Source organism: Lycorma delicatula, chromosome 7 (assembly GCF_047948215.1).
Source record: "Lycorma delicatula isolate Av1 chromosome 7, ASM4794821v1, whole genome shotgun sequence".
Lineage (NCBI taxonomy): Eukaryota > Metazoa > Arthropoda > Insecta > Hemiptera > Fulgoridae > Lycorma > Lycorma delicatula.
Genome location: NC_134461.1, coordinates 65,950,716 through 66,022,804, shown reverse-complemented (window position 1 = coordinate 66,022,804; position 72,089 = coordinate 65,950,716). Strand labels below are relative to the sequence as shown.

General features: G+C 29.2%; 1 protein-coding gene across 1 annotated transcript; it reads left to right on the top strand.

Annotated features, from left to right (window-relative positions):
• Positions 1–33,561: 33,561 nt before the first annotated feature.
• On the top strand, positions 33,562–71,725 carry LOC142327561 (proline-, glutamic acid- and leucine-rich protein 1-like). The gene is made up of 11 exons (XM_075370720.1): positions 33,562–33,805; positions 35,556–35,766; positions 38,481–38,587; positions 44,167–44,451; positions 50,329–50,468; positions 54,900–55,079; positions 58,165–58,275; positions 60,525–60,669; positions 65,419–65,592; positions 67,532–67,738; positions 70,681–71,725. The coding sequence occupies exons 1-11, from the start codon at positions 33,698–33,700 to the stop codon at positions 71,689–71,691; spliced, it is 2,679 nt and encodes an 892-aa protein (XP_075226835.1). The 5' UTR covers positions 33,562–33,697; the 3' UTR covers positions 71,692–71,725.
• Positions 71,726–72,089: the final 364 nt, after the last annotated feature.

Genomic DNA, 72,089 nt, shown 5'->3' with positions numbered 1-72,089 from the left:
ATTCAAAAAAATCTGATGTGGACACCAGATGGACTTCCTGATGGAAACCAGATGAAAAATCTGATGGACTTCCTTGTTCGCTTATACATATACACATATAAAAAAAATGAAAATCACATAAAATTGATATTTTTTTATAATTTTTTTTTATTGTTATTATTGAATTATTATTTATCGTAAATTTTTTTTCAATCAAAGGTTTATAATTATTAATAAACCATTATACTTAAATTAAAAAAAAAAGTTAAAAAAAGGAGATGAGGTCTGATTCAAACCGATGTGTCTTCCCCTTACAAGATCCAAATATTGCATTAATTAACATTTTATTTGGATATAACTCTGGAACCAATGAATATAGTACCACTTATGAAATATTGTTGAAAAGCTCTCATCGGCTTTACTGCAGTTAAAAGAAAAACTTTTGGGTTTTTTTAGACTCTTATTTCAATCGATTGCAATCAAAAGAGGAGGTGCACAACTAGATGTTACAACAGTCCTAAATCCAAAATGTAAAAATCCTACGAGTAATCGTTTTCAATTCATGCGAGATATATACGTACATGCATACGTAAGAAGAGAGGTCACGTCGAAACTAGTCAAAATGAATATTTCCGTTGAAATCTGAAAATTGAAGTTTTTCGCGATCGCAATACTTGATCGTAAAAATTGACCGTGACGGGAAACGCAAATAACCGTATAGCGCGGGCTAAGCCGCGACGGGAATGCTAGTTATAAATTAACTTAAGAAAAAATTTCCTACAGATTGATTTTTTTTAATATAAATTCAATTTTAATACAAATATTTAAATTTATTAACGTAAATTGATGTAATTTAGACGAGATTTAATTTGATACCAGATTTAATTTATAATTAATTCTGTTTATAGATTCTGATTTCGTTTGAAACGATTTGGTTAATGGTTGAATAAATATTCAACTAGCCCTCATATTCTATATTTATTTATTAAACGTATTACAACCTTAATTCTACTATAGATATTTGTATGTAACAGGTTTTGATGTAAATACGGATCACAACTAATCTTTTTGATCATACAGACCTATATAGTAGTCTATTAATCAGATTAAATTATTGATAATTTAATCTACGTTTCATAATAATTCAGTTATTACATAGATTAAACTATTTGTTCCACCTTCATTTCGTTGCCTCTTTATTGATCGCTTTTTCTATTTCACTCTATCTAAATGTATATTTATTTCAAAATATCACAATTTATTTCTGAAAATATTCACTGTTTAATCTCTTATTTTCATATCTTGAATATACGAAAATAAGAGATCAAACATTGAATATATTTTTAACTTAGCCATACTCGGTTTATCCATATAATGAAATAATTAAAATTAGTTAAGAAAATAATCATATGATTTTAAATTCTTCCGATGATGAAATTCAACACAACAGCCATTTAAAAACGATTACACTATTTCTCTCATATAGAAAATATAATTTAATTTCTTTATTGTCGGGATAGATAAAAAATGTATGAATGGTGTACAAAAGGATTTCAATTAAAATCAGACTCACGAACTTTTATTTGAAAGCATTAAGATATAGTTTAAGAAAGGAAAATTTACTCACGGACGATATTTTTTTCTTTTTTCTGGCATTTACTTAATTCCCGTTTTCATAGTAACAAATGTAAAATTCATCAAAAAAATGTAATTTATAAAAACTTTTTCTGAAAGATAATAAATACCGTTACAAAACCACTCGATAACCAAGAAAGATAAAATTTATATAAAATAGTTAACCTGAATAGGTAGACTTTTCAGAGGAGACCAAAGAATTAATTTTAAAATTTTATCTTACATCGAAATCTTTTCTTTAGACAAAAAATATATTTTATTATTTTTTTATGGACGGTTTAAAATTGCTTACAATAACTATAAAACAGAAAGCATAAGAACTGTAGGGTTTTTACTTAGTAAAACCGTGGCATGCAAATACCACATGCATTAATTTGTGTAGAGGAATCTGATTTCACATTGTTTTTGTATTAGTGCTTTCTTCTAAAATCATTTTTTAAAAACTGTACTTTTCTTAATAATAAAAATTCAATAGAATGTTTTAATAAACAACTTTTTTATTCCATTTTTATAGTTAAATCCATAGAAGATAAAAAAATAAATAAAAATAAAAAAGGTAGATACAAACCGAAATAGGATATCATTCAACCAACCAAGGGTTACAGTTCGTGACATTAGGTCGTGACCTAGAATAAATAATCATTGTTATTTTGTTCCTGGGTATAAACACGCATGCATTGCATTATTTGTAAAAAATACAGATCTGTTCTGATCCAAAGAAGATTAAAAACCAATTGGTCTAAGTCCCATTCGTATGATACATAGATAATACTACAACCAATTATTTTATTTTTTTGAGATAATTGTAATAATTAACTTTATGCATTTAAAATTATTTTATTTAGATGAAATTTTTATTTTTGGACGAATTCAGTTAATTACTTTTTCAGTTTTTATTTTACCCGTCGAAAATTAATCTACTTTTTTTAACTTTTTTTTTTTTTTAATATATTGCAATATAATTAATATATATGGCAAAATATCAGAAATTAATGAAATACAATTTTATGTACTTTTCGTTTACACAAACTGTGTATATTTAATTTAATAGGCGTACAAGGAAGTCATGTATTGTCCACATCAGATTTTTAATAATTTATAATCGTAAGAAGCTTTAAAATAACAAAACAGAATTTTAAGAACGGAGTAACAATCCAAGGACAAAACAAGAAATACTAAGATATTCTGATGATATTGAAGTTTTAGATGAAACTAGGAACAAGTAAGAAAAGTAACGAATAGTTTAAATGCATTAATATAGGGGTAAAAATTTGAAAATAAAATAGAATAAAACGAAAGTATGTAATATTTAATAGAAATAACAATAAAATGGGTAATGTAATAATGATAAAAGAATATAAAATTCGAAAGATGCAAAAATTTGTTATTTAACAACAAAATAAGATAGAATTACAAGGAATAAACAGTTTTTATTCAGAAAAGAAAACTTTTTTTTCTTTCTAGTATCAGATTAGATTTAAACATTAGAACACCGATTTATCAATAAATTGAAAAAAATAATTACAAAAAGTAAAACGCAGAGGCTATAATAAATAAATAAAGCCATAGAATAAATATATGAAACCATACCGCAATGATGCGGTATTTGCCAATCTAGGATGTAAGAGTTAATTTGAGCCTAAGAAGTTGTTAGAACAAAATAGAAATGAGTGGAGAAGCACACCAAACCGCTCAAATAATGATAAAAAAACGATTTATTTAAAAATGAAAAAAATGTTCAATAGGAAATCTAATTTTTCAGTTACATTTTTCATTTACAGTTTCATTTTTCATTTAATGTGACGTAATTAGACGAAATAGACGTAACTATTTGTGAATCGCAAAATACATATACTGTTAAACGTTTATCTCATTTTCTCTGTATTATAAATTAATAAAAATAAAATTTATAAAATTTATATAAAATTTATTTTATATATATACGTTATTCTGAGTTAAAAAAAAATTAAAATCTTACTTTGTTTTAAAAGTTATTATTTTTTTTTTTTTACAGTTTAAATTAAATACTTATTTTTATAAATTTCTAAACGTTTTATAATTTGCTACAATTTTGTAACAAAAAAAAGATAAGCTAAACCCTTTGTTAAAAATTAGATTACCTTAAAAATAAAACGAAAATAAAGAAATTGTGTTCGTGTTTCATGTAAAAAAAAACGAAGGGTAAAGAATAGGGCAATCAATGCACGAAAATAAAAATTGAACAGTGACCGTCCGTTCATCCATAGTTAAGGTATACGATAAGAGGCAGTTCAATCTGCATCTGCACGAGACACATGATACACGGTACATTGCAATTAAGTTAGATTATCAGGTTGTACAGCACGTAATAAGAGGGTACTAGGTTTGATTCCAGGAATCACTGATGTTGTTCCGATACGGTCTCTTAAAACAACAATAACAGGAACATGTCATGATAAATCGAGTTTTGATCGCTAGTATTATCATGCATATATTTATATATATATATATATATCCCATTTTTATTTTTTATAATAATAAAACTAACATGATATTTGGAATTGATGAAATTACACTACCATTGATTATTCTATTGTTAAATAATTGGATTGGAACGCCACACCTGTCTTTAATATTATAGCGTGTTATTTTTATTATTATTCTGAAACAAAACAAAATAGTGCGCGTGTTTATTTTGATGCATTTTTTATTTTTAAATATATGACTATCTAATCAAAACGATCTGTAATACACCTTCAGTTTACCTCGATTTATAATTACATAAGTGTGAAATATTATAAAGCTGATATAGGTAAAAAAACGATATACAGTGGTTACTAATATTTAGATATCAGTTCATATCTCATTTTTTTTTTTAATTTTACGCTTATATTACATATATTTTATTACTTTTTATACGTATATTTTATACCTTTGAGTGAACGGGGCTAGCTAATCCATTTATCATGAATTTATAAATCTATTGCTACAGTTAATTTTAATCAACATTTAATCTGTTAATTATTATTTTGTGATTAATGTTTTTCATAATTTAAACATTGATTTTATTACCTTAAAATATGTAAATTAATCTCGAATCATTATAAGTTTATATCTACAAAAAAAATTATTTGAAAAAGATTTCAATTTTTTTTATAACTACGTATATTTTTCTACAAAATAATCTTAAATAAATATTTAAAGATTTATTATTTAAAACAGAACTATTTTAGTTTATTAATTAAAAAAAGATAAACAAAACAAAAAGTTAGATAACTAAATTTCTGATTTAATCAAAGAAGATTTAAAAATAGTGAGATTCTTAAATAATTATTCAGCTACCAAAAAGAAATACGACTCACTGATAGGTCCACAGAGATTTCACTACATCACAGCAAGATTACAGATTTGAGAGACAAAAAAATTGATATTATATTTAAAATTGTGTTCAATTTGTCAAAAAAAAAAAATTAATTTATATAATATAATGTACATTTTATATCGTTACCTTTAGTAATTCATACAATATATTTTTGTTGTACCTATACAACAGTTCTAAACAGTTTTTTTCTCAACCGTTCTAGAAGATACAAATAGAATTTGACGTAATTAAACGTCCATATTCGTGACTCGTGAAATATATTTACTACTAAACGTGTAAAATAATGCGTTATTTTTAATTTTAGGTTTTAAATTATGCATTGATTTAAAATTTAACCGGTAGGAGATATAATTAAACGTCCGTATTCGTGACTCGTGAAATATATTTACTACTAAACGTGTAAAATTATGCGTTATTTTTAATTTTAAGTTTTAATTTATGCATTGATTTAAAATTTAACCGGTAGGAGATATATTGTACCATAATATTTTGATATAACAGGTTATCTCATTGCTGTAAATCATTGTCAAAGTTTCACCCCTAACCGTATCCCAGGTGTTCAACATTGAGACTTTTATTGCAATAATGTTGCAATATACTGTCTGATAGTCCCGTATAGCAAGTAATATAGTACTAAACCTGTCAATTTTTAAGGAAAACTATACAACAGTTATTAAGAAGTTGAAGAAACTTAAAGCAGGTTTCGTAATTTGACTCATAACATGTTTAGATGTAGAGTACAATCGGTTTGTAAGATTGACGGAACTTACTTTTATATGATATGTATTGAACTCGTATGAGATTCAACTTTTAGCTACCCTTATCCACCAATAACCACTAAAAAGAAGGTTGAGGGGGTCGGCAGAGTATAAAGACTCCCGCTGTCCGTTCTCACCCCTTGTATATGAGTCTGTATATGTGTATGTATGTATCTACAGCAGCTGTCACTGGGCTTTTCACCTTCTGTAATACCTTAATACCTAAAAATTTCACCCTTGGTCTACTAGTACACATTGTACCATTTTATAAATATATCTACATTTTTTATACACCTACTACAGTAGGTGCGTGTTACGTAACAAATACAGTACCATTTAATTTTTATGTTTTATTATAGTAAAATATTTAAATAAGAATATACGGTTTTTATTTTATAGTGATTATGAAAAAAATTAAGTTCCGAAAAACAGGATTTAAAAATGTATTAAAACAAAAAACAAATATTTTTATCGAGTTTTATAATGTGGTGTGACATAAACTGCAACGAATTTTTTAACCGCTATAAAGTTGAGATTCAAAGAAGAATTTTAAAAACGTTCAATTATGTGTGATAATCCAAACATACTGATGATGTTCTTTATGCAACGTGTCAAATCGTTAACAGTCAGTAGATGACCTGATAAGAACAAAAAATCACTCCCAAAAAAGGTATAACTATTCTCAAGAATAACAAAAATAACTTGCCAAGATTAGTGAACGTAAAGAATGAATTAGTTTCCCGTTGATTCTTGATTGAACATAATATTTTTTTATTTTATCAGCTAGCCAAACTTATAGAAATGTTAATAATATTCAGCATTATATGCGTTCAACTTTAATCAACACGGACTGGCTGTATAGCGAATGTCATTACTCTCAGAGAAAGTAACGCTAAGTGGTACTTCTTGTATTTCAGTTACTTTACCTATTTTACGACCTTAAGAAAGTGGAGTAGATAGTAAAAGAAAAATTATTTTCCTAGCTGGGAATTACAGACGCATACATCTTTCTATCAAGTAATGAAACATATGTTTTGTTTTTCTCATAGGGTTAACTGAGAAGTTTAGTAATTTTATTTTTTAATTTTAAAATCAAAAAATAAAATAAAATAAAATTTTTTCATTTATTTTTTTATTATATTTTATCGTTAATTTTTCTATAATCTCCTCTGAATCTGATGTGCGTAAGTAATGTAAAAGACATTTTAGATTACTAACTTACTAACATAGTATTTTAACTACACAAATATCACGGAAGGTGATAGGTAACATAACCTCACTCTTGTTTAATTTTTTTTTTTTTTTTTTTTTTTGTGGAAGAAGGGTTTATATTAAGTTGCATCCTTAGCCATTATAGAAAAAAAATTTCAATATCATTAATGGCACAATTTCTACCGTTTTTATTCTTTGTATGAAGTAAAGGAAGTATTGTGACCGCGTAAAATTTCGATTTTTAGATTTCAACGGAAATATCCATTTTGACCATCCCTGAATCCATTTTTACTAGTTTCGATGTGACATCTGTAGTACGTATGTATCTCGCGTAACTCAAAAACAATTAGCCGTATAACGTCGAAATTTTTTATTTAGGCCTATTGTAACATTTAGTCGTGCACCTCTCTTTTTGATTACAATCGACTGGACCAAAAGTGTCCAAAAAAGCTCAAAATCCAAAAGATTTGATTTTGGACTTTTTCTTAACTGTAATAAGCCCTCATTAAGAGCTTTTCAACGATATCATAAGCGATACTCATTTTCATGGGTTCCAGAGTTATAGCCAAATAAAATTTTAATTAATGAAATATTTGGATCAAGGGGAAGGCACATCGGATCGAATCAAAGTTTATCTCCTTTTTTTGTTAACTTTTTTTTTAAATTTAAATATATAAAATTAACCACTGATTGTAAAAAAAAGTTGTACAATAAATAATAATTCAATAATAGCGATAAAAAAATTATGAAAAAAAAATCAGTAGTTATTAGTGAAATAAAATTTTATGTAATTTTAAAAATGTGTATACGTAACTTAATATTATTTGAAAATAATTTAGAATCGTATTATTTTTATTTATGCATTTGTTTCAATCTACTTGATAATAAATATCGCTATAAAATTTAGTAACCTTCCCCTGTTTCGTTTTTGTTTTCATTTTCTTGATAGTTATATCATAATTTAAAAGATATAATATTAGATACATATAAAACTAATAAAGTGACTTACTCCAACCTAATATTTCAGATAAGATTGGTGAATTAATAATAATTGTATAAATATTTGATGATAATAAAAACTAATATTTTAGCAATTGTGTAACTGTTCACTTTTATTAAAGAATTGGTGGATCATATCTCACTTTCAAATGAAATATGTTTAAATGAAGTACAGCTTAAAAATGTGTATATGTAATTAATTAGGCGTTCAAGGAAGTCATGTGGTGTCAACATCAGATTTTTAGCTTCAACAGATTTATCGATTTTCAGTATTCTAGTACTAACATTATTTAACTACTCGTATTAATAAAAAAAAAATATTGAGGAAGAAATTCTGATTATTTGAATTTGGAAAATTTAATTAATTTTTTTAAATTGATATTGTTAAAACAAGTTATTAGTAATGATATGGTGAAATTTTGTGTTTTGTATATAAAAGCATTAAACTGCTTTGGTTGCATTCACAGTAATGACTGCATCAGTATGTAATAATTGCATCTGTAATTGAAACCACCTCACTTTATCAGAATAGTAACAACAACAAGTACGCTGGTAAAAGCTTATCAATTACACAAAACCAGAATACACGCGTAATGAGTCCACTCATTATCCTCTATATATAGCTGCATTTATTATAAACAGTAGCCTATTCCCCGTTAATTACAAAACTTAAGCGGCTCTATAATTATTTATTTATGGTATAATATTACAGGTTTTTACTGAAAATAATTGCATTGAATAATATTGTCCGTTTTGGTTTATAATAAGTAATTTTATATTGGTAATATCCAAATATGAGTATTTCATAATTCTAATGATGAATTTATATATATAACTTACACCAGTTAATTTTACAATATCAAAATACACAAAAAGATTTTTTCTATTTTACAATTTTTTAGTCATATTCTTTTCCAATTATAGAAATTCATACATAGCTCTCTATTATATTCTAACTTATATAATAGAAACAAGTCAAAATAACTATTCTGTGGTTTGTGCGTTTCTAGGAAACGAAATAAAATAACATTTAATAATGTAATACTTTTATTTACGTGGATTTTTTCATGAAGGTATTTATTTATTTAACTCCATATATCAAAACTAAACCACCATCCCCGTCGCGACTTCGCCCACGTTATATGTTTACTTGCGTTTTCCGTCGTGATCAGGGGATGTTTAGCCTGGGGGTTCTTCCCCCTACACTCCCCTGTGTTCATTAAACTCTAAGAGTAATATAAAAATTACCGTTCTTAGCGTTACCAGACAAACACCACTAGGAGGTGACGGTACTTCGTTTATAATTTTGTTTAATAATAATTTTTGATTAATTTTATTTTATGTTTTTTAGTCAAGTAACCGAAGGCAGATGCATCCTCATACATTAACACACATACGGTCGACATGCACATATATACGACGTATACACATATAGTCGAGTCGCACATACAGTAACAGCAGCTATATTGATTGAGCCGCCTCGTCGTACACCGTCGTACCCCTTGAAAATCGAATTTAAAAAAAAAATGGAAATTTTTTTTTTAGGAATTTATCTGAAGAGTATTTGCATGTACCAATCAAGTGAATATTTCGTTTAGTGTTGTGGGAAATGTGGAAAACTTGCAATCACTGTTCCAATTTGTTTTACCTTTCTTCACCACCTTCAAGGTCCAATTTCAAAAATCTAGAAATTATTTTTTAGATATTTACATGAAAATTACACACATCAAAAATCAAGGTGATATCTTATTTTTTTTTACAGAGAAATTAAAAAAATAGCCCGAATTAAAAAAAAAAATCAATCCATTTTAACCCTTGAACTCGGATTTCAAAAATCAGTAAATTAGTTTTTAGATATTTAAATGAAGATTACACAACCCAAAAATGAAGTTAATATCTTCATTTGTTACCGAGAAATTAGAAAAATAGTAAATCTTATTGTTACTCCATTTTTTCCCTTTAAACTCAGAATTTCAGAAAATTCTTTCTTAGTGTGTACACATCACCGTAAGAAGAACATGTAAACAAATTTTCATCAATTTATCTGTAGTAGTTTTTGGTGAGCGTTGATTAATCAGTCAGGACAGGTTCTTTTATGTATAAAGATAAATAAAAATTAAAACTAAAAAAACCTTAAAGTTAAAAAAAAAATTTGATTAAGAACTACTTTATTACTTCGTAAGCATCAAGAAGTGCATTTCATTATAAAAATCCATTCTGTTTTGTATAAATAGGCTAAAATAAATATACAGTAGACTAATATCGGTTTTTATGCTTAAGAATTGGTAAAAAAAAAAAGAATTTGTTGACACTCATGAAGAATTGCTTGTGAGATTTCCTAATTTCTCCATTTCCAATCCGTTAGTATTTGTGTAAGCTAAAGATAAGATTTGAAAATACGGTTGGCGTTAGGGTACTCCAAGGATCAGGTAGTCCTAATAATTTTAGAAAATTCTTTGGCAGTAAGGTGGACACCCCCTTACCTCTTACCTCTTACCTCTTCATGATAGAGACTCCTCAAACAAACTTTCCTAAATGAATAGCACCCCCAAGGAACAGTTATACGGCCACAATTAAACAGTTAAATGTTTTTATTTGATTTAAATAAATATTTGATTCTACGGGTTGCGAATTTTCATTCTGTGGAATCGTCAAAGATGTGGTATTTTCTTGAAATCCAAATGATCTCAACCGCCTCAATCTGTGGACTGAAAACTCGATAAACTATCGAGTTTTCCATCCACAGGAACAGTTGCTTACAAAATTAATGATATAACTGTTGGAAATTAAACAATTAAATTTTTGATAGAAATAAAACTCATTTTTTAAATTCTTATTCTTTACAATGTAAAGAATAATTGTTATAATTTTCACATTTAGAAAAAATCTATTTTCAAAAATAAATATTAAATTAAAACAGGTTATTTATGGAAATATCCACAAATAACCTGTAATAATTGGATAATTATATAATAATAATTGGATTATTATTATATAATTATATTATTATATAAAATAATAATAACATGTATTATTATATAATAATGTATTTATAATAATATTGTTATAATATCCATAACAATTGCATTATTATTTAAGTAATTAAATAATCAGTTTTATTCTGTCCACTTCATTTTTCAGGATATCATATTTTTTTTTTTATTTCGGAAAACTTAACTTTGCTTCAAATTTAATTTTTTAGGATTTAAATAAATTTCTTAACGAAACGAAGAGTTCTGCATCCATTAATATATTTATTTAGCACTATATAAAAAGAATTATACTTACGTCTTTTACTAACTTTTCCGTTAGAGAAAACAAACGTAGTTTATAACTGAACGAAAGATATGATAGGGTGGAGCTGAGTGACTTCTGTATTACCGCCTGCACTTAATGGAACTTAACTGCAAGAAGTTATTCCAGTAGGCCCTACTGCTCTTTGTTAATTGAACCGTAAGGGCTTGGAGGCGTGGAATCAAAGTTATGTAGCAGTTACCGTCAGCTACCAGGCTGTAATCAGTGTCAATCACTAATCTTTTGTTACGAAAGCTCGGAACTGAACACAATTACGTGTCTTATCAAAACTTGAAATATTTGTCCATTATTTCTTAGCCCTTCTAACATTAAAAACACTGTTAAATAGTCACAAACACGTGTAGGAAGAGATTTAACCCTTCGACCAAATATTGATTATGTATCCTAAAGATTTCAAATACATTTTTTTTTACATTTTCACTTCTAAAAATATTTTTCTCAATAGTTAAATGTGAAAAAATCTTCTATATTGTTCACTTTTGTTTTCATTCCGATTTGGTTTTTTTTAAAAATATCATACATCATAGTATTATTAATCTTTAACCACATTGTCATTTATAAATATAATTTTAATTACAACCCCCTTATTACAAAAATTGTTGCACGTTCTTATTTACCAGTTGAAATCAGAGATTTTACGCTATTTATATATTGCAGTGACATGATATTGGTTCTTCTTTATTTTTCTAAAAATCATGTAACTATAACCTTCTTCTTTACCAATTAATGAGATGTTTTACATGCAGAGTTTAATCACTTATTCGTTTTAAATAGTAGATCATATTGAGTCATGACTTAATATTCTACAGTAACGTGCAAATTAATCAGAACACAGGGAAATTTTGTTTATTTCTATGTTGTGGCTACACTGTTTGATCACACACATTCTTTAAGTTGTCTGTGTAATATGAAGTTATTGTTCTTTGATTATTTAGTTATTGTTATGTTATAAATAGTGTTTTGTAAAATTTTAATTCATTTTTTATTACAAAATCATATTTCTGTATTTTATTCTGTGTCATGGATTTATAATAATGGACGTAACTCCAAAAAGCGTTCGAAAATTGTTTCTCTTTCTGAATATACCATTATGACATATCGATAAATAGCTTCTGAGCGTGGTGTTGGACTAAGGACAATGAATACTATTTTTAAAAAATTTAAAGAAAATGGTTTTTTCTCACCTCGAAGGGAATGAAAATGTGGCCATAAAAAAACTACTCAACAAAGGAACGGTTGTTAGTGAGAAAAAGTAAACTTTATTTAAAATTATCTGCTGTGGACTGAAATCAAGAATTAAAATGACAAACTAGGCTTAGCAGCCTGTATATCGCGTAACTCATAAATGGAAACCGCGCGAAAATTCCGGCCGCGAAAGTGACCGTTTTCGCAATTAAATTTTGTTAAAACTATAAAAAGTTAGACAACACCCCACACCGTCCCACGAAGAGACCACAATTTCATTTAGTCAGCATATGCGATTCCCTCCGGAGAACGGGGCGCATTTCTCCCATCAAATAACTAGGGCTCCGTTAGGGGCACTCCTGCTAACCCATAGGTGCTGGTACCGAAAGGACTTCAGCGGATCTTAGTCTCTCACGGTCAGAACCAGTAAATAAATTTCACGCTGGTCCATACAAATAGGAACGCAAATGACTAAATCCGTCCATAAATAAAACTTAAAATTTATAACCGCCACTAAATAACCAATAAAATCCGGCCGATAATAGAAAGATACAGCAGCAAGTGACATTGTCTAGGGAGTGCGATATGTAGGGAGAAATATTGAAACTCTCGCCATTCTTGCGTTCCGTTTCAACAATTAGCATTCAGTGGAACAGATTTACACGTGACAATTCATAAACGTCGACTTCTTGCAAATGGTCGGAAAGTTCGTCCGTCAGCCAGCTAAAAAGCAGCTTTTAACACCAGCAATGTGTAAAAATAAGGTTCTTGTGTGTCAAAGCACATGCTAACTGAACCAAAGAAAACTGGAAAAATGTTATGATTTTCCAATGAGTCACATTTTTATGTTAAGGGGCAAAGAGTTCAGTACGTGAGAAAAGCATCAGATGAAAATAGATCACCGGCTCATATTCAACAATCAGTTAAACATCCAGAAAAATGTTTTGGGGTTGTTTCACATTTGACGGTCCTTGTTCATTACTTCTAGTAGATGGTGTGTTGAAAAGTAGTAGATATATCAAGAAACAAAAAGTTGTGACAAAACATCAAAACAAATTTCTACAATGTACTGGAGTGTTTCAAAGACATTTGAATCCATCCATATTTCTAAAGAAGGAGAAAAACTTTTCGAAGAACGAAACATTAAAATTTTCCCGTCTCCAAGCAACTCCCTAGAATTAAACCCATTAGAAAATGTTTTTGACAATATTAAAAAACGACTCTCAAAAATGAATTGTACCACAAAAACTGACCTCAATAAATCAATAACGCGGTATGGCTTCATGATGAAGAAATAAAAATAAAAATGTATAGTGCACTTGAAGAGTCGATACCAAATCGTGTACGTGAAGTAATTAAGAATTAAAGAGGACAAACTAATTTCTAAAGATATTAAAGATACTAAAGATATTCACAAATTGTACAAGTTGATTTTTTTCTAAATAAAGTTATTTTTGATTAAATAACATCTACAATACAGCTACTGTATTTATTCATTCAAGATTTAAGTGATACAATCTTTTACTCTTTGTTCTAATTTAATCGTAATAAAAGGTGCAGAACATAGGATCTTTAATCGTACTGTTCAAATATGTGTTTGTGAAAATAAATATTACTTAAAATTAAATCGTCTACATTTATTTAGAAAACTGGCAATCGGTGCAATGCATTAGTCATAAAATTAAATTCATAGTAAGATTTTTACATGTATCAAAATATAAGTGGATTAGTTTGGATAATTGTATTAAGCATATAGGTATTAATAGGAATAGTATCGACTTAAAACATACTGCTCCCTTCTCCAATATGCTTTTCCCATGATTTCGACCTTTTTTTGATAATGATATTTCAGTTCATTTCTCATAGATATGTTATGTTCTGTCTTTTTTCAAATTTCAGAACCACTGCAATATCAACCCACTCTTAATTGAGTACTTAATTCTTAATATTATCTTAAATCACTTTTTTATCCACTCAAAAGTTTTTAAAGCATTTGTTTCAATGAATTTTGATCGTTTGCAAAACGTTAACCTCTCCACATTTAATAGGGATTTCGTTTCATTTAGATTTCTCTTTTCCGTTTAGTTTAGTGTTACCAGTGAATTCAGGGTAGCACACTGATTAAGTACTTAAATTTCCGTCTGAAAATTTGATAGTTAAACATCATTCCCTACTAGTTATATTTTTAAAATTAAATTTTTAAATGAGTGGTTTCTTATTCTGTCTACGACTCACATATATTGTTTGTTTTCTAATTAAAAAAAATCCCTTTCGGCACGCCGGAAGGCACAGGTAGATTTCACCGGTGCTAAATAGGGGATAAAAAAGATTTCCACCTTAAAGTTAAGAAAAACTTTAAATTTACTCAATACGACAATGGTTGCATGTTACGACAATGTTTCATATGTTTAGCATACAAGTCCCATCTTCTTACAATTCAAGCAACATTTTGGTCATCCCTTGTCGTAAGGGTTGGTCATATCAAAAATTGTTTCAAACAAAAGTTTTAGGTGATGTTTAGACGACTAACGACCTTTATAAATCGATTCGACATTGTGCCTATTAACGGAGGTATGATTTTTTTGTCTTCGAAACCCCATTTTTCCACCCCCTGGACCAATGGTTGGAGATATCAAAAAACTTTACTTTTGTAAGTTTTAAGCTCTTATCAAAAAAAAAATAGTAAGAACTTTAAACTAATTCGATATTTTACTTAATAAGAAAGTTATAGCGATTTTGTGTTTTCGAAAAAGCCCCCCCCATTTCCAACCTTTTAGCGCGAGTTTGCCCATTAACGAACTCGACCGAAATTTTGGGTCGTTATATTTTATGTAAAATTTGAAAGTGATTGACGCAAAATATTAGTAATATTAATATTATAGTTATTGTGTTCACAAGAAAGTAAAATATATATATATATATATATATATATATATGTACATATAAACTTTTGAACTGATGGTGGTTTTGGGATCTGGGGGATGTGAAACGCAAAGATATCTCGAAATTTTCCGGAAGTCGAATCATGGTACTCATTACAATATTTTTCGCTATATTCCCACCCTATAAGGAATTTTAAAAAAATTATATGATCAGTGCCTCATATATAGAACTATGTGAGCCAAATTTTTAGAAAACCCGTTTGGTCAATCCTGAGATATGAGTCAAAAAGTAGTGTGACACATATATCGAGTACGTACATACATACATGATTTTTTTTTTGGTCTAGATCAGGGGTCTCAACCATTGTTTTGGCGCGAGGACATTTGAGATTGCAAAAAATAGTGGCCGGCGCAATCGGAATAAAATGTAAATAAAAAAGTATTTGTCCTTTATTATAACATGTTATATATTTATTATAAAAGTCGAATTAGTGCGATCTCTGACACTGCATTTCATTTGCTAATTTCTCATAGTTGGGAGTGTGAGATGATAATCCTAATCGAAGTTGGCATTAGTAAGTTGAGATAATATTCATATTGGAAAATAAAGGATAATTTTTACAAAGGCGTATTAATTTTTATTGAGTAATTTTTAAAAATTTTACAAATATCTTCACCCCTTGTTTGTGCTTGCATCGATAGTAACTTTAATAGTTCTTCTTTCACACTAAAATTATTGAATTCATTCTTATCATTACTGATGATCGTGCTGTATTTTATATATCTATTGATTCGTTTAATTGTAATGAGAAATATTTAAATTCTTCTAAATCAATTTTCAATTGACTGTAAATCTGTGAACCCGCTTGGACTTCTTTTACTTGTAACGTTTGATAACGGTAAATCTTGTATTGCTGCAATAATTTTTCGCTTATCAGATAATGTTTCAAATAAAGAATCGGCTTCGATGAGAAATGCTTCCTTTATTAGTTCACTTTCTAAAAATAGGTTTTACCGTTTTGCCAAAAAATATGTGGCAAATTTTGAAGGAAATAGTGGCATTTTTATTTTTATTTATATGGCTGGTAAAAAATTCTTGCCGGGTAGATAACCTCGATTTTAGTTAATTAAATTTTATTTTCCTTAGCTCGAATTTAGCAGATAATTAACCTGAAAAGAACTGTGATTGGCTTTGTAATGACGTTCGACGTTATGTTTTTTTTACTTTTGACCCAACACTGTTGCATATTAAGCAAATACATTTCTCCTAATTTTCGACAACAAAGTAATCTCCTTCCCAATTTCTGTTAAACGATAGATTCGTTGTTTTATACTTGGATTACTCATTTTAAAGTTAAATGTTAATATAAAAAAAAATGGGTGCCTGTACTTATGTACGCGTGTTTGAAGTTCTTCTTTGGCGTGACTAAAAAGTTTCAGCATTAGTTTTAACCATCTAGAAGACTAAAGTAAAAACAAATTTATATATTAAAAACTTTTAAATTAAGAAACAAAAAAATAATAATAATAAACTAACGTGCAAGTAGCAAACTTACGATAATATATTACATTTTTAAATAAATAAATTAGATATAAATAGATGAATATTAAATTAATTAAAAAATTTTGGTTGTAGACATTTTAGATATCTTTATGTGCATATTTTTAACTTTTTTTTTATATTTATAATTTAAGTTTTGTTAAAACATATCAAACTATTACCGGACGAATGCTGTTTTTAGAATTATAAAATGCTGTTTTCAGTAATTATAAAATTTATTATTATTATTAAATTAATAATTATTACTTTACTAACAACAATACTAATACTTACAGAGTTAAACTCAAATCTTGAAACACTTATTGAAATTTATGTACAGAATAATCAATTATTATTAAGAGTAAATAAATAAGGTTATATGAACAACAATATTCTCAATATAAAATAATAATCACTTCGGCCTCTCACGAGAGAATTTAGCTAAAGTTAAATAACTAAGAATAGTTTGAAGTAAATACAAACTGAACTTTGTTTAACGGCTTACTTCATTATATTTATGTTTTTCGTTTGATGGTGTGCGTGAGCATGTTAAAATTTCACTCTCATCTTTTCCTCTAATCGAGTAAAAGAAGTATAATTTCAAAAAACACAACACATCGATGCATGTCATGACAACAGTACGAGATTACAACACGCGGTGACAAGTAATACCAAACTGCTAATAAAACAAAGACTTCGATGGAGGCATAATTATAATAGACAGTCAGTGTAGCCAGTTTAGCGAATTTCTCTCTAGAAAGATTCTAAAAACTAAAGTAACTTTTTATTTATTTTCTTTGATTTTAAAATTTATTTTTTTTTCATTATTTCAACACTTTGTCGCGGGCACATATGCGGTCGCGGGCAAAAGGTTGAGAACCTCTGGTCTAGATGAACTAGTTGGACCCTAAAACGTAATGATTAATTGGGTTTTATGCAAAAAACCCGATCCCCATTTTTGACATGATCTTACCTATCCTCTTTAATATAGTTATTCTAGCTATTTCGCCAGAAAAGTAAAAAATATCTGCATCTTGATAAAGATAATAAAAGGAATATAGATAAAATGATGGTTAAAAACTATTACCATCCGTGAGCTAAAACCCTGAATGCGGGGAAGATGGACAACGTTTTTTAATAAGTTTGTAATTAATTTTCTTGAATTTTTAAGTGAAAGCGCTTTCAATATTAGAATAATATATATTATTGTTATTATCTGGATTTTTAAGTGTTTCCTAATGATATAGCCTAATGATATATATATATATATATATATATATATATATAACCATTTAGGATATATATATATATCATTAGGCTATAAAAATCCAGTAATAAACACAATGATTTCTATATATGCACATATTTTTTTTCAAATTGTTAATTAAGACAACATAATTTTTCGATTAAAAATTTTTCTTTACTAATTTATATGACAAAAAATTATTTAATGACACCATCACAGGAACTTTCTTTACAAAATAAGCCATCGAAATCTATGTATTCGGTAAGAAGCAAGACCTGAACAAACATTAAAAAAAAAATAATAAATAAATATCTATGCACTGACCGAATTTAAAAACATCCTTTTTTGAAACCTTCTTAAAAATAAATTTTATTTACAAAATAACCAAATATATTTTTTTTATAGTATAAACCAATTTTAAAATTTTATTTTAAATGTTATGTTTATTAAATGTTACGTTATATTTAGAAAATTCATTTCATTTATTTAAATTACTTTTATCTCAAATAAATAGATTTAAAAAAATAAAATTATTTTTATTTTTCACCAGTTCTTTCATAATAATTTTGTTAATTTAAATAAATATATTTCTTAAAGATAAAAGGAATTTTCAGTAAGTTATTTTCATCCAAGATAGTCGTATTATAAAGTACAGTGGTTTCATTCATTTAGTTAACATATGCTATAATTTAGATGTTAATCTGTACGTACTTATTTATTTATATATATAAACATTATTTTTATATTTAAAAAAAAATTGTATCGTTAATATTTCAAACGATAAGAGAAAAGTAAAGTGTTAAAAACAAAACTCATCGTTGTGGAACATGATCATAAAGAATTTATATATAAGTTACAGATAACCTATATTCACCCATGGTAACCATTTTAGTGGTACTGTAAGATCGAACTAACGGATTAATGTGCTGGAGTGGTGTGTTTCGGGTAGATTTATTGCTAAAGTAAAGGACCGAAGAGAAGTCGTAATGAAAAAGAAATGAATTAAACGAATGTGGAGAGGAAAGAAGAAGCAAGTAGTGGATAAGAAGATGTGATCACAACTGCCCCCAAGGGCATTAGGTGTTCCCGCAATATCCAGCGATTTATTACTCCCTAACAGTCAGCCTGTACCCGTACAGGAGTGATTCATTGGAGGTGTGTATCTTGCAGTATGTACATTACATACTATTTCTTTCATTTTTTCTTTTCTTTTTTCTTTTTCTTATTCTGTTTTACTTTTTATATCTTTTCCCCAGATATATTTCATAAAAAAAAGAACTTACCGTTACTGAGTAAATATTTTTTTGAAATTGAAAAAAATATGTATAATAAAATGGAATACTTTATCAAAATTTTTATCTAAATATAAACTATTACTATAAAATATTATTTCAGTTGATATGGGGGTAGCAAGTTATTTATATAACACGCCTTATATTGGAGTTTCTGCTTTATGTAGATTATATATTTTACATTCTGCTTGTAAAGAAAATGTTTTTCAAAAAAAGTTTTCTTTGTTTTATTAAAACTATGCTCATTTTTAAAAACGTTTATCTATACTTCGAACAATTTTTCAAAACTATATTTTACCTAAAATTTACGAATATCTGCAAGGTCTATAAAATGAGTCATAAATTTACACCCATCATAGCCTGAGAACCCAGGGAATAAATGGGCATTTTTAATTTGTAAAGAATTAATTTATTTTAACAAAAAAAATCTTATATTAAATTTTGAACTCAATTTTTATCTCCACGTTAGATTCCTTTCATCCCAAAAATTCCGGTTTTGAACCCCGGGTTAAACATAATATTTTCTCATATACTGAAATTTCCATTCCATATTTCAATGCAAAAGCTTAAAGCTTTTTTAATGAATTAATAATCTCCAAAAAAATTATTATTCAATGAATGCAGGAAAATATATTTCCTATATAAAAAGAAATTTTATATGGACACCAAATGATTTCCTTATTCGCCTATTAAATTACATATACACATATTTTTTAAATGAAAAGTACATAAAATTTTATTTTTTTAATGAGATATTTTTTTCATATTTTTTTTCTTATTGTTATTTTTGAATTATTGTAAACATTTATTTTTTACAATCAGAGGTTAATAATTATGTATAAATCAATATATTTAGATTAAAAAAATTAAAAAAAAAGGAGATGAAGTCTGATTCGAACCGATATGTCTTCCCCTTGTAAAATCCAAATATTTCATTAACTAAAATATTATTTGGCTATAACTCTGGAAACAATGAAAATAAGTACCATTTATGATATAGATATATCGTTGAAAAGCTCTCAATGAGAACTTATTACTGCTGTTAAGAAAAAGTCCAAAACCCAAACATTTTTGGATTTTGTGCTTTTTTGGACACTTTTGATTCAGTTGATTGCAGTCAAAAGGAGAGATGCACAACTAGATGTTACAACAGTTCTAAATCCAAAATTTCAATATCCTACGGCTAATCGTTTCTGAGTTATGCGAAATACACACGTACGTACAAAAGTCATACCGAAACTAGTAAAAATGGATTCAGAGATGGTCAAATGGATATTTCCGTTAAAATCTGAAAACCGAAATCTTTCGCGGTACTTCCTTTACTTCGTACAAAGAAGTAAAAATTACCATCCTTTTTGACGGCAACAATTTTTGGGTACCGTATATTAAATTTCGTTTTCCCTTTGTAACCCTGCATCTCCGTTATTTTACACAGCCAACCAGAAATACTTACAAAAAATATGAACCTAATGTTGTTTTTACAACTACATACAACGTAGTTGTTTAAAAGAAAAAATGTAATTCTTAATTTTGACATACTCGTAATTTTCAATTTTGCAAGTTTTTCTAGAAAAACTTTAAAAATTGTTATATTCTTTAATTAAATATTATTTTTTAAATTTCTAAACCATAAAAAAGGATTTATGGGGGAGGGTAAAAATAAAATGACAAATTATGAAAGTTTTACATATTTATAATTAACGATGGTTATTAACAACCTTTGAATACACCAAAATAATAAGCTTAATACTATCTTATAAATTTACCAAGCTTATTTTTTTACAATCTGTGGATTCATCACCAGTTATTAAATAATACATCAAGTAATGTATTATCATAAATACTTATAAAAACAGGATAGTTTTCATGATCATCTTAATTAAATATCGTTAACCTAATTTAAATATTTTTGAGTTAAATATACAGATGTTCACGAAATTCACCCGGAACTTTCATAACCTGTTCTATAGTGAAAATAATGGAAAAATTTCATATAAACATATCTAAAAGGCTTCGCTTGCGAGTTACGGCTAATGAAATGTTCGCTCAGATTTCGGCAAACCCGGTGAAATGAGGTCGTACTGAAATTTTTAGGACGTTAATTAAGGAGGAAAATTAGTAATTTCGTATGGTTTTTGACCTGAAAAATGAAATAAAATAGATCGCAGAATCATATTAGAAAAAGATTTTGAGAAATCTGGACTGAAAACCAATAAGTTGGGATAAAAATTCTGCTTTTAATGTTTGACCTATAATAACTTTGATAAACGGGTAATAAACACATAAAACGTTTAAAAAAAAACTTGTAGAGAATTTAATTCTGAACAAAATGGCGAAAGATTAAGTTAAATAAAACAAAGAGAAGTTAGAAAAATTGTAATTTTCTTTAGAAACAGTATACTACCTATGTGGATTCTACTTTTACTGTTGTAAATACAAATTGTTTTACTGAAGTTAAATAAGAAAAATAATGATTTTTTCTCTTTTGATTAAATTAGCATCAAACGCTAGGAAAACTACTTTTGAATGTTTTATTATTATTATTATTTGTGCCTCAATTTGATTTCATGAGATCCCTGACTAGTTTTTTAGATTAAAATTTGATTTTTCTTTTCTCTTCAATTTAGCTTTGAATTTTAAATGCGTGTAATTTTTTTATTTTTTTCAGTAATCATTGATTTTTATTTTCAGTGATTGTTTTTTTTCTTTTTATTTTATTTTTAATTATTAGTTTAATCTAAATTATATTAAAAAACACTAAATAATATAGTGCCAGCATTTGCGGTTACATACGAAGTCCAAGGTTTTTTACTGTTGAACAGTAACTATTTTATTTGTGTATTTACCTTGAGTCTATTTTTATGGTTTTCTTTAACTGGTATTAATGAAATATTTATTTCTTTTCTATCTTTTATTTACTTCTCTATAAAAACATCATTACATCCATTTCCTTTGCTTTAAATTTTATTCGTTTTAATTCTTTGCCAAATTCTGTTTTATTATTGTCTTTATATTTTGTATGCTTTATGTATCTTATAATTTCATGATATGCATTTATTTTGTGTCTACTTACATTATTAATTTTACTATGTTCATTAGTGATTTTTGCCAAATTTTATTTACCGAGCAGTATTTTTAATAGTTACATCATGGAGATTTACCATAAAAGAAAAACGAACTTAACGTACATAAAGATATTTTTTTCCTAATAGCGAAACTTTCCCGATAGCTATAACTCGATAAAAAAACTTTTTTGGACATATATGTTTGTATAAATACTTTTCCTTATTAGATTGCTTTACAATCAGTTCCCAAATTATTCCCTTATCCTTCCGAATCATTTTGTATATACATTTTAGTTTATTTTACTTTATTTTTCCTTATTTGTACGTTGCAATTTGTTCATTTAGTGAAAAATAAACAACTGATTTGCAACGAGTTAACCACTGCACCAGCCAGATAAATATAAAGTTTTTCTGTGTACAAAAAAAAGAGGAAAATGGAAAAAATATTAAAATATTTCTTAAAAATTGAATTTTCTTGTAACAGTTTATACATTTTTACCACATCGCATATCTCATATATGTATTAATTATTTTTTTCTTTTACGTTCGGGACCTTCTGTTTAATATAATAATATATTACATGACATTGCATGGTTTTTTTTTATTTGTTTCTCTTTTTACTGACTTTTCGAAGAAAAATACTGTATACCTTCGGTCGCACGGTTAAAAAATACTAATTTTATTATCGCTTTTACTTTCACGTTACATATTAATTTAGTTACGTATAATAAATCCTAACTTAAACAGAAAATAACTGTAAGCAAAGAAGACTTGCTATGATACATGTAAATGTCATTCTGTTTCGCAACCGAACCGAAAAAAACTAATTCTGGTTATGAAACTAATAAATTTTTTCATAATTAAATTAATATAATTGTTAAATTATATATCTAAAATTATTCCATATATTATTTTTAAAGAGTAATTAATTGTAAGATAGGATGTAAATAGAGATATATTTTTTTAACAAACCATGATTCGGTGGCATTGATAAGTTAAATCTCTTTTTTTCTTTTTTTTTATTCGCCATCAGCTTATTTACAACAGAAAAGTTTACTTAATTTAAATATTTCAGAAGTTTATCTAAATATAGTGTTTACAAACAGAACATTTACTATAAGAGTTAATCTTTTAAGCAATTTTAGTAGGTATAAGCTATAACCGAATAAATTCAAAGAAAAAAATCCCTTCGGCACGCCGGAAGGCGGAGGTACATTTCACCGGAGTAAAATACGGGTAGGCGAACTCGGATTGTACGAACTCGTATCAAATATTACTTTCCATGTTTAGTTTAGGTGCGTTCACTTCAGATTCACTCAATACGACAATGGTTTTATATGTAAACGTTTCACATATTTAGCATATAGGAAGCATCTTCTTACAATTCCAACAATATTTTGGTCATCCCTAGCCGTAAGGGTTGGTCATATCAAACATCGTTTCAGACAAAATTTTTGGGTAATATCTAGAGAACTAACGACCACTTAAAACGGAATCAATCCTGTGCCTGTTAAGGGAGGTATGATTTTTTGTCCTTCAAATCCCATTTTTTCCTCCCCTTGGCTCTTATCGAAAGAATAGTAGGAACTTTAAACGAATTCGATATTTTACTTAATAAGAAAGTAGTAGCAATATTTTGTTTTTATTTTTATTTTTTTTGGTTTTGGTCATCCCTTGCCGTAAGGGTTAGTCATATTAAAAATTGTTTCAACAAAATTTTTATGTAATATTTCCAGAACTCACGACCACTTTAAACCGATTCGATACTGTGCTATTAAGGGAGGTATGATATTTTTTTTTTGGCTTCGAAAACCCCATTTTTCCATCAATGGAAACCTGGGCCAATGGTTGGCACTATCAAAAAACTTTACTTAGATAGATTTTAGGCCCTTATCCAAAGACTAGTAGGAACTTTAAACGAATTCGATACTCTACTTAATAAGAAAGTTATAGCGATATTTTGAATTTTCGAAAAAGCCTCCCATTTCCACCCCCATGGTCCAATAACGAACTCGACTGAGACTTTGAGTCGTTATATTTTATGTATCAATTTGAAAGTGATTAGCTCAAAATGATGGCAGTTATCGTGTCCACAAGAAAGTGGACACTTATATATAAGATTAAGTGTCCACTTATAAGTGGACACACACATATATATATATATATATATATATATAAACTTTTGAACTGACAGTAGTTTTGGGGTCTGGGGGATGTGAAACGCGAAGATATGTCGAAATTTTCGGGAAGTCGAATGGTACCCATAACAATTAGGTAGCCTTCTTATGAAATCTACCTAAAAGATCAGATATTTCTGAATATCTTAAATTCATATCGGCGTATGATTTTTATATTTATAAAAACTAATTTTTTTTTAAGTAGATATTTTAATTTTATAATCTTTTTTTTATTATGAAAGAGCGGACATCAACAGTTATGGACATTAGCCCGATGGTTAGTATCGTATGAAAAGATGCCATGTTGACCGGGATTCGAACCCGGGACCTCCACACGAAATGCTGAGACGCTACCTATTCAGCCACGGAGGTTGGCTGAAAAAAATTGTATTAATTTTATAAATTTAACAAGATTTACCTTTTTTTAGTATATTAATTCTGAACATGCCTTAAAAAAAGGTAAATATTTTCGTAAAGAAAAAATCATGCACTAAAAATTTTCATAATTCTTGAAAGATTTAGTCAATGAAAAGTTCTGACTTGAATCAAATATTAATCGTTATTATTAACAAAATAAATAAAATAAAAATAAAAGTCAACATTCTAGAGCTTCAATATATCAGTTAAGGGTTCCTAAAAGAGAACTAGAAATAGATTGCGTGACTATAGTCTATTGAAACCATTTCAAGTGGAACCGTCTCGAATCAGAATGATAAAAAGCAAACGACAAAAAAACAACATTTTTATAGCCTAAATCCATTAGGCAGGATTTTTCTCGGTAGTACGTTCTATAGGGAAAATACATGCAAGAAAAACAGCTTACTGCTTTTTCTACGTTTAGTGAAATCGGTGCGAAATTAGATAACGATTTAAGATGCAAGGCAACTTGATTCCCCTGATATTGAAACCCTCAGGGCTTTTTAAACCCCAAACCGTCGGAAAGGAGGAAAAAACTAGTGCACGGTTGCGTGAAATGTATGAGCTCGGAGCCGTATATCTTCGATACAAGTAAACCATCCATTAACAAAAACATAAATTTTCAAATCTTTCTACAGCAGGATGTTACAAGAAACACTTTTTGTATATTTTTATTGAATAGATTTCATTTTTTTATTTTTTTTATTTCCTACGTTGAATGGAACATTTTCATTACTGAATACTGCGTTTTATTTTATTTATGTATTACATAAAATATAATTTTTTTATGAATTCGTAATTTTAAAAACAAGCTGTTTTAACTGAATTAGAATAAAAGAATTGTTAAATTATTTTCCTTCGCCCTTACGTCATATATTAAAATTTTTAATTTGATAAAATTAACCTTACGAAATGAGGAATTTCTAATCTTAAGACTAATAAATCTAATCTTAAACACTGGCAAAATAAAGATGGTAAATGAAAATTACAAAAAAAATTAATATTTTACGTTATGTGAATTTGAAATTTTTATCTCGTTAATTTTTTTCAATCATTAAATTGATTATTTATTTGTAACTAGAAAAGGAACTGACTTATAACTCCGGTTTAGTAAATTTTCCTAATGTTGGTCCAAATTTGTTTTTTTTTTTACACACCAATCACTGATTATAATTCAGAAGTAGCATTCAAATTAATTAATGTTCTCACATAGTACTATTTCAAAAAATCAAAACTATAGCTTACAGGTTGCAACAAAAGATTTATCGAACAATTGTCCGACATCAGTAAATATAAATTACATAGATTAATATTTAGTAGAATAATACCCCAATTATACAAACTTTTTTTTCTTCTGCTCCCCTCGGTCGGATCGACATTCAAGCAATACTCAACCCAGAGGGGCGGATCTTTTATTCACCCCATTTGCCTACCTCAAATCACTGAGGCGGGATAACCGGGCTCGACTATGCCGTTCCCGGGCCCCGCCACAGTAATCGGTACTCGGTCTTGCCTTTTGCCAGCATCAAGCCACCAGGGAGGAAAACCAAGTCCGGTTATGCCGTTCCCAGATTCCCCCTAGTAGCCGGGTCTCGGTTTTTCTCTTCCTTTTTTTATGCTTGCTGTTACTTGCTCCAGTCACGAAACTGTACTTCTTTCCTCTGAAGAATTTTCGTGGCCAAACCGTCTATACCATTCCATTCTACCAGCCCTTGTTTCATATAGCTTACAGTGTTTTCGGGCGTTATCCATCCAAGGCTTGCTCTCTCTTTATATCCGATCCGTCTGTCACATTCATAAAATCTATGGTAAGGTGGATCTATCATACCACAGTATATACAGTTGGGCATCGATTATTCAAACCTGGCTTAACTGATACCCGGTTATCCGAAACGACCGAAAAATATTATTTTATATTTTTAAATTGAAGAAAACTATTTTAAATTATGTAATTCATAAGAATAATATTGAAGTATAGCAAACGCAAAATTTATCAAATATTCTACTACATACGAAAAAATAAAAATAGTTCCAACATTACCGTGACTGAAATGTAATTCCTTGGGGTTCCCTTTAAAAGTCAGAACGAGTTTTTAAGTAACAAAAATGAAGATAGATCATTTTTTGGCACTCAGATATGAATCATGTAAACCATCGATGTATGGTAAATTAAATTTTTTAAATGATCCAAGAATTTATACAGAGTATCCCACGAAGAAACGGAGAACTTTCAGGACATGATCTACTGATGAAAATAATGAAAAACGTTCATATAAACATAGGTCTGGAAATACTTTGTTTTCGAGGCTAGCTTCAATAAAATATCGATTTCTAAAAGTTTTTATTTACTCTTTATCGAGAGTATTTACATTAATTTTCTCAGAATTAAATTCTCCACAAGTTTTGTTACTAAGTCATCCGCATTTGTTGATCATTAACAAAGCTATTGTTGTACTACGTATTGTTTTTTCGATACTGAATTTTGTGTTTTACGTCGGATATCTTAAAACTTACGGAATTTACCGTTCTGGAACCTATTTTATCCTATTTCCTAGATAAAATTACATAAGAAACCACCAGCTTTACTTCTTAATTTTTAAAAAATTACAGTAGGACTTCTTTTTATTAGAAGAGCTGAAATCCGGGCAGAATATTTCGCTAGCCGTACCTCAAAAGGAAAGTATTTCCAACTTATGTTTAAATGAACTTTTTTCATTATTTTCATCAGTAGAATATATCCTGATAAATTCTCCGTTTTTTCGTGGGACATTCTGTATTTATGAATGTATATTTTTTTCTAAAAGAAAATGTCCATCTCTATCAAAGCAGACATTTTTTCTTATAACTCAACAAAAGAGAACGAGCCTTATTGTACATCCGCAGCTATTTTAAATAAATTAACGAACCATTCAATAGAACGACCTCCCACCAGTTTATTTTAAACAAATTTAACAAATTTTGTTTTACAAAAAAATCATTATCCTTTTCTATGTTTTTTTTTTTTTTTTAAATAATACCAATTAAAAAAAACCCTAAACTTTTTGTATCTTCTTTTAACGTATATATCTTCTCAAATAATTTCCATTAATGTGTTCCAAATTTTTTATTTATTGATAATATATTGAAGTAGATACCATATATATGACCATATATAGAAGTCAATTAACCAGTTTGTTCAAAATCGACTAGTAGTTCCGGAGATATAAAGTGATTTAGAAGCCAACACCGAACACACGTACATACGAACATTAACACTCAGAAAATCCCCACCCAGTTTTTTGGGTTCTTTAGGTGTCAAAACGTCAAGATCCAGGGAAAACTGCATATGCCCAAATTGGACCGATTACAATACTTCCCCCTCTAGAGCTGTAGATCTTCTATAGCACTATCTACATTAGAAACTAAACATTAATTAAAAATACAATGATTGAAACAAAAAAGAAATGATACTGTAAAATGATGAAGGAATAATGGAAAAATAGAAAGCAATAGAATAAAGTGAAATAAAAGTTGTAACTTGGGCCATAATGGCCAGATAAAAAAAAAATATATTTATTTAGGACACAAGATATTTTTAGACTTCACTGCATGAAATGAACAATTGTCCGCAATTGTCTGCAATCAAACAGAGATAATATATGAATGTTTACATTTTATTTTTGCTGAAAATTGGCACACGTCAAAGTAGACATGCACTTAATTCACATTATTAGACCAAGATTTTTTCTCATTTTTCCCATAATTAGGAAAAAGAAGTTCATTCTTCATAAAAAGAAGTTTAGAGTCAAAAAGAACATCAAAATCTTTAATAAATCTTGCTTTTCCAAACATCTGCCGTCAACCCTATATTTGAAGAGAGAAGTAATGTTTTATGGGAGTAGGTCCCAACAAACGTTTTGCCAAAATTTAATGGCACTTATTCCTTTTAACTCATTCGACTGTGTTATTAATGCAGTTCTGAAGCCTACGATAACAATTTAGTGAAATTTTCATCTTTCTTTTTTTTAACTTTGATAATCTATGGAAACCAGTCTTAATTACTTTAGTTGTGGGGAATTATTTTTACTTCACATTTATCAATTTATATGATTTTATTATCATAGATGTACCAGGTTTTGAGGAATTTGTAATATTAGGTTCCATATTCCATATTGGCTATAAGCTCAAATCCATTAAGTTTCACCTAATTTAGACCAACTAATCTAATCTCAAATGGCTTCTACATCAACTAGTCTCTTGTTTGATTCCTAGTAAGGGTTTATATTTTTTTCACCCATCATTCCATCCATCTCTCATTCTCCCTGGTAAAATACATGTTTTGCATATTTGAGTTTGTAATACTTAAGTAATATTTGCAAAACTATCAGGTGTATGGGATCTAGCAATTTCTTATAAATAAAAATCTAACAATAAAATAGAATAAAAAATGAAGAAGTGATGAACTGAGTTGGAGTACAGAGAAAAATAATAAAGAACAGAAAAAAGCTATATAAGACATTGGCTAGGAAGAAATGGATACTAACAGACTTGGATGGAAATAATTATGAATGGAAGCACAAAAAGAGGATGAAGGTTTCAAATAATTGATCATATCAAGGTGGAATGCAAATATAGACATACAGAAAGATTAATTGGATGGAAGACTGGTTGCTAGCTGAAACCTGCCAGACAGCAAAACACACATCATAATCACCATTAACTAAATGAAATTGATTTTTTTGTACATCTTCATTAATATGAACATTAGCATTTTTCAAGTATGCCTTCCAAAATGAATTACTAACTTCCACTGCAGAATGGGGGACCTTCTCTGCTTTTAATCCAGAAGGTTCTATGCCAAAGTCCTGGTCAACCCTGGCAAATTCACAGACCATTCGGACAAAATCTTCTAGTAAATTTCTTACATTAGTTACAAAAACTGACACTATTAAGTTATCTGGACAAATATTATCAAGATTGTCTAAAGATTATTCTACAGAAGATGACTGCGATGTTAAAAAAAGTGATGAAGAAGAAAATCAAGACATATCTATGATGAATATTGCTATGGAAATAGCAATAAATAAATAAATATCTGCAAGAACCTGAAGAAGTGACTTCCTCTAGTCCTCAAACATTAAGGAAGGAGAGAGGCTACAAATAAAGAACAAAAAATTTAGATTTATTATTTAATGCTTAAAAGGCAATTTTAAGCCCAGTTCAGTAGCAAGTGGGTGAGTTTTTTCTATTTCTGATAATTTTGTGTCCAAAATAAGGACACGACTAAGCAATAAATCAATTGATGTTCTTTGCTTTTTGAAGTTATATTAAACAAAGAAAGAAGTAAAATAATAATTTACATAAATATAAAACATTTGTTAATTTTTTAATTTAATAATTTTATCTATGTACTTATAACTGTATGTTTCCTTTTTTGTATTTTTGAAGTATTATGAATAAAAAAGATTAAAAACTTCTATTCTAAGTTGTAAATATGTCTTGTTTTTATCTGTAAAAGTTTGAAACCAGTTTAAACTGGTTTCATGGAAAAGTTAAAATTTGAAAACCGGTTTTTTAAAAAGTCAGTTTTTGTATAAATCCTAATAAGGATAATAAAGATAAGTTACGGAATGAATAAATAAATAATATATTAATTTATTTAGCAAGGTAAAATATCATTAATGTATTGTAAAACGTTGGAATTTTTTAAAAATAAATAAATAAAATAATGATGGTAAGTATTCTATTGATTTTAGATCAATCAAGTTTAATAACACCGAATCCAGTTTTAGTGTTTGGAGTTAGTAATTTTTTGGCAAATAAATATTGACAGTTACCTGAAAAATATTTTTGTTTAAAACAAAAACAAATTATTTGCTTTATTAGTAAAATAAAAACATGTAAGTAGATACAAGAAGAATGATTTTGAGTAAACCAGATTTATTAAGTTATAGAGAGTAAAAGTTTAATTCACTTGGAAATAAAATTTTTTACCCAGAAAAACAGTTTGTAAACAACTATACATTTAAAAAGATATGATATTTTTAGTAATTATAATAGCAATAGGCCAATTCAAAACAGTTTAGTTACATTTTCATCAGCTGATAGCTTCTCTTCACAAATAATTCACCTTCCAAGCTTTATGTTTGGATTCCTGGGAGTCTGCTGTATATGAAAATATGGTTTAGAGCCTTTATACAGCACCTTCAAAGGTGTTGTTGATGTCAGTTGTTTTGAGAGAATTAAAAAACTCCTTTATAGATTAATGTATTTGTAGATTTCATGGATTTTCAAATATTCTTGATTTTTTTTTTGGCTTCTTTGAATTATGTGAAAAATTTGCACCTTGCTGCTAATATTTTTATGTGTGTTAATTGTAATTCTGTATGAATATTTATAAACACTAATACTGTTTCTGTAAATATTTCTTAGATAGTTCTTCATCTAGTAATGAATAATATTGCAATTACTATTACCAATAACAATAAAGTTTCTCTTTTGTAGTTAAATAGAAAGAATGAATAAATAAATATAAAAATAACAATAAACAATTTTTTGATTTTATACTTATCTTCATTTTAAAAAGACTTATGAAAAATGATGCAGATAAATTTACTCACAAACTGTTAAGAAAAGGTCTCATTAACAGATAAATATCCAATAGATCACTTTTGAAATATGGATGATTTCTTCAACAGGATCTTTTGGAGCTAATTAGCATTAACTTTTTAAGTTTGTTTCATATTATATAAATCTATGTTCACCAGTAAGTAAAACCTTAACTTTAAAATTATTTATTAAAAATATTGAAAGAGCAATCATTTATAACTGATTTGTAAAGACAATAACTGGAATTTAATTTACATATAAAAAACTAGAAGAAACATTGAAAGTACACTTAAAGAGCATTGGCTCATAAGTACAGAATACACCATACCCCAAAATTATCTGGAAATTGGTCACATAATTAATTAGTTTAAAACAAAGGTTTTAAAAAAAAATTTTGTTTTTGTGAGAGGACAGATATCTCTATTTGAAATTTTAGTTTAAGGTACATGTTTATCACTCTTGAGATAAATTGTTATCCAACGTATATAATGGCCATGCAGTTTTGTATTGGTTGGCCAACTGAGTTGGAATTGTTGGTTCTTTAGATGTTTTATGTTTCCTAAGTATTTTTTTTTGTTTTTCTGTATATGTTCATCATATTGGCTTCAGTACTGGTTATGTATGTCCTAAATGGGAATTTACGATGAGATATCCTTTTCTCTCCTCAATTTCTCTTCTGTGCAGCAGGTATATTTTTCATCTATCCTCATTAATTTTTTTATGTCATTCTAAGTAATTCTAAAGATAAAATATTGACATTTGAAGGATCAGACCTGGGTGACTATAGTGCTATTTAAACATAAAATTCACAAATAGATAGAAGATGGATGATAGAAAATAGTGTTAGAATATACGAAAGTTATCCTGCAACACATCATTGAATATATGACAATGGGGACTTGTAACACACAAGAATTACATCCATAAAAAAATATTGCAGTCAACATGTTATAACATTTTTATTGTTAATTTTTTATTTTTTTTTGTTTCGGCCAACTGAGGTCTACATTAAATAACATTACACTTTTTTTCTTTCAAAATTTTTTCATCTTTTGACCGAGTCGTTTTCTCTCTTCAGTCCAAGCCCCTTTAAGTTCATTATTATTTTTGTGTAAACTCTATTCCAATTAATGTTTTCATGAATTTATGTGTGATCTGTATTTTATCATTATTATTTATTATTAATATTTTTTTATGCGTACTATTTCCTAATGTCTAGTGATGATGACTATTTCATAACCAAAATAACAACCTAGTTTTAGATTTAATAGCAGGTAGAATTTTTTTTTTAATTTCTTCAATGTAAATAATCTCTGATAATACTTTATATATTTTATTTGGTAATACTTCTGATAATATTAATATTATAATACTGAAGCTAAATGTTTACCGTATTTTTCTTATCTATATTACCTCATTTATTTATTTTTCTTACAGCTACTTTGAATAATTTTGAAGGTGAAATAGAATTGAATATATAGCTTAATTTTCACAGCTGCAACTGTGAACAAGACTTAGATGTGATAGACATCTGAATTTTTTTATGAAGATAGAGGAAACATTTTTTACAATACTCATATTGTATGAAAGTAGGACGTGCTTTTTACGATTAATTTTAGGGAAAGCTCTTTTGTTGCATAGAAGTATAGACAATGAAAATTTAAACCAGCAAACTGCACGCTACGGCAAACTGTAGAACTAAATAAAAATTTAACTTTATACTTTTGCAGCAATTCATTTTTATCTGAGTTGATAACTTTATAAGTTCAATGTATTAATGTGTTTGTATGTTAAATTAAGAATTATAATACTTTGGCATAATTTAATTATATTACAATACAATAATAATAATAATGATTTTTAACAGGTAACTAGTTTTGAGGTTAGTGTGTTGCACTTGCGCAGTTAATCTTGTTTAGTTTACAAGCAACGTCTGGATGTTAGGTTAAGCACGTTTTTGTAGTTAATGTGATTTTCGTTGGTATGGTTCTTCTAAACTGAGTGTTTCTCTTGCTGAACTGTAGATTTTATCACGATTAAGTTAGAATGGAAGGTATTTTAGACCTCTTACCTTCTGTATTGAATCGAAAAAGTGTTAATCATTTACAAAATTATTTAAGTTCGTGTGAAGAACATGTTGCTTTTCATGGAGGGGTAGGTTGTTTATTTTTACTATTTTTTTTGGCACTTGTGCACATTAGAAAAAAATTATAACCATGTTAATTATATAGTTTGCACTTTACGTATTTCTTTAGACTGTTATATTTGATCTGTGTGTCCTAAACCTAACTGATTTGATAATAAGACAAGTGTAATGTAATTAAGTTAATGAATTACAGTAACATTTTAAAATTATATATTAACTAGTAAGACGTATTTTTATTGGAGATCTTTACAACACTAGTTATTACATAGGGTCTTATTTCTAAAGCAGACACATTTCCTAAATTGCTGTTATAATAGTAAAAAATAAGTCTTATTAATATTCACTGTTCTGGAGGCCAAAATAGGATGATAACCTACAAAACTTGATTGAATTGGCCCTTGTCAATGTGATTTTACATGATTTTCCATAAATAGGAGTATAGCGTAGATCTTAACATACCACACTCCTTGCCATTCCACCTTTTCACTGCTGCCCATAAACTCTGCTGTGTTTGTATGCGCCCCAGTAATTGGATTTTGAGAGTTAATTGAGTGATTAACAATTTGATGTGTAAAATTGTAACTTTGTACATAGTTATATCATCGTAATTCTGCCAACAATTATAAATTGTATTTATACTAATAAGTGTATTAGATCTGCGACAAAATTACTAAATTATAAAATTTAGTAACATATCTTTCTTTTGATCAGGGGCCGCATATGAAACATTCTTTTGTTTCTCTGCAAATTCCTGCAAACACCGAATGCTGAGGTAAATCCATTCCCATGTCATATTTTCACCTTGAAAAAAGAGATTTGTATATTTCCATATTCAGACCATTCCTGCCTGTTATTACTGAGTTACAGAATAACATGTCCAGACACATTTCCCTCAGAAAATGTTATCCAATCAGTTACATTGGCACCAACCATAGCAATTCATTGTTACAATATTGAAAACTGGTTTATTCTCACCCCATGCTTACTGGAAATAATCAGAAACTTCCAATTTCAGTTTGCTGCATTGTAGCCACATACCACTGCTTTAACAAGCAGAACTGCAACAACTCATCTTTGTAAAACATTTATCTTGCTAATTGCTTAGCAAAAGAGACATTTCATGACCCTGTATGCAAAACCTAGGATTATGTAATGCTTTTAGCTTGTAAAAAACACCACATTGTTTGTCTGCCTCCTCACAGATTAAGATAATCAAACCCATGTTAGATGAAAATAATGAATACTGACGAGGTCAACACACAATAAATGACTGCACCAATTAATACACAGCAAATGATATAACGAAGAAGGTTGAAATATAATTACTACAATGATAGATAGACAAACAATTAATATCTATGTTGTATGACTTTATTATTATTGATTTTCATTATTATACTTAATATAATTAAATATTATAATATTACTTAATCCATAGGAAATTTACATAACAATATTAGTAATTCAGGAAATTAAAATTAAGGATGTGTCTGCTTTTGAAATAAGACCCATAAGATGTACTAAATAATATCAAAATATTGGTAAGTCATTTGATGTTGTGGTTAATATGCTGGCTTCTATGTTTGGGTGATCTTGAGTTTTATTATAAGCATTATGTTTGTTTGGTATCTACTTCATTATCCATCATTTCATTCAACTTATCAGCTTAATGATATATTACAATATCTCTGAAATGGTATTACTGAAGCAGATATAAATTAGCTAATGTTGTTACTGAATAGTTATGTTGTTTTTCAGGATAAGAAAAATGAAGGATATGTTAAACTAGTTAATATTCGATTGAATGAAAATGAAAACAGATTAGAAGGACTCCTTATTCTTAATATTGCTTTACAACAGTGTTCAGTTGAAGCATTTGTTGACAATGCTTCATCATGGATGTCACATTGTTTAAAAGGGACATTTGATAAACATTCCATTGTGGCTAATGTATCCTTTAATGTTCTTGGTAAGTAAATAGTCATAATTGTTTTTATATACCCCTGTGGTAGTTTTTATTAAAAATCTGTTGTTTTTTGTTTTGTTTTTTCTTTTAAGAAATAATTTTGTAATTACAGGTTTGTTCAAATTTTAATACTAATTAATTACCATAAAATATATGGCAGATCTCTTAAGAATCTCAGAAACTATTAGAGGTAATCAAATTAGTATTTTTTTCAAAAAGATTTTTTACATTCTTTAGAATGTTTCAATATGAGCTCTGTTGGTTGCCCTGCAAACATTCAGCTGAAAAATTGACTTCTTTCCAGGTCTGCTGGATCACTACAGGCGCAACTGGCAATAGCAGCTACAATATTATGAAGCTGTACTACTATAGCAGCTGTAATCCGTTGTCTTAAATGTTGTATATCCTTGAATTTTTTCACTGCAGACACTGTTTTTACGTATCCCCATAGAAAAAATTTAGGGAAATCAAATCTGGGCTTCTTGGAGGCCAAAGCACAGGACTGGCCCTACCAATCCAATGATTAGGTAATCTTTGATTTAAGTGTGTTAAATGTCTAGGCTAAAGTGTGGAGCCGCACCATCATATTGAAACATTACAGCAATGTTACTTTCTTGTTCAATTTGGTCAACTTGCAGGGAAATGTACAGTTGTAGCATGTCTAAACATTCACTGTGATAGTAGGCTCATGAAAAAAAATGGGTTAATCACACGATTGGATATCAAACCGCACCACTTGTTTATTTTTTGGGAATTTCTGACATACTCAATAATTTCATTGGGTTGCTGAGATCTGCATATCCTTCAATTATACTGGTTTGCGCAACCAGCATGGAAAGTCGCTCCATCTGTAAATATAACATGTTTTAAAAATGTTTCTTCATTGTCAATGTTATTGAGCATTTTACTTGAGAATTCAACACATTTATTTATCTGTAACTGTAATTTGATGTTTATATGCAAAAAAAAACCTTTTTGAGTTGGTGAATTTTTAAAACGAATACTCATTTGATTATCTCTAGTAGTTTCTGAAACATGATTTTTTAGATTGCTGCAACCTTTTTCGATAACTGTGTATAGTTCTCTGGTGTGATTTCATTGAAATCTTATTCAATTTTTTTTTACTTAGTAATTTTGGATTATAGTGGCCTCACAAATTTTGATGATATGTGTTATTTTTAGTCATTATAGAATAATAAAAGAGAAATTTATCATTACAAATGCATTGTCCCTTTCAGAAGTTGTACAATAACTTAAAGTTATATTGGATTCACACCCAGTATGAAGCTTGTAATTACTCGTATATTACTTAGACTAATAGAAATTATTCTAATTACAGTAGAGTCTTGCACTCGTGACCTAATGTGGGCTTGGATGCGGGTGGATAATTGGAAATTCTGAGTTTCACAGAAGGATGTAAGGATGCTTATTGAATACAATAACAGTAATGATGATTTAAACATGCAGTGTTCAAACACATTGATGAAAATAAAGTATGATGAATGTTAAAAAATTGTGATTTATTTCTTCAGTGATATTGCAGTTCAGTATTATATAATTTTACATCTTTGATATTGGATAAAGTTAATTTTTTACAGAACTTAACCATTTTGTTTAGAAAACATTCATTATCAACCATTTTTTTAATTGATTAATGTCATTGAAACTGACTGTATGTAAAGTGTGAAATAAAAATTAGATAAAACTGTGTCCTTAAATATAAACACTATTTTTTTAATATGATTTTATTAACAAAGTTTTAGAAAATTGAGTTAAAGTAACCTAGAAATTTATAAAAAAAAGAGTCACTTTTATGCTACTTTTCTGTAATTCCTATGGGATTTCTTTAAATAAATTGGAACTCTAAGGTAATTAATTGGGAAAATAAATAAATAAAACTGCAATATGATATAAAACTTCATTTTTTCTCACTGTGTTGTTCATAAGATTAACTCTTGAAAGACAGCCTTTTTTTTTTTATGGTCCATACTTTTCTTATGTTATTGGTTAATCGATTACTTTCTTTTTTTTAATTACACTGGATATAATAATTGTGATTTTTCTTCTTGGAAAGATGTTTAAGTAACTATATTTTTAAACGTAAACAAAAGAATAATAAATACGGAGTATTTTATTCATGCCATGATCAGATAACAATTATTAAAAGTTTATTTACAATGCAATGCTTAAAAGTTAAAAAAAAATACTAAAGGTTATTAGTTTCTTGTTTAAAGCCATGCTGTTTAACATTAGCTATATGTCCAATTAGTCATAGTCCCTAAATAGTCTGGAAATAATGATTGTAACTGAACTCTAACAAATCTAAACAATAATAAACAAGAGAAATTATACTTTGTGACAAAAATTGTTTCTTAAATACATGACAGCTGATAAACTGTGATGTTGACCACGAGCTTACTTAGCTATCAAGTTTTTTGCATTTAAAAAAATGACAATCATACATGTATTTTAAGTTTAAAGTCTTCATTTCTTAAAATCATATTTAATTTTTATTTTATTCTTTATTCATAATAAAGAATTGAACTAAAAACCATAAATTAGTCTTTGATATTAATCCTTGGAAGAGTTTGTAGAAATTCAAGGTTTATCGTTATGTTATTTTATTATTTTTATTGGTAAATGAGTACAAAAGAAATGAATTTTTATTTATAGTTATTTGGTAATAATTTTGAGTTATTTATATTTTATTATTACAGGAATACTGCTTAAGATGGCTGTAAAATTTCCAGAAATTAAAAAGCAAGCATCATCCACAATAGTTCCTAATGCTTTAGAACATTCTAAACGGGATATTGATAGTGAGGTAACATTTATTTTAGATATCTACATTATTTGCTGATTTTAACCTTTTTGTTAAACAAGTCAAAAAACTCTGATGTCCCCAACTGCTTAACAATTAGCACTGAATACACGAACAGCCAGTCAGACCAAACTAATTGCCAATTTCAGATTACTTAATTATTTTATATTAAATTTTTCTTCTCTTCTAGCACTTTGAAATATATACTTTATTCAGATCAAAACATAATTATATGAGCTTAGTTCAATAAGTATCCATCCATCTATGATTTCTTCCTCAAAAAGCATTTGAGTATAAGTGGTAGAGCTTGTTAGTCACAGCACTAGTGCACATGCATGTAATTTTGTAAACTTATTGAGCACATCATTTGCCCTGAAACTATTGTGTGTTATAGTAAGTGCTTGCTGCATTCTTATTTTGTGTATACTGTTCAAAAAATGACACAACCTTATGGGAAAATGATTATGTTACAATAGTTGTTGAAAGTGGCCTTCATTCAAAAGTAAACATACATACTCCATTCTTCAAGATGGAACCATGCCTTGTCAGACCGAAACCAATCATTGTGTTCTCCCCATCTGGTATTATAGATATCATGAACTACTGGCAGAAAGCTATGCATTTTCCAGTGCCTGCAGGTAACAAGACAAAATGGATGCTTCTTTAAATACTTACAAAATTCTGCGTGGACACTACCAATGGAGAGACCAAATTGGCTAGATAGGCATCGCACAGACTTCTTGGGACTAACAGAATATGCAGCTTGCACGTCATTCTACTTTTTTGGTGTTAGTACTTTCGGTTAACCACTTTTGGCTGCATTTGTCACATTCCCTGTCTGAAACTTGTGCAGCCACTTGGACTAGTTTGGTGCATCCACACTGTACGATTTTGTAAAGGCATTCTGTGTCTGGGCATAACTGGCAAATCTAATGTATTGGGAAACAATGAATATTCTCTGCTGCATTGTGTAACTCATTTTTCCTCAGTTAAACCTGCAACAAAAAAGGAAACCTTCCTTTTGGTTGCATCACTTTTTGAACAGCCATTAGCATAACGCATTGACAATGTTACTCCAGCATTAGCCCTTCATGCAGTCCTTTGTCATAACATACTCAATGTTCTGAAATTCACGTAGGGGTCTAATGTTATGCTACGCTCAACATGATGTTTAGATGTCAGTAAATCTTGAACTGAGCATTGCTTGACATTTAGACAGTTCTCATTTGACATTGTATTCTATTTAGTTTAGCGTCAGCTGTTTAATCTGAATCTGTTATCAGTAAACGAACGCACATATGATAACATATCTAGTAGTCTGTTTCTAACATCTTGTTTGAATTGTAAATAAACAAGTTAAGGTACAAAAGATGGCTGGAAGTTCTCATTGTAATCGATTTGTAATTTCAAATTAGAAAATAAAAATGAGTTTTCTGGTGATGATTTGAAAAGTCTGTTTAGTGATGATAGTGACTGCAATCCAACAGTTAATGAAAATACCCTGATTCACCTTCAGGATCAGAAAGTGATAGTGAATTTGAAGTTAGTGTTGTCCAGTTTGTGACAATATTGAAGATTATTTTCATGAGTAATACCAACAATTTTGATAATTATATTGACTTACCTTCAGGAAATGGACCATTCAGTGATACTTGTTATAATGGTTATGGGAAAAATACGATGTAATTGATTGTGATTTGCCCAAATTTCCATTCCATGATGTGGTCCAATGTATAACAATAATGTGAAAGTTGAATTGCAGTACTTTCAGTTATTTTTTACCGGTTCATTATTGTCTGAAATTGTTGCCAAACTATTCAGTTTGCAAAAGAAAATATAAAAAAAAAAACATGCCACTTAGGCAATATTCTATATGATGGAGCTGGAAGGATGTCACCCTTGTTGAAATTAAAGCTTTTCTGGGAATAATAATTTATATTGGCATAAACCCTAAAACCAATATTAAAGAATGTTGGTCAGAAGAATGGTAGGATAAAACGTTGTTGCTTTCTTCAAATTTTTTGGGCATTTCATTTATGTTCTCCAAATCAGCCAGATGCAGCAGTTTGTTAGAGAGGCGGAAAGGTAAGAAATGTTTCAGAGTGTACTGATAAACAATATAGGGAAAACTGTATCCCAGCATAAGATATTGTTAACAATGAAAGTACTGTGGGTTGTAAAGGAAGAATTACATCTAAATGCTACAACCCTATGAAGCCCACAAAATGGGGTTCATGCATATTTGTTTTAGTAGGTTGCATGACGGGTTGTATATGTACATTTATTCCCTATTTTGGGAAGGCAACAACAGACGCTATAGATCGACCAGAACTTCCTTTCATAAGTCGAATAGTTCTCCACCTTCTCAACAAAGTTGTGCCTTACATTCAGGGTTTAGGTTACCATTTATATACTGATTGGTTTTACACCAGTCCTAATTTAATACTTGAACTTTATAAGCACAGAGTGCATACCACTGGCACTATTATGTTAAACCCATAAGGTTTCTTAAAAATTTAAAAATTAGAGTGCATGAGCAGGTTGCATATTGTTATGGCACCAAAGTGATGTTACTTGCATGGAAAGACAAATGGATAGTTTCTTTATTGTCAACATGTCAACACAATCACATAGACTGTTCAAAGAGTAAATAAAAATAATACGACTGAGTTCAACAAACCAACCATAATTTGTGACTATACAGCTAAGATTGATGCAGTTAATTGAGGTGACCATTAAATAGCTAATTATGCATTTGTAAGAAAATCTGTAATGTGGTGGCAAAAGATGTTCTTTGGCTGCTCGAGGTTGGGATTGTAAATGTCTATATGTTATATTGCTGGAATAAATGGGCAGAAAATGAAAATGTTCTCATTCATAAGAGGTTTCGCAAACGTTTGCTTTATCAACTGGTGGGTGATGTCTGTAATCAGGAGAGAAGAAAAAAGAGGGTGACCTTCAAGTTCTGATACTGAAGATCATTTTAATAATAAACCTCATTTTATTTGTAAAGAAGCATCAAATAAGCATAAAGACTCTGTAGTGTGTAGTGATAGGAAGGTGAAGGATGGTAGAAAAGAAACTTGTTTTACTGCAATACTTGCAGTCGAAAGCCATCCCTTCATCCTGGCTAACGTTTTGAGAAGTATCACCGTGTTAAAAAATATCGCTAAAAAATATTTTTTTGTATTTTACGTATTTTTTTTTATAAATAATAATAATAAATCATTAATATAAGAATAATAATTATTAACATTTAGTTGCAGCTCTAGTTGGCATTATTTTATAATTTTTTTTTTGTTTTTTCAGTTTTGTTATGCTATTTTTTTTTTAATTTTGCCTACTAACAATGAAAAAAAAAGTTTTTAAAGTATGGAAATAAATTTATTAACTTAAAAAGAAACTTCCAAGTGTCATAATGTAATAAAATAAATGTTTGAAATTGCAGAGAAATTAAATTTCCGGTAAGACAGAAATATCAGATATCCCTTGCTGTAAAAATTGGACCTGGCTGGGATATCAGTGAAAAAAAATTGACTAGGTTAGTTGGTCATTTACTATAAAGGGACTCCAAAGGGTTAATCCATATTACCCTATACAAAATTAAAATTTTGTTGGTAAAATTTATTTGTATTTTATTTAATGTTAAGAGTTTTACCAACATTTAGAAAGTTGAAAACAGATGTTATTTTATTTTTAGGATGTTGCTTATTTTTTTTTTTTGAGTGGGCAGGTTGTACAGATGTGCTTGGCAATTTTGCACTTTTGTAAGATTTAGGAAACTGTAATAACTTCCTTGATTTAAAGATATCAAATTAAAAGAAAAACTACGTTAATCAACATAAAAAATACTCTATCTTATGTCTAAACCACATGTTCACCTGTACCAAAAGAAATAGCTCAGAATATTGAAAATGTAAGACATAAACACATAAAATAACGTTGGAAAAAAACAGACTCTTCAATTTTTTTTTTGTGGAGGCTTGGTATAAAACCATTTCTTGAAAATGTGCGAGATCTTGTTATTAAAAATCATTTTTTTAAAAAAAAGAATGAAAATTAATGTGATTGTCAGATGTCATCATTTACATTCAGTATCATCAAAATAATTGTTTTGAGATTCGAGTACTTCAATGAAATACAAACCAGTACCAGATTTCATAAAAAGTTGATAAATAGTTTTTAGGAGAATAATAAATTTGTTAATTAAGGATGTATTATAATTATACTTTTTTGTAATCATTCCTACAAACAAATGAAATTTTAAGAAATGCCAAAAAAATTTTTCTTGTTTTGATACAATTTCCAACATCCATTTTATATTCGTCATTTTTCCCAACATTTGAATTTTTTGAAAAATTTGTATAAATAATTAAACCGTATAAATAATTAAATCTTCAAGTTGTTTCAAGACTTATCATACCTGAAGTAGCATAATGAAAATATTTCCGTTTTTAAATGTTTTAGAAATATTTTGAAAAAATACGTGTTTTCACCCTTTTTGCATAAATTTTTTGGTTCTACTTTTTACTTGTTTGGACAAAATTCTGCAGTGTTTTCTAACTGTTATACCTCTTTACATCTACTCCAACTCGATTCTCCTGGACTAGTTACTATCACATGCAAAACTTTATTACAGTTTTCATTAAAATATTTCAGGAAAACATTATTTTTAAGTAATTGGGAAAACATGATTGGTCCAAATTACTAATTAATTTTTTACTGCACCTTGTAGGTGTAGACTAAACAATATTACTTTGATATATCTTATCTTGAAAGTAAAATAAAAAAATGGTAAGAAAGTAAATTATCAACATATAGCTATTTTGTTTATTAATATAAAAATGTTCATTTTTATTAAAAGTTGTTCTATGTATAGGTGTCACATGATCGAAAGAAATCATAAAAGAACTGATACAAATCTTTCCAGTTTGATCAAGTATGGAGTAACAACTAAGTCATTTTAAATGATACAGAGTTTAATGAATTATTTGATATAATTATGTTACATTTTCATATACTAGTTTAGTATGAATATTTGGATCAGGATAGACAGTGTGTTTAAAACTTAACTTCACTGCACATTATGAAAATAAAATGATTTTGAAATAAGTGTAAAATTCTGTTTGTTAACTGAATTGTGAAGCACGATTTATTTTTGGAATTAATTTTATTTATTGTTAATTGTTTATTTCTTATATGAAGGTGTTTCTACTTATAAGTATTAGTTTGCTTCTAGATACTTTTTACCTTTGTAAAAAAAATTATACAGAATATATTGAAGTTTTTTAGCTTTCCGTTACATTTTTTTATCTTAAATAGTATTGAGAAAATTATTTTTATTGTACATAGTAATGAAAGTTGAAAATTATTTTTATTCAAGCTATAATTTAACCCTATTGTTGTCATTTAGTACTTTGTAGAGTTATGTTTGGATTTGATAAAACGTTTCACTAAAGTTTAGTTTTGGGCACTATATTATGTTATCATTTTAATCCTTTACTTTATTGCAATTGCATCATATTATGCATTGATTTCTGTTCTTGCTTCATTTTCTAATTAGGTATCTTTTTTTTTTGCAGACTTTACAGTCTTTGTTGGAATGCCTTATTGTTTGTATGCGAGAATATCCTGGACCTTGTGGTGAATATAATAAATTCATATTAAATCTTTTATTAAGACTTTTGGATGCAGAACCATCATTACTTTCCGTAGCTGCAAAATGTTATGCATTGTTATCTCAAGTAAAAGGTAAAAGCAAAGAAGGAATTTCATATAAAAACGTCTGGAAAACAAATCAGTTAGTTCTTATACACACATTACATCATTACTTAGATTTGCTTTTTGATAATGTCGATGAAATACAGGTTTGTGTGATTATCTTTTATTTATTTTTCTTTTACCTGTTTATTATATATTGGTATGTCTAATTTCAATGTGTTAAAAAAATCAGTTGTGGCCGTTTGTTTCATTTTATTGTATTAACTTAATCGATTTTGCTTACCACAAAGCTCAGACTCGTTCAGTAAGCATAGCTAAAATGAACAACACACAATCTGTACCTATCCCATTGAAATCTACCATGTTACATGCCACTCAGTACCATAGTCACCTTCCTACCTGATGGAATTGCCTGCTTCCTCCTGCTGTACCATTACCAAACCTGACTTATGCAACATGAGATGTTGCTGTGGGAAAACACATGCTCTCTTCCTGCTAATTATATACAGACATTGCTTTGCAGAATGTAAAGAGCCCCATTCACTGGAAAGTTAGGCCATTTAGAAATTGATTCTTAAAAGGAATAAATAAACAGTGACTCATATTGTTCTTATGTTAAAGGAAATAAATGACTGAGCAATTTTTTTTAATAATTTACATTATATTTAAAATATCTGTAGGTATGACATTATCATTATTTTTGTTTGTTTGATTATCTGCGTAAGCATTACATTTGTGCAAAACAAATAAAATGATAATTACAATTGATGGTTAACTATAATTTACAATTAAATTTATTTATTTAATATCATTTTTTTAATATTGCAAAATATTATAAACAATATATTTAACGAGGAAGTTTCCTTATTTGAGCTTAATTTTGGTTTTAATTTGAGTTTATAATTATTATCAGTGTGCAGGTTACTTAATCCTTTACTACTTGGATTTCATTAGTCTGCTTACTTCCCATTTTTTTGAATAAATTTTTAATTCCATTCTGCCCATATTTATTTTTAGTGGGCCAACTGAAATAAATGCACATTGGAATGTAATGGGAAAACAAAGTGTTACGCAAAGCAACAGCAGCTGCCATCTTTTAGTTTTATTCTCCTACTGCTAACATTACACAATTTGTTGATACATATCTTCTTATTTTCTGACATTTGCTATTGTTATGGAATTGAATATGCCTGCCATGTCAGCCTGTATAAAACATAATGATTGGATTTTTAACATCAGAAAAATGAACACTGATGACATTTGTAATTGTCTGAAAGCTGTTTATGTTGATGAAACTTGATTGAGTACTGGAAGTAGGTGGACAGTAGAATTTTATGCATCAGAAGCTGTTATGAGTGTCCCTCATTATGGTCAACCAGTTTTTGGTTGAAGATGGAAACACCTCCTTTTGGTGCTTCTAAAATAAATGCTACAACACTTTATTAGTTGAATGCTTGTTTATTCAACACATACATAATCAGAATTATCGAGTTGCTGATAATTCTGCTACATGATAATGCTCAGCACATTGTGTGCAACCGCTGAGGTTCTTGTGATGTTAAAATTTGAATCTATTCCTCACCCTCATACTTGACAGATTTGGTACGCTGAAATTTTACTTCTTTTTGCAATTAAAGAAAGTATTAAAGGTATTCATTTCGCTCTGCATGATGAACTGACAGATGCAGTAAGGTCTATCATCGAAAGGAAAGACCACCAGCATTCTTCATTGACAGAATGAGAAAGATTCATTTACTATTTGGAGGATTATGTAGCTAAAAATAAACTATCTGGAAAAATAAGTGTATGGTTTTGCAGCTGATAAAATGTACTTCTATGCCATATTTTTTTCATTTGATTATCTCTTTCCATCTGCAACTTATGGGGGACTATGCATTACATTTCAGCTACGCCGTATAAATATTTTTGTAATTTTAGAATTATTTAATATTTTACATTGTCTCTCATTTTTTGTTTGTATTATATATTGTAGCCATTTCTTCTCAAACTATAATAATAAAACTAAACAAAACATATTACAATTTTCTATAATACTGGCACAAACATAATTTGAAATCCTGATACTAACTTAGTCACTTCATAATAAACCAGTAAAAAAACAAACAAAAAAATACTTAGTTTGTTGTATCATTAATAAAATGTGGTATTTATTTCAAAGAATATCAGGTTATTTTCAATGTAATGTTTACTATAACAAAATGGCTTAGTATCTTTAATGTAAATACACGTTATTATGTATTCATTAGTTTTATTTGAAGAATTTATTAGTGCAGAAACTTTCAAACACTTTTCTGAATGGCATAGCTTCCCAGTGATTGGCTGAGCCCTTTTCAACAGGAATCATTGATTAAATGTAACTGAAGCTGAAAAAGTAAGTTTCACATTGTGTCATATAAAGACTACAAATTTAGAGGAAATAAGATTGCGTTTGTAAAGAAATAACAAGGTCTGGTTTAGAAAAAAGCAAACAGATTACAACATATGCTGGAATTCTAATTTTTACAATTGCCTTAATAAAAATAAGTTATACATATAATAATATGATTGGGAGGGAGTACCTAACATGAACAGAAAGGTTGCTTTCTAATCCTGCCATTATTCAGCATTTGGGTGCTGTGGCAGTGGTTCCCAAAGTTTGCACCATGTTGCCCTGGGAACCATGTTTTCTTCACAGGGGTGCTGTGAAATATTATGTAATTTTCATAGTTTTAATTCAGTGTCACAAAATTTGTTTAATTGCATTTTTTGTGATGTAAAATGTGTCTTATTTAATTTTACCTAATTCTTGCAAAAAATCTGGATTCAGTTCTCTATTTCTGTTTTAGTTGTTTTCTGTTTGCCCATAATCTTTATAGTTACATTTTCTATTCTCTGTTGCCTATGTACAAGGGATGATCAGAAAATAAGTTACTTTTCCTCTCTATGGAAAAAACATATTTATAAGAAAATTTTTTTTTTATTGAACAAAAAAGTACATATTTTATCTATTTTTCGACATAATCACCAAATTTTTCTAAATGCTTTTCATACCTTGTGACAAGTTTTTCAATTCCATTCTCATAAAAATTTTGTCCAATTTCCTTCAGCCATTTAAGGACTACTTCCTTCAGTTAATTATCATTAGCGAAATGCTCCCTTCCAGGTCTCGCTTGAGACCTGGGACCAGACAACCTGGGTCATCTGTGGGACCTGGATCTCGCTTGAGAGGACCAAACGTATTAGTCGCAGGGTGCTAGGTCAGGGCTGTAAGGCGGATAGAACCACACTTCCCACTTGAATTTTTGCAGTAATTCCTTTGTCACATGAGCTGAATGAGGAGTAGCATTTTCGTGAAGAAAAACAACCCCATCACTCAATCTTCCAGATCTTTAATGGCTTTATGCAATTTTTTTCAAGTCTCAGTAAGATTCAGGCTTGTTTGTTGTTCCTTGAGGCATAAATTCACTGTAAACAACACCTTTCGAGCATGTGTGGATGTTTTCACTTTGTTTGGCTGCGGCGAGTTTTTGTATCTCCATTCATGTGATGCTCGTTTAGTCTCAGGAATGTAATGAAGCACCCAGCTCTCATCCCCTGTGATGATTTGTTTCATAAACTGTGAACCATTCCTGGAATAACATTGAAGAAAAGAAAGAGCAGACACAAAATGTTGATGTTTGTGGTTGTCGATCAAGAGATGTGACACCTATCCTGCTGACATCTTATGATAATCGCAAACACACTAACATAACTGATATTAAGTTCACTTGCAATCTCTCTAATTTTATGCGCTGGTTACTCAGATCATTTTATTCATGGGTTCTTCGTTACCCGTCGCGTTTGCAGTTGAAGGACACTCAGCACACAGTTTGTCACTCATATTTGTTCTTCCGTTTCTGAACATTTGGCACGATTTTGTGATCATGGGGCATTAAATTGCATTCTCACTGTATACCTCAACAATTTGGCGATGAATTTCACAACAATTGTAATTTTTTGCCCACAAAAATCGGACTACTGAATGCCACTTCTATGCTGGATGAAACCTCTAGAAGCCATGCAATATTGACAGCGACATTACACACATACTGAATGTCGTACAGAATTATTGCTGGGGGAGCATGAAGACAACAAAACCAGAGCTGCCACCACAAGACATTAATATATCCATTTAAGTTCAAGAACATGGCAAGGGTGTAACTTATTTTTTGATCCACCTCTTGTACTTTATTTTAATGTTGACCTGTGCTTCTGCAGTTAATTATGCATTTCTGGTTGTTAATATTTTATTTTTTTATTTGGAGTATATTTTTTGCAGTTCTAAAGATGAATTACAGCATTGATGATTATCAGTTATATAATTTGTAGGTTAATTTACTTAAGTATTTTATATATATATATATATATATATATATATATATATATATATATATATATATATATATATATATATATATATATGTATTCTCTTTTTTAATTGTCATGCATGTAAAATGTTAGAAATTCAGTGATAATACTTTAATTTATGATATTATCATGATCAGGCTTAGCATTTTTCACGTGCTAGGAAAGTACATCTCACTAATGGTTTATAATTTATTTTACTACTCATGAAATGTAAAAATTATGTTACACATCAAATTCATATTGGTTTTTCTTCTATAGTTTATAAAATTTTATTATAAATTTTTGCTTTGTCTTCATTTAGAAACAGAGGATAATTTTAAAATAGATTTAGATAACGTTCTAAAGAGCTGAATTTAATGGGATTGATGCTATTTTGTTCACTCTGGATGATGAATTCTTTATGAAAGACCATCTTAGCAGCAAAATAATATTGATTTAATTTTATTCATGTATTTTTTTTAATGGAAAGAATTATAAACTTTTTCTATGTTTATTGTCCAGTATTATTTCTTTAGACAAGTCACCACAAAATACAGTAAAGTTTAACATCATACTTTACTGTATTTATATTAATTTTTTTAAAGGAAAATATAATTCAGAATCTCTTATGTAATTAGAAAATATAATATTTGTTGTGTAAAGTGGAAAATGTTACACTATGGTTTTAATACTAAAATTGATAATGTACTTGCTACAAATCGGTGGACATAATTAATTAATTGTCTGTGTGATGTAAGAATTTTTATAATTTGTATTATATTTCACCATAAATAATTAGCAATTTTATCTATCTATTTAATAAAATTTATGTATTTATAATTATTTTTTAAGTGGGAAGAAATTTTATTTGAATGTGTTAAGTGATTTGGTCTGAGCAATAGTAATGGACTATGAAAAGCATAATATATATACACACACATATATATATATATATATATATAATCAACATTAGAAATGAGCTGTCCAAAAATACAAAAAATAGGTTATTATTCTGAGATTACCTTTTTGTTAAAAAAAGAAAATTTAAATCTACAAATTATGTACCTTCTAGGTTTTTTACGCAATTCTTATTAACTATTTCTGCTTTGGTAGCATTTTGCGTAATTGGAAATGTATTTTTATTAAAAAATAAATATGTTATTCTCCAATTTGTTATGTCTTAAATTTTTTAATTAAATCAGGAAAATGTATCACTCTGAAAACGGTACATTTTTGTACATTCATGATAAAAATCTACATCTGTTTTGATTGTTAATAGTGCTTGAGATTCTTAAATATAGCTAAAATACTTTATGTTGGAATTTTTGATATGGTAATTGCATTTTTGTTTCCAAAATTTTGTGTTATTTTTAATTGTTTTAGTCTTTTTGTTTTTTGCGCAATGTTTTTACTTTCATTAATTTTTCTAAATTATTTTTTTCTTTACATTCTTCTGTTTGCTCCAAACCAGAACTTGCTTTTAATAGATAAAATGCTACCACCCACACCTCAGGAATTGATGGAGTGGTAGAAATTAATTTCTCATTTCATTGTAATTGAACCTTTGGTATCATAATCATAAATGTTTTCTCATATAAAATTACTACCATTATTAATTTGATTCATTTTCATTTTAGACGACTCATCGACCATCTGAAGGAAATATTGAACTGCTTGTTACAAAACCAATTGATAAAAAAGCTTCAGCATCAGAAAGAATGCAGCAAATCATGAAACATATTAGAGGAATGTCAAAATATCTTCAAGCAATGCTTTTGTATGTCCTCTAATTAATACTACTAGTTACATGGTTACTAAGTATATATGTTCACATGTTCAAAAACCGATAATGTTAATGTAATTACCAAAAGATCTATAGTTTATCAGTATAATCATCAAATATACTGTCTTGTAAAGGAAAGAATATTTTAAGAAAACACCATGTGTACATAAAACTTAGGTTAATTGACATAATTTTGTTTTATTTTTAGTTTTCATTGTGGGACAGTAATAGGCTCTAAGCCCAAATATATTTCAGCAGTTTGTCTTTTCCATCTGCAGGTCAACCATTCTGTTATAATACTGTTCATTAAATCCCAACAACAAAATTATACAGGAATTTAGACTGAAAACAAGTAATCTGGTGTTTGGGGGTTAAAGAGTTAAAATCATATCCCACTAATTATTATTATAAGTATTGTAATCTATTTAGATCTCTTAATATAAAGTAATATGGTGAGCTCTATCTGTATAGATTTTTGTCTTTTTACTCTGCATTTGTTGGTTTTTTGGTTATTCTTTGGTTACGGATGTTGGATACTGTGGTTGAATATGTTTTGAACGTGCTGTAATATTTTTAGTCTTTGGATTACCTTTGTTTTTGTGATTTTGGTCATTGTCTGCGATTGGTAAGGTTAGTTGTATTTGATGATCAACTCAGTGCAGGCAAGGGTCTTTGACGGTTATATTTCCGATCCTTCTTAATATCTTAAATATATATAAATACAGTAAATTAATTGATTTTAATATATTTTTTTAATTTTTGTTGTATTACTATTACACTGATATTATTCTAAGTCAATTATACAAGTTGCCACCAGGTAGTGACATCACTGACTACTTGTAGCTGTAAACAAAATAACTGTGTTATACGTTGAGCTGTTGGCGCAGAGCAGCGAACAATTTGAGGTTAACCTAACCGCATCCACCAGTTTAAAAGCTCAGTCTTTAGGCGTGTAGTTGGTTTGTTTTGTTATTTACCTTTTTCTGGTTGATTATCATCTCCAACAGACATTTGAAGATTAATTTTTGGCTGGCTCTCCTTAATGGAGGAAAGTTCGGAAAAGTCTTCAGAGCCAATTATGGAGCTGAAGGTTGTGAAACAGGGAGTTTCTGCAGCTGAGGAGGTGCAGGTTGTAGCAGGAACATCGGCAGAAATCCCTGTGGTGAAGGGTTTGCCACCTGTGGAGCATAGATCTGTAATTGACATTAGAAAAGGGGCTAAGAGGCCAAGACAGATATGCCAATCATCCATAGAAGAGGAGGTGCCAAAGGGATTAGACAACCTTACCAGAAGAATCGAGAATCTGGCACGTGACCTAAGGAAGCAGTTTGACAAGAACATCAAACATTCAATCAAGGAGATAAGAGGCGGATTTAGCTGTGCTGGTCAAGGACTTGAGGAAACTGGAGGATGCATTGTGTATGCATATATGATATTGTATGTATATATATGATATTGAGTGTATGACGGACTTCATTAAACAATGGTGGGCTAGGGATGCTTTTAGACACACTAGGATAGGAATACCTAACAGGTGCAAAGGTTTTAACAATATGGTGGTGTTGGTTGATATGAAAGAGGTTATGGAGAAATGTCTTAACGATAGTCTTGCTGCCAGGCACCCCCAAGTGGCATGGCTATTGGGAGGACCCAATATGAAGGCAGGCAATGTTGCATCGGCAAAGTTGGAAGCAAGTTTACTTGGCAAGGAAGTAGAAAGGGCTGTGGTGGCAAAAATCTTCCACATAGCTTTACCTCAATCACTTGTAGATGTATTTGCAAAAATAAGGAGCAAAAGCGATGGGAACCTGCGACCAACTCAGGTTGAGATATACAAGCAGGGTATCGTACTCTGCTTGTACTATGTATATATGTAAAATCTTAGAATGTGAGGGGAGGATGATTGGTTGCAGGTTTCATCTGGTTGCGCCATAGGTCAGACTTCTCTCGAGCTGGAATGAGTAGCCGAAACACAAGACAGACACTGTTGTTAAAAACATTGTGTACTTATGCTGACCTCCTGAAATCTGTAAGGTCTGAGATTGAGGTGTCTGCCTCTGCAGAGTTTTATCTATACAAAAGTCCAATCCTGGAATAAAAATTAAGGTGAAGGAGGATCGGGGCAAGGCTGGTGCTTGCACTCCTGGGTATGATGGTTCTATTCCTGCCTGAGGGGCTTATTGACTTCATCTGGCCAAAGAAGAGCATTGGTCTGCTGCGGTCAGATTTCCAGCAGAGCAATCGTAGAGAGAGGCTTCGGATAGCGGAAGAAGCAAGGAAAGCAGACAGACACCTGAGAGCGCCAGTGAAGGGGACAGGGTCGCGGATAAGTGTGTAGAGGGCCTCCCGACTATGTGGGGGTCACCTGGATGTTGTGAACCTACAGTCACTCCGATGCCCAGAGCAGGAAGATAAGCTTCGCTTTTTAGAGCTAATTAGGAAAAATTCCTAATTAATAAAGTTCCTGCCCGAGGGCTTTATAGATCCCAGGCTCACAAAGAAGAGCACTGGCTTACTGTGGTTAGGTATTCCAGAGTAGTTATGGAGATGCTCTGGATGGAGGAAGAAGCAAGAAAGCAGACGAACACCTGAGAGCTCTGGTGCAGAGGACAGTGCTGCGGGGGAGTGTCCAAGGGCCCTCCTGAACCTGTGAAGGTCGCCTGGATGCAGTGAACCCATGGTCGCTCTGATGCCTGGTACAGGAAGGTAAGTTGCCCTTTTTTGAAGTAATGCTTCATGGCAGTTTCCAGAAAAGGAGAGAACTATCAGGGGTGAAGGATTAGTCGGTAGGGTGCAGGCACACATACGCACTCAATAACATCTTGTAGAGTCTGTTAGTGAACCCAACACTTTGTATGTAAATGGTATTCCTCCCTTTATAAAAATATATATATATATATAAAATAATATCATCATGAGTGTACCACATTTTTTTCACTTTGAGATGGTATGACACAAAACTGTATAATGTATTTACTAAATACACTACTTTAAAATTAGTATTATTTATACTTTAACATTTTGTATGCATGTTATCCTAATATAGATATAATATACTATATTAGGAAAAAAGATTTGGCAATTATTCAAATCTTTCAATAAAAGCATTGTAATAATTTAAACTGCAAATATATTAATAAGAAATTCAAAGGGTAAAGACCATATGTGAACACCGGATGAAAAAAACAAGAAGTTTGCTAATAGCCTTCAATTTTTCTTTACCTCCTCTTAACCTGATGGTACTTTGGCTGTTTTGGATTTTGACAAAGCTTCATTTTTTGCCCTCCATCTTTTTCTCATTTTGAGACCTCATCTGGATTTATTTTCACTAGCACAGTTCTGTGAAGAATGAGTTATCATTGACCCTCTCCCTGTTTCTTTAACACCTGTTCTTTCAAAGCTTCAGAAGTAGCAGTCTCATCAAGCATCTTGCTAAGTGAAAATCATCAGGACTGTTCTCGTTGCTAGTTGAATTTTTTTAAAGTCTTTTTAAAAAATTTTTTTGTTTCTAACTTGTAACTTTTTAATAAAATCATGAGAACCACTGCAGTGGAATTTTTATATACCAAAATGATTCTGAAATCTGGTAAACCTCTATAAGTTCATGATTATTATTGCTTTTAATAAAGTGAAGTTAATGTAAAGTAATGAAGTAAGGAAATGAAGGTAAAATAAGAAACAAAGAAGATTGACTATCACAGTATGTTATCTTCATTATTCAGATTTTGTATAAGGGAATGCAAGTGAAGATTGTTGATGGAAGATGTATTAATGTGAATAGAGGGGTTAGACAAAGTTGCAGTTTGTCTACAATACGTTTTTATTTATACATTAACCTTTAATACAGACAGAATGGTAACGACAAGCACCTTTGGGTTTTCAAGTAATAATTGTTTTATCAATTCTCTTTTATTTGTTGATAATTTGGTTTTATTAGTTGAATCAGAAGACGAACACCAGTTGCTTATCTACAAATTTACTAAGATTGCTGGAAAATTAAACATAATTTGTCATTATAACATGTTACATTTTCAATAATAATATTTTTAATGTTATTTAAAAAAAAGTCGACGGATAAGCAATCTTCTGATAAATCCTTCAAATTTTCTTATGGAGAAGCCTTTGACATTAAATTCTCATACCTGTATTCTGGACAAATCATAGTTTATGAATTTCCTGATCAGTTTTCTTAACATACTCACTGCACTAAATTAACCATGTCGAAATCCAACACAAAACTGATGCTTTCTTTGTCACCAAAACTGTGTGTTTGGTGACTTGAATTTGTTAATTTTTTTCTAATAGTGTTGAAATAGTTCTGTTTTTTGCATGCAATGTTTCCATTTAAAAAAAAAATGATTTTCATGATTTATGCTTTATAATAATTTTTGTTTTATTAATTTTATTTGTCTAATTTTTTTTCAGAGGAGGTTGTCCATTTCCTAAAACAGTACTGCCAGATGTTATATTAGGTCTTATATGTCGTGGATTAGCTGTTACTTGCCTTTCACTTGGAAATGTTACTAATGATTCACTTGCACTTGGTTCTGTTTTACCTGATGTTCATACAGACCTTTTGAACATTCTGATTGCTCTTATTACATGGTAAATATTTATTTCATTTTTAAACCTGTAACTTTTTGCAAAATTTCAGTTTTTAGTAATGATAAATTTTCTATTATCCCTTCTGACTTAAAGGAGTATATATAACGCATTCTTTTCATAACATTAATTTGTTGTTTTCTAGTAGTTGTGACACATGTAAATTAACTGAAATACAAAGGTTACAGTCATAGTTACTTTCTCTTAGAGTAGGGGTTACCACCATACAGCCTCCCTGAGGTGAAGGATAGAATGTATATGTCAATTGGGCTGAATATCACTTACATTCTGGTGGGATTTGTGTGCTAATGTGCACCCTAACATTCCCTGTAAGCCTAGAATATGGAATTTTTTTTATTTTTGAGAATAGCTGTTATTTTTGTGACTTCTATTCCTTCTAATTTGCTTATAACCATTACAGTTGTAACATATACATAGTTTTTAAGTTCAAATTTGTAGATAGTACCAATTTAGGATGCGAACACGTCATATGTCCTGCTCCCCTCATCTATGGACAGTAGTATCACACTGTCAAAACAAAACTTTACTGTATTAGTAATAATAAATTAAATTATTAATTTAAGTTTTATCAGCATTGGTATTATTATTTTCCTATCTTACATTACTGTAATAAAGAAATTTTATATTTTCTTATTCTTTATACAGAATTAGTATTTAGCATTCTCATTGAATTGCATAATTGCTTGGATACACACTCAGTGTAAATTTTGTAATATTTATAGGTGCTTCTGTTTGTATTTGTTAAATTATTGATGATATTTTTTAAATATTTATTCCACACTAATCGTATTATTAATGCTTTATTGTGCAACTTCTTAATTTCCTTTTTAAGTCTATATAATATCTAGATTAGGTGATAAAAAGACATTCATAAGCAAACAAAAGAAGTTATTATGAAGGTTATGAAATTTATGATTGATAAGCTAAAGTCAGTATTTTTATTATTGGTTGTAAGAAAATTGCTACTGGGGTACACCTACATGTTGAGAGAATGAAAAGATTGGGATTATTAACTTTAAAATTGCTAAAGACATCTCAGAAACCTAAAAACATTGTAAGGAAAATTATTGAAAAAGTCTCCATAATAATGCCATTTGCTGTCCAGTAATTAATTTTCATTTGTATGAAAGTTGCTTAACTCATCTCAAAAAATTAAATACCAGTGTAAGTAATATTTAGAGATGGCAAAAGTAGCTTAGCTACTTTGTGCTATTGGCACAGTTTATTTTAGATTGAAAGAATTCAAGTTAATTCTTATTGAAAATTTTGACATAAAATACAAAAGATTTGTCTATTTTTATAAATCGTACTGAAGAAAGACCCTTTGTATTTATTAGTGATACCCATATTTTGAGTTCACACTCTTAACAAAAAGTAGGTAATGTTATTAACTAAAAGGTATGTCAAATTTCAAAAAAACATATAATTTCATTAAAAGATATGTCAGTTCCAATTTCAAAAGGTTCCAGAATAATGATTAACCATGCTGGAAATGATAACTTCATTAATATCTTGCTGTATTAAAATTATTTTCATCATAAGCAATTATCATTTGCAGATGAATTACACTCACTATATTTTCGTGGTGGAAGACACAAAAAACTTACCTTACCCTTCATTTGCCTAAAAATGTGTATAACAAAAATAGGTTACTACCATTACACGATAGAGGCACCATATCACAACATCCAAAGAAGATAGTCACTAGATTTCTTATCAGAGAAAAAATGTGCTGTGTAATGTTACCATCTCATCACCCTGGCTTGAACCCCATAGAACTAAAGTAGGATTATGTCAGGCATCTTACATCACTTTCAATTGACATTATGGAAACATGTAAATCAAAATTTTAAAGTATTATTTATTATATATGACTTGAGAAAATGGTGTTAAGACATCAAAAAAAAAAAAATTCAAGACCAGTATCAACAAATCTGTTGAACCTAACACTGAAATTGTTATAAATTTAATTTCAGATTAAAGTTGCAGAATCCTAATGAAGGGGAAAATAATGAAATATTATTTATACTTATATATTTAATTGCAGTTTGTTTATTTTATTCTAATGAATGTATATTATAATTATACACTATACATTTTATAAACCATATCTGTATAAAATAAATGTTCTGAGAAGACTGCTTTTGAAGAAAAGCATAATTACAAACATAACTAAATTATTATTAATGAATCATTAATTTATTTATAATAAAGAAATAGCTTTTTTTAATCTTACAAAACCTTTTTAAATTATTTTTTAACCAAGAATATGTATTATTTGTGAAGGAAATTTTAGGCAGCGTTTAGTGGTGTTGAGAGTATTTGTATACTTAAGGATGTTTTATATATTGTGTTCTGAACAGGAGTGTACAGCTACTGAACACAATCCCATCAGTTTCAGTTGAACAAACTGTTCATACATTCACATATAAATAATTTTACATCTTAAGATTAAAATGTTAACATAACTAGAGGATGTAGGATTGTTTGAAGTATTTAAAATTTTAGGCTATAACCAATTAAAGATAGAGGTAAAGTATATAAATATTTAACTTACAAAAAACTTAAAATTTTAAAGACCAGACAATCAAAATCTTAAATTTAATAAAATGTATTATTTAAACAGCCATTGCCATTTTGTGTGCATTTGACAATATGTTTATAACACTGTACATGATCCATTGTAGCACATTGCATTCATTCACATTTTATAATATAATTTTTGTTTTGTTCATAGCTTAATTCATTTTCATAACCCGCTAAATATATGATGATAGCTTTCTTCTCTTGTACAGATACCATGAAAGTTTATTATATTGTTTTCTTAAATAGTAGGCATTTCTTTTTCTTCTTCTATTTGAGAAAGAAATATATTTATGTAAAATTAATCTGTAATTTAAGAATTATGTAAGTACATTAGCTTTTCATTACAATATGAAAAAATTTACTGTAGATGATAAATAATTTTACATTAATTAATTTAGAGTACTTTAACATTGTAGTGTTGAAATTTTGTATGTGGTATTCTTTTATTATGTTTTATTTACAAAGCATTTTATTTTTATAGTTGTGGTCGTAATTTAATTCAATATGGGTCAGTTATTTGTAAATTAATAAATCAAGAATTGAAGTGGACTTCTACTCATGATTGGCCTCATGCTCTTGACAAACCATACAGGTATAACTGTTTTTTATTACATGTTTTGTTATTGTACTGAATCTATAGTGTAGCTCATTTTGCATATACTACCTTGGAACAGTGTAATCATTATGTACATTGTAAGAAGTAATAATCGTAAATGTGAATTTGAATAAAAAAATTTATGAATATATAATCTTAGCTCTCATGTCCCATAACTCATAAAACCATTCAGAAGTAGGTGTTAAAAAATAAATTTTACTTTAAAAAAGCTTGTTGCATTACAATTATATTCAACATCTTTTGTTTTTTTCTTTTTTTTTTTTTTAATATGAAAGGAAAATAAATTCTGGCCATAAAAAAGGAAGCAAGAAGCCATCTAAATTATTTGACTCATCTAGTGGGATCAAATAAAGAAGAACTTGAAAATGATTTTCAAATGTAAATATATAGGGTGTTCATAAAATCTTTCCATGATTACAAAAATTTATTATAAAAATACTGTTACAGTTACAGCTACGCGGTTTGTGGCAAAAGAAAGAAAAAATTATCAAGTTTTTTTACCATGTCAAGAAACTTCAACTTGTGCGCCTTTTGTCGCCCGTAGAATGTTCAAACAATAATCAATTTCACACCATGTGTAGGTCAACATTTCTCCGGTAACACTAGCAACAGCTTCAGTTATTCTCCACCTCACTGTGTCCAGATCAGTTACAAGTGTCGGATAGACTCTGTCCTTAACTTAACCCCAGAGGAAAAAGTCTAAGGAAGTTATGTTTGTTGATCAGGATGGCCAGGCAGTGGGACTTTCACTCCCAATACATCTGTCATGAAATGATTCATTCAGAAAATCTCAAACTAGTAATCCCAACGTGGTGGTGCGCCATCCTGCAGGGAAAACCACCACCCTAGGTCGCAAGTAATTTAGTTTTGATATAGCAAAGTGTTACAGCATATCCAGGTAAATGTTTATCAATGATTGCTCAATAAAAAAGAAGGGACCAATGATTCTTTTGTGCATAAAACCACACCACACATTCACTTTAGGGGAGTCTTTAATTTTTTCCCTAGTAAAGTATAAATTTTCTGAGACCCATATTCTCAAATTATGCCTGTTTACTTTACAGTTGGTGTGGAAAGTAGCCTCCTCTGAAAACACACGCTGCAGGTACTCATTGTTATTAAAAAAAGGCAGAATGATGAGGGTTGTCATGTGCCTGTAGATTTGCAATATCTGAACTTATACATGCACTTATATCTGAACATATGCATGCAACTTTAGTTTCTTGTGTGAAATTTTGTGCACTGTTGACTAGGAAATCCCTAGTTTAAGATGCATGATCGGTAAATTTGGAAGGGCTATGTAGAAATGCTTGCTGCACAACCTCAACCTTCTCTTCACTAACAGATGGCTCCCCTGTTTGCGGAAGATCAACTACACTTCCACTCCCTTTAAACTTTGCATATCATGCAATGATACTCTTGCTATCAGGTGCTGGTCATCCATATTTCCATCTAAAATTTTGCTGAACAGTAGTCTGTGGTTTTTGACTTGTGATATCACTACACACATTGTATTTTCTCCTGAATTGATGCCATTTTATAAAAAATTTGATCACAGTGCTCTATACCTGCCTCTACCACTACTATACCACTACTTCTATACCAGCTGCCTCTACCTGCAACAAACCAATATAAAAAAAAAAATTGATAATTTTTTTTCTTTTGCCACAAACTGCACAGCTGTAACAGTAATAGTTTATATGTAATAAATTTTTGTAATCATAGTAAGACTTCATAAAAACTCTATATAGTGTAGGGTTCTTTTATATAGTAACATTCTTACACAAAAAAATGTATAATTTAGTCAAAATGAATAAGATTCACATTGTAATATACTAAGATTATTCTTTGTATATTGCTTACATTTGTAGTTTAAGAATAATTCTTTCGTTAGTTTAGGTTGTTTACCTTTTACTTTAGGCAGCATACTGCAGTAATTTTCAGACAATGTATTCTTTATTACTAACTTTTTATTTATCTATTTTATTTATTGTTAAATTAATCCAGCGCCTCCCAGAAACAAAATACACTGCTATCTTCAGTTTGTAATCAATGTGTTAACTTAACTGAATTTTTTTTTTTTCTTAATGAAGTTATTAGAACAGTAATAATTATTGAAATTATTCAATTATAATTTGCAATGATGTAATTAATTGTTAGATCACAAATTCCCATAAACTTTCATGGGTTTGTTATAAAACTGAATTCATATTTTCTTTTTATAGAATTCTAAGATCTACTGTATATAACTGCCTACACTGTTGGTTATCATCAGCAAGAGCTGCTAGTTCAATTGAAACAACTGTTGAAGAAATTGTTAAATATATACTGCAAGATGTTCATATACATAAACCAACTGTTACACTTAAGGTAAACACCATTTTTCAATATATTTTCTATAGTATAACTTGAAGTGGTGATTAATGTTAAAGTTCTTAGCTCGTAAATTACTATTGCAAGGGTTGTTTTGTGGAGGAGTGTAAATATAAATGATGACCCAAGATCAAAGAGGCCAAAAGCATCAGTAGACAAGCAAAGTGTGAAACTTTTGTTAGATTTTCTAGTGAAGACCAGCTAGTGTTGTGTGACAAAATATAAGCTACCAGGATTCCAGCAATATCAGTATTTCATATTTTGAAAAGCAAAATTTTGACAGCCAAACAAGCAAAATTTCTCCTGGGTATTTCAGTATCATTGAAATAAAGATTTATCTTTGAAGATCATATACTCTCATTTCAAATTGTCACTATTGATGAAATGTAGGTTGAAGATTGAATCAAAGAATTGAATTTACAGTTAAATGAGTAAAGAAGTCTATCCTACCTATGGATCAATTTTGATAAGCACAATCTAAGATCAAGTAAATACCAAAAAGAAATTTATGCGTATAATCACCAAGAAAAAATTACAGATAAAAGTACCAGAATATTATTGTGACTATATGCCAAAATTGATCAGAAAAATGCACAAAAATCAGTCTGATTTCGTCAGAGAAGGCCCACTCATTTTTGTATGCTAATACTTTCCTGTACTTGGAGAAGGTTGTGACTTATTTGCTAGTAAGTACGTGTGGAGAGTGCTACTTCCTTCCATCCAGTTAGCATACTTTCACTTATGTAGTGCATTCTGTAGTGCTTTTTAATACTATTCCCTCCCTCTATGAATCATGAGACCTTGCCGTTGGTGAGGGGGCTTGAGTGTTCAGGGATACAGAGTAGCTGGACCGAAGGTGCAACCATATCGGAGAGGTATCTGTTGAGAGCCAGACTAAGGAATGATTCCTGAAAGAGGGCAGCAGCTCTTTCAGTAGTTGTTAGGGGCGTGAGTCACAATGACTTAAACGGCCGTATCAACATCACTCAGTCCTCTGAGTACTGCGCAGCTGAAAGCAATGGAAAACTACAGCTGCTTTTTTTCCAAGAAAATGTGGCTCTCTGCATTTTCACATAGCAATAATGGAGACGCCTTCTTTGGTAAAATATTCTGGAGGTAAACTAGTCCCCCAATCGGATCTCTGGGTGGAGACTACTAAGGAAGGGGTCACCAGAAAATTAAAAAATAACATTCTACGAGTTGGGGCATGGAATGTGTTAGAAGTTTAAAAACAGTGTGTAGATTAGAAAATTTAAAGAGGGACATGAATAGGTTAAATGTAGATGTAGTAGGAATTAGCAAGGTTCAGTGGGAAGAGGAAAACAACTTTTGGTCCAATGATTTTAGAATAATCAACTCATAAAGGGCAGGCAGAAGTAGGTTTTGTAATGAAAAAGAAGATAGGAAAGAGAGTAGAGTATTTCAAAAAGCTTAGCAATAGAATCATTGTAATAAGGATAAAATCAAAACCTAAGCCGACAATGATTGTTAATGTTATTGATATGCCTACAAGTGTCTATGATGATGATGATGAGGTAGAGTGTGTATACGAAGAGATTGACGAAGCAATTAAACACATAAAAGGAGATTAAAATTTAATAATAGTTTGAGATTGAAATGCAAGCATCAAAAAAGGCAAGGAAGGAAATATTGTTGGTGAATTCAGCTAGGCAAAAGGAATAAAAGAGGAGTGCAACTTTTTGAGTTTTTCACAAAGTATAATTTAGTAATTGCCAACGCCCAGTTTAAAAATTATAATAGAATATACACATGGAAAAATTTGGTGATGCTGTAAGGTATCAGGTAGATGATATCATGATTAAACAAAATTTAAGCTGATTTAGAAATCAGCTTGTCAACTGTAAAGCATATCCTGGAGCAGACATTGATAGCAACCATAATTTAGTAATAATGAAATGTAGATTGGGGTTTAAAAACCTTTAGAAAAGGTGTCAGATGAATCGGTGGAATTTAGAGATGCTTGAGGAAGAGGAAGTAAAGAAGATTTTTGAGGAGGACATCGCAAGAGGTCTGAGTAAAAACCATAAGGTAGAAAATATAGGAGAAGAATGTTAAAAAGGAAATTTTTAAATCAGCAGAAGTGAACTTAGGTGGAACAAAGAGTACTGGTAGAAACCTTAGATATCAGACGATATATTGCAGCTGATGGATGAATGTAAAAAGTATAAGAATGCTATTGATGAAGAAGGTAAAACGAGCTATCGACAATTAAGAAATACTATAAATAGAAAGTGAAATTTAGTAAAAGAAAAGTGTTCAGAAGTGGAAAGAGAAATGATCATTGGTAAAATAGACGGAGTATACAGGAAAGTTAAGAAGAATTTTGTGGTACGTAAATTAAAATCGAATAATGTGTTAAATAAAGATGGTACTTCGATTTATTATACGAAAGAAAAGGTCGATAGTGGGTGGAATATATTGAAGAGTTACAAACTCTTCAAAGAAATGAATTAGAAACTGGTGTTATAGAGGAGGTAGAAGAGCAAGTCGAAGAAGATGAAAAGGGAGATGCAATACTGAGATCTGAATTTAATATACCATTAAAAGATTTGAATGGCAGAAATGCTCCTGGGATAGATAGGATACCTGCAGAATTACTGCACAATGCAGGTGAGGAAGTGATAGATAGATTATACAAACTGGTGTGTAATATTTACGAAAAAGGGTAAATTCAGTCTTCAAAAAGAGTGTTATTGTCATGATACCAAAGAAAGAAGGAAGCAGATAAATGTGAAGAATACAGTACAATTAGCCTAACTACTCAAGCATCAAAACTCTTAACTAGAATTCTGTAGAAAAGAATTGAGAGGAGAGTGGAAGAAGTGTTAGGAGAAGACCAATTTGGTTTCAGGAAAAGTATAGAGACAAAGCAAATAATTTTAGCACTCAGATTAATAGTAGAAGGAAGATTAAAGAAAAACAAACCCAACATAAATGACATTTGTAGATTTAGAAAAAGCATTTGATAATGTAGACTGGAATAAAATGTTCAGCATTCTAAAAAAATTATGGTTCAAGTATAGAGATAGAAGAATAACAATTGCTGATATTTACAGGAACAAAACTGCAACAGTACTAATCGAAGAACATAAGGAAGAAGGAGTAATAAAAAAGGGAGTCCAACAAGGATGTCCCCTATCCCCGTTAACATTTTAATCTTTATATAGAACTAGCAGTTAATGATGTTAAAGAACAATTTAGATCCGGAATAACAGTGCAAAGTGAAAAGATAAAGATGCTATGATTTGCTGACAATATAGTAATTCTAGCTGATAATAAAAAAGATTTAGAAGAAACAATAAATGGCATGGTTGAAGTCATACACAAGAACTACCGCATGAAAATAAACAAGAACATAATGAAATGTAGTAAAAATAAAGTGGCTGGGACTACTGAATATAAAAAAGGAAGAGAAAAAATTATGGAGGTAGAATTCTGTTATTTGGGAAGTAGAATTACTAATGATGGACAAAGCAGGAGCGATATAAAATGCTGAATAGCACAAACTAAATAAGCCTTCAGTCAGAAATATAATTTGCTTACATCAAAAATTAATTTAAACATCAAGAAAACATTTTTGAAAGTATATGTTTGGAGCGTAGCTGTATATGGAAGTGAAACTTGGATGATCAGAATACCGGAGAAGAAAAGATTACAAGCTTTTGAAATGTGGTGCTACAGGAGAATGTTAAAATTTAGATGGGTGGATAAAGTGACAAATGAAGAGGTTTTGCAGCAAATTAATGATAGAAGCATTTGGAAAAATACAGTTAAAAGAAGAGACAGACTTATAGGCCACATATTAAGGCATCATAGAATAGTCACTCTGACATTGGATGGACAGGTACGTAGGAAAAATTGTGCAGGTGAGCCAATGTTTGGAATATGTAAATAAAATTATCAGGGATGTAGGATGTAGGGGGTATAGTGAAATGAAACGACTGACACTAGGTAGGGAATCTTGGAGAGCTGCATCAAACCACTCAAATGACTGAAGACAAAAAAAGAAAAAAAATACTATTCCATTTTACAACATTGTAAAATAAAACCATCCACCAGTCAGACTGTCAGAAATATTTTATCCCATCTAACCAGGTGACTGCTCCCTGTGGATTCTGCAGTCACAAATTATCAACGTAATACTCCATTTATCTGATCTCTTAGGGCCATCAATGAAGAAAGGAAATTATTGATTGAAACACTTTTAATATTTTCTGTATTTAGGCTTAGATGGAAATTTATAAAAAAATATATTTCTTAAAATATTGATAATCAAAAATACTCAGATAAATTGTCAAGCATTCAAATAAATTATTATTTTAGTAGCTGTATTGTTATTAATAAGTAAAAAAGAAAAATTGTAGCAAATTAAGAAAGTATTGATTAAGAGTAGTACAATATTTTTTAATGTTTGTGTACAATCAAAGTTATGACTGAAAATGTATACCTATTTATTTAGTTTTCATAGCTTCTACCAATATGCAAGGGTCCTCGTTAGGGAGAGCTTGTAGAGGTATTGGTACCTTTTTTAATCTTACCATCTAGATTTTTTTTTAGAGTTTAGAATTTATATTAATTTTTTTTTTGTTGACTTCACATACAAACTTTGCTTCTACCCATCTGGTTTACTTACAAATAACGTTTAAAAACTTTTATGTTTGGCCGCTGCAGCTAATAATAAATAATTGATTTAAATTAAACTATGTCATTATGGTTATTTTTCAGGCTACAGGTAGTTCAGGAAAGAAACATCAACCACATTATAATTTTCTGTCTGATTCTAGAGGTGATAAAATTGGATTACAATTAGCAAATAAAGAATTATGTTTATCTGCATTAAAATGTCTCCAGCGTGTGCTTTATTCATCAACTGCTTTTATTAAATCTGCTATCTGTAAAGTAAGTTGGGTTATTTTATTTTAATTGATTTTTAGATTTGTTATAATATAAAAATTGCTTAACTTTATTTAATAATCGCTGTCGTCTAATAAACCTGTTTGTTGTGTTATGTTGGTTAAATATTTTCAATGACTACATTTAATTCTTATATGTGCAGGTCCTATACAAGCATCTCCTTGATAATGAGGTAAATTGTGCTAAGAGCTAGAGGTTGAACCCTGGTCTTTCAAAATATCAATCAGCGTTCTACCAACTAAACTACCCTCTTGTTGAGACTAATTTAGCTAATCATTCTTAACAATTTTATCTCTAAAAATCTGTATTAAACGTATTTAAATATGTATGTTACATTTCTTTTAAAACTATATGTTTTGTTGGATAAAAACAGTTGGAAAAATACCCCCCTCATTATTCTGATCTTTTCAATAATATATATTTTATTGAATTTTCTAATAAAGTGTTCAGTTGAAAGATTCAGTTTTGAACTGGTTGAAAGATTCAGTTTTGAATTAGTTTTTTTTTTATGTAAAATTTCTTTGTGGTTTGTCAAAATATTAAATTTTTATTTATTATCTATTTTTTTTGGAATACTTTTCTTTCTTCAGTCTTTTAGATAATCATCATCATCATGTGGTGTTCTGCCTGCTGGTAGATCACTGGCACCACTATTGCCTCCATCTGTTTCTGTCCCATACTTTCCTTTTCGTCTCATTATAACCTTCACTACCCTTTATGTCATTTATTAACTTCAGCTTTCTTCTTCCTTCTTCTCCCTTTTTCACCTTCAATGGAGCCTTCAAGAATTGTATTTATCATTTCTTTTTCCCCAGTGTCCATGTTTAACTACCTTGTAAAATTATACTCCAAAAATACCATTTTACCAGAGTCTTTTCATCCGGTTCAGATCCAATTTTGCTCAGCATAGGCTTTTCTTTCTAAAAAAAAAAAAAAGGCTTTCTTCACCATTGCAGTTCTTAATCTCTTCTTTACTTCTTCAGTCTTCAGTTATTACTGTCCGTAGATGTCTGTATCTTTTTACTTGTTTAATTATTCCTTCTGCTGATAATCATCCATATCTTTCCTCTCATTCACTTTGGCACATAAAAGGCACACATGAGTGTGCCTTTTATGGGAAAAACATCAAAAGTAAAAATTGTGAGCGTAGATACTTTTTTGTCTTCTTATAACTCATTAATTATGGCTTAAGCTGCTCTGTATAAATTTTTTCAGCTGAAAAATTCAAGTTACAATTAAAAAATGATCACTTATTTATATAGTTAAAAAAACCTTTTCTACTTAACAGCTGTCTAGTTTAGATCTGTAATATTTTAAATTTTCAAAAACTTACTACCTATCATCATTGGCCTCTTTGTATTTTCTTGACTTATATGTTCCATAATACCTTCACTTGTCTTATTTACAATGTAGATAGATGCTTCTTTTATAAGTCTTCTTCATGATCATTAAAAAAGAGACTTTATTAAGCACATTATTTCACAACTATCATCAAATTAGGTTGATAAGGATCTTTCATTGAACTAGATCAAATTTTATTTGGAACTGGAATTTTGTTATTGCAAATACCGCCGAATTGAAGGACTAGTCTTGCATAGTATGGATATAACTACACTGGAACTGGACTAAAATGCAGTTGGGTTACCATGTTTTAAGACTCGCTACAGTAAGCCTTCCTTTCAGCATATTACACATCCTGAGTTGTAGTGCAGTTTAAAGTAAGTTGTAACAGTCAAAAAATATACTAAATTTTAAAGAAAAAATAGTATTTTTATAGGTATTAAGGTGTTACATTAAACCTGTATAAAAAAGGATTACTACAGAATGGATTCCTTGGATTATTACATCCAATAATAATATTACAATATAAATCTTTTAAGAATAAGTTTTGAGTACATAAGCCTGACTTTTTTTTATTTTGTAGGTAATACAAGAATCTGTTATAACTTTACTGTTCGAAGTACAAAATACGTATGATGGTCCACCAATTCCATATAGTGATATTTCTTGTCGTAAAGAATTATATTGTACCTTACAAGCGTTATGCATGGAGCCTCATTCTACATTTTCCCCTCCATTAAATTATGCAATTGCTATATTTAAAGGTGGACTGGTTGATACTTCATCAGAGGTAAATAGAGTAGATTTTTGATGTGATTTTTTTTTGTTTAATGTATATATGATAAAACCATATCTTGTACTTTGTATAATTTAAATTATGTAAATATTGTAATACTTCTATTGCATGTATTTTATAGAGTATTTTCTCAGAAATCAGTATTTATTAATCTGTTAGTTTTTTGAAAAATTATCAGACTAAATAATCTATCTTATAGTGTGTTTTATGTATTAAAATGTGACATTAAGTGCATTTTTATGTAGTTTTTAATATCTTGTTTTTGAAATTTATGACAAGATAACATTTACAAAATAGAATTACACTTATGATAGTGTCACTTGTAACAACCAGACCATTCGATAAAAATTGATCAGAGCTGTATTCTTGTGTTCCTTTTTTTCTTCAACTGCATCTATTATGAAAGTATAAATTTTTAAATGCATTTTAAAATATTAATTCATTAACATTTTGAAATATTGCTAACACTTACATTACTGCAAAAAAGTAGAATAATTTACTTTTGCTAATTAGAATGCATTTTTCTGACCATTTTTACACATTTGGGCCTATTGATATATTTTTTTTATTTCAATAATCAAGTTTTGTCCTATCCTAAGCACATCTGTATGACTTTTTCCATGTCTTCAATACCAGAGTAGATTTTTGCACATTATTTCCATTCTTAGCCTCTTAGAAATCATACTTAGTAGTGTGTTAGTGTATTAAATTTGTGTATCTTTCCACAAAATGATTATTATTATTAAGTTTTGAAAATAGCATACAAGCATAATATTTTAACCATAGCTTATCTGTATTACAATTTTATTGTTTCTGAGCTTATGTTCTGTTTTGAAAAGGTAGGACCTTCCTCAAACAACCTTATCTAATTAGATGAGAGAATGTGAAAGAGGTACACAGTGAATTTGCACATTCTCCAGTCATTTTGTAGGTTTTTTTTTATAATCAATTGCACTTTCTATAGTCACATTTATAAGGCTTATTTAATCATAGCTAAAGCAAATACTACAAACAAATCTTTATAGAGAAAGTTGTTCAACTCGTAGCATCTAAAAGTGTGAGAATATAACTCGACAAGTTCAGAGTGTATTAGAAAGTACAGAGTGTTCACAAATTGTGTTATGAAACTTTTGAGTTAAACATTTTGAACATGTAACTCAGTAGTGATAGATGAAGATGTGTTGCATCCAAAGCTTCTCTTACCACAAAAACATTCTTTATAACATTGTAAGTTTAGCCCAGAAAACTGTATCATACTTTTAGAGGCTTAATTACATTGATGACCTCTGAGTGATGCTACATAAAATCACTACCAATGTGATAGTATTTTTGGATATTTTCCTATAAAAATATTGGTATCAAAAAAATTAAGACATCCACATTGAAAAAGAAGGAAAAATTGAAAAGAAGATAAAGATAATTGTACTTGAAGCAGATAATTCAGTACATTAGATAAGAATTTTAAATTTTTTGTGATTAAATGATAGCAGAAAATAAAAAAGAATGTAGAATAATAGGATTAAAATAATAAAAGATAAGATAAATAATTTAAAATTAAGAAAGAAGTTCCAAATTAGTAATTTCTTCACTTAAGAAGAGTAGACATAATTTCCATAAAATTGAATTCTAAACAGTTATAAATATGGTGTTCAGATTGGAATTAATTATTTTAGTAATTGAATTTTAGCCTAGTTGTATATCAAAGACCGATTGTTTTAAGTTCAAATTAGTGTCACTTAACATGGAATTATTTTTATGAGGCTTAAGAAGCCTGAATTTTAATTGTTAGGCACTTTAAGGCTACATTTTATAGCCACTGGAGAAGAAAAGAAGTTCCCAAGTTGATATACAGCCTCCCTATCAAATACTAAGAATCCACCAGCTTTTTCGGGTCCTAAATCTTCAGTGTGGAGAAAATAGCTGGTTTAGACCTGCACACCTGTAGAACCAGTAATGGGAAAGATAGGGAAATCACCAATTTTCATATTTACTTAGGAAATTACAATGAGATAAAAACATTATTCCTGTGAGGCAATTAAAACAAAAAAAGCAAACATTTTTTGATTAAACTTTTGATTCCCTTTAGGTTGTAAGATACATCTTAAAAGGGTTTTTTCTTTTCAACTGGTTTTTTAATACCAATGTATCTCCCTTATCATGAGAAATTTGTCCAGAATATTTACTTTTGCCAGAATAATGTTACACTAATTTCAGGGATTTCCCTTGAAAATATCCCTTTGAATAATTCTATCTCCATAAAACTTTTGGAATTTGTACAAATAGTAACTCTATCATTCTATATTTCCAGTTTTTCTTTTAAATCATTCCTCAAAATATGGAGCAATATTAATTGTATTTAAAACCACTCATATTTTGAAATCCAATTGTGATAGAAATTAAGAATTCATTCCATAAAGAGCCACTACAGCAATATTAAAAACTGCTAAGATGTACCAATTCAAGGTGGGAAACTGGATTAGGATAGATTCCATAAATTCTCTTGGTTATTTCTAACAGATTGAGCTATAATAAGTAGTTGTTACAGTTGATAACTATAAAATTTTCAGAAAAATATTTTTCAGAATTACTATTTAAGTCATTCTTAAGAGGATAAAGGGGGTTTATATTTTCAGTTCTTATTCAAAAATATGGTGGTTTTATGTATGTATGTATATATATATATATATATATATATATATATATATATATAAAACCAGCACAGGATCATGTGAATACAAAATTTTAATATCAGATGGCCATTCATATGTGGAAATTCCAACTTGAATATAGGAATTTGGTTTAAAATATTTTCATGAGCTCATAAAGATAAATATATAGAAAATAAGAAAAAACACCGCCGTTATAATAAATTGAAAAATAAAATAAATGGATCCTTTTATAACTGTTTTTTGGTTAATATAATTTTTTTTTTCCAGATTTCTGTTGTTTGCTGTACTGCTCTGAGTAGCATTGAAAAGATAATTCATCCATCAGCACCACCATTGGATGGTCCGTTGCGATATGATGCAATTCAGACTAATGAAAGTGAAATTACCAGTGGTACTGTTTTATTGAATAACAATACAAATCAATCTATTAATGATATTCCATTATCAGCGTTTCCAAATCTCAATAACATTGTTGTTGTTAAAGTTATTCAAAATTATAAAAATGATAATAGTAATGAAAATAATGGTAGAGTATCTGATCATGAATGCTCTAATTCTGATATGAAGTCAAATTTTACTAATAGAACTGTAGATAAAGATAAATTTTTAACTAATAAATTTGTGAAAAGTATTCAAAAGACAACAATTAATTTAAATGGTGGAAATGCTTTAAATAAGGATTGTAGTTTAGGTGATATTATATCATTAAATAATAGCTTTAGTGATGAGGTAATAGTAAATGGAAATTGTAATGACAGTTATTGCAATAATGAGGAGGATAAAAAAGAGGCTGTTGATGACAATGATGATAAAAATAATGAAGATATTGCAGAAATTGAAGACAGTGATGAAAAAAGTAAACATGATGAAAACTCTGTTCCTGAAAATATTGATAACCCTACAGAAAATAAGTCACTATTTACAATTATTAATAAAACTGATGATAATATTAATGAAGCAAATATTACCTGTTTAGCAGAGTTAAAAGAAAATGAAAATGAAGTTCAGAAAATAAATTCAGAAAATGAAGTTGCTGTTATTAAAGATATCAATATCAAATTAGAATCTGATAAAATTAATATGAATAATTTAGAAGAACCACCTTTGAAAAGGATAAAAGTATTAGAAAATGGAATTGATAATGAAGATCATGTTAAAACAGATACAAGCATTATATCTAATGGTTTAGAGAGTACTGATGTAAATGGAACAAAAGAATCGATTTTACATGATGAAGATGAAATGATTAGTTGTTTTGTTGATGAAGTTGCAGAATAATTTGGTATTTATTAATAAATATGAATATTTTTTATGTCTTCTTTTTTTCTTAACCATTTATTTTCCTGGCTGTAGCTTTATTTTTGCTTTAGCAACATAGCTATAAGGGATAGTATAGTAAATCTGGCAACATTTTGGGAGTTGATTTTTGCAATGTCATCATTTCAAGATGATTTATCCCTTATTACCAAAACACAAAAAGGCATTAATAAAAATTTTTGAAAGCTGTATGTACATACAGTATATATGAGGTTGTTCAGAAAATAACTGAACTTTATTTTTTTAATCCTAATTTTACAGATTATTTATTCTTTTTCCATCAAAATACTCCCCTCTCCTATTTGCACACTTCCCAGCAGTGTTCCCACTTCACGTAGCAGTCCTGGATAGCTTTATTT

Coding starts and splice junctions, on each gene's coding strand:
- LOC142327561 (XM_075370720.1), top strand. CDS start 33,698: ATGGAAGGTATTTTAGACCTCTTACCTTCTGTATTGAATCGAAAAAGT. Junction 38,588..44,166: donor AACGGGATATTGATAGTGAG/GTAACATTTATT, acceptor TTTTTTTTGCAG/ACTTTACAGTCTTTGTTGGA. Junction 50,469..54,899: donor TATCTTCAAGCAATGCTTTT/GTATGTCCTCTA, acceptor ATTTTTTTTCAG/AGGAGGTTGTCCATTTCCTA.